Below are 71,428 nucleotides of genomic sequence, written 5' to 3'. Positions count from 1 at the left end.
GTCTGCCTCATCCCCTCACAGTGAAACATGCCCTAATGCTCAAGGAGGAAAACCTCAAATCAAGCACATTGCTACACGGGGAGAAATCCCACAGGAATGGCAATGGACACCCTCCTTTCCAGCTATTATTGACTCCTCAGAGCTGCACAAGCCAGGACAAGTGAACTGTCAGGAACTCATTGAAGTTCAAAGAATGGGGGCAACATCCATTTTTATTCCTTTTTTGATACACATACAAATTGTGCAGAGCAAGCAGTTTTAGGACTGATGCAGGTAGAAAAAAAACCTTTTTTGAACAGAAGAATATTTTACTTCCTGTAACCAAATTATATTTTGCTCAATAATATTTCAAATAGGAGTTAAACTGTACACCAGGACTACCATCATTTTAATAGATATTTTGCAGTAGAAGAAACTAAAACTCTAAATTTCAAGTGCAAAAGAAGAAAACATCTCTGGGCAGCTCTAACACTGAAAGGTCACTGCTTATCTTGCTTTATCCCTGGTATGCCCAGTTTATAATTCTTCTGCCATACATGAATCTCCAGACCCATTTTTATTAGTGCTAAAATAGACTGTTCTCCCACTGTCACACCATCTGTCTTTTCCTCCTGCCTGCCAGTATACAGAACATCTAGGAGTTGTTCTGAAAGAAGAAAAAGAGGAAAGAAAGAAAACTGTATTGTTTTGGTCACACACTCTGCTGGTGACAGTCTGTTTCCAGCAGTGACTGTCTCCACAGAGGGACACATTCAGCCTTCACCAGCCCATGACACACATTGAGTTAAGAAAAAAAAAAGGCAAAACAAAACCCTCACTGGTCTGAAATGAGGAGAAATGAGATTTGCTTTCTGCTCTCCCACTGTGTGATTCCAGAGAAGGGCAACTCCTCCCAATATCAGCACTGCCTTGTTGAAATTCCAGGTTCTGCATCAGAAATTTCTCCTGACAAATTTCTGATTCAGACTGAACCTGAATCAGCAGCAACAAGACCTGTTCACAGCACACACCAGGAATGGGATTTTCAGAAAGTGACAGAAAACACTATATGGACTGTTGCTGCCTTTTTAGAATTTACTTTGATTTTAAATGTAAAAAATTTTGGAGGGACTTAATACAGGCATCAAATTCGTTTTTTCTCCACATAATAGCTCTCTGTATGAGAAGCAATCCAGGAGACTGCAAGCTCCATTTATACTCAAGACAAGCCAGAAATGATAAAGTACTGAGTGGCACAAGTGGGGCAACAGGCTGTCATTATAAGGAGTGTCCTCATGGATAATTTTATACCTGCCTAACACAGCAGTCACATCTCGTGAAATGAGCTGGATCAGTCACATTGTGTTACATGTTAGAAATACCTGCAGATATTTTTCTAAGAGGAGCACACTGAATCAATGGTCTGTCAGCAGGAAAAGAAAAACGTAGAGTGAGAATGCATCATTCAGAACAGATTATCAGGCTGACCATCACCCAAGTCCTGTGATTTTGTAAGAGGAGAGTGAGGAGGACTGAGCAGCACAAGGTTCCTGTCAGTATTCAGTGTCTGTCTACTGCATTTAATACATAAAACTTGTACCTCAAGAGAACAGTCAGGTTTGTTTAGTTCCTGGGCCGGTGAATGAACACTCACCTCCCCTGCTTTGACTATAGGATATTTCAAAAGCAATAAAAGAGAGAGTCATTATAAAGAATGAGGGAAAAAATAGATTCAGAAATCCAGAACTTTCTGGGTTTTTGTAAGCCATATTCGCCACTTGTTTGCATGCATGAGCACTTAATAACAAAACTCAGTTTCACAGAAATAAATCCCAGCACTGTATGAACCTATTCCAGTATGTGACAGCACCTCAGAGCTCAGACTGAGAGGCAGGTTGGGCAAAATGGAGAGGGACAGCTTTGGAACTGGGGAGCTTCCATTTGCTTTCCATCCACTACCAGAGCAACACAGCTTCATAGTCTAACAGTCCTTGCAACATCCTGGCTTTTTCCTTTGGGCTAAAAATGAATTGGCATTGAAGTAATTTGATTTTTCAAACTTTTAAGATTTTTCATGGGAAAATAGCACCATCTGTAGGAAAAAAAAATGGACCAAATTTGATTTAAATGTGTGCCTATTTTCAAGCCATTAAGAAAAGTTAGTACTTTCTAAGAATAAATACATTATTTTACAAAGTGGGCCCACGTTTTATCCTCAGAGGAAGCCAAAATAGACTTTAGCTGGTCTCATGAAGGAAAGACAATGCCATTCCCATCCCATGATAAGAAAGAAGGTGCTATGACAAAAAAGTTTGCTACTCTAATCCCCTCTAACACACTTCAGAAGGACAGTCATTGATAGCTTACAAACCCCAAGTTCTTCCCCAAATACCACCATGACAGCAAAGTTATATCAGGCTATTGTTAGAGCTTTTTAGTTATTGACAGGGAAAAAGAATCAGCCTTTTCAGTAAAGTTCCCTGACTGTTGGCCAAATCTCTTTCTAACATATGCATCTTTTATCTTAAAGCACAAATATGTACTAGAGAATTTGGCTGCCTGGTGTGAATGAGTAAAACATTCAACAAGAGAAGGAGCTCCATAAAGATATAACAGACTTCTAGTTGCATGTTCTTATTTAATAAGAAGATGAATATTATCTCAATTGACAAGGCACAAATAGTGGTAGTAACTACTCTGTGAGCCATTTGCTCTCTAAAGAGAATCAAAGAACTCCATCAAAGAACAATCAAAGAACATTTGAACAATCAAAACTCAATCAAAGATCATTGCTAAATATTCCCTGGAAAAAAATTCACTTCTCTGGGACTGAGTCCTACTTCTACCCCCACCTTGCTGGGAAACACTCTAAAATCATTTAAAAACTCAGTTTAAAACACAAGGAAAGTCTACTGGCTTTGGAAGCATTTATAGTTTATTTCACACTGCTTGAAATGTTTATATAGACTGTACCTTATTTCCTAGCATGAATGTCACTCAATTCTTTGAAAGCCTTTAAAGATGTATCATGACATTTGTTGCTTTTAAAGGTAGCATTTCAATTAGCCTAATGATGGTTTCCTAGGAGAATTGAAGATCCACTTAAAAACACTGCACAGATCAGAAAAGCAAATGTGTGCACGTAGACGTGCTTATGTCTGTCTTCATCAGATGGTCAGAACAGTGTTGTTAACTTGCCTGTGGACCTTCCTCTTCTTAATTTAGCCTTCACATTTCACTCCAGTTTCTATACTGACCTTTATTTCTTAGTGGCAGTTGGACAATGCCTGAATATAAAATTTAAGAGCCATCCTTGTTCACAATGCCTACAGAAAATCCTTGGGGATCTTTCATAATAGCTGCACCACAGCTGGACAAACTGATAGCTCAAGAGATATTCCACTTAGCATGGAACTGTTAGTTGCATCAGATAACATTACTAATACCATTTTATTTGTCCAGCCTTGAGGTGAGACATGGAAGACCACAGTGTTAACAAAACCCCACCAGCACAGCTGTTACACAGGATAATGGAAAAGTGTGGCCCTGCCGAACCCAGCAGCCCAGCCCAGTCCAGCCGAGGAAGCAGCCACATGGAAAAAGGGCTCATAGGAACAAAGAACAGCTCTTTCCAGAACTACATCAACTTCTCCCTGGGAAGTCTGAGGGGTATTAAAAATCAGTCTCTCGCTACTGCTGGTTTTGAAGCTACCGAACAAGATGCGAAGAGTCAAAGAGAAACCTCTAAGTTCAGCTCCTTCCAAAAGCCAGCTGAGGGCTCATCCCATGTGAAATTCCATCCTATTCCTTTTGGAAGCATTCTTTCTGCAGTTCATATTTACAGAATCAGTTGAGGAAGGGGCACTCAAAAAGCATCAGCAGCTGCAAAATCGAGTCTTGAATGAATTGAAGAGAAGCTTCAAGACAGCACTGATGTCAGGTGGCATTGGCTTGCAGTGAGATTTGGCCATAAAAATAAGATACATGCTGTTCTCATCAATAAAGCACACCGAGCTTGTATTTAGTAAAAATTGCAAATTTGTTTGAACAGCCCAGTGGAGACTTATCAAAGACTGATTTGTTGCAATCTGCCATTCCCTCACCTGTCTTACATATCTAGCTTTGAAGTTGGAGAGTGACTTTGAGCCTCTGAAGTTATCTTCCATTTTCTGACATAACACCACCAGCTGTTGCTGCCTTCTGGGAAGAGACAGCCCAGGTAAAATTCACCCATGTGGAGAGAGCTGGCTAAAGGGAGCCTCCACTCCAGTTACACACTCATTCAAGTGCACAGAGACACATTCTGCAGGGTATTCTGCTCCAGGCCAAATTTCATTTAAGCTCTTTCTGAATCTGAAAACCTTAAACAAAACAGTGAAATTTTCTTAAGGTCTTCCATGTATGCAGAAGTCACAATTCTTAAGACACTCAGGTTTTATTAAAATGTTTCAATAAAGCAACATTTGTTTATTTTACTCAATATGGTTTTAGGACCTGATTTGAATTTGCAAATTTAATTTGCTTCACTCCATTACCACAAGGCAGATTCCATAAGAGTGAGAAGTTTGTTCTTACCATTTTTCTCTTCCATTGTTCTCCTTCTTATTATTTGCAGCACCCTGAGATTTGAACAAATTGTGCTCCATCAGAAAATTTCCACTTTGCAGAACAGCTTTTCTGCCCCCCTCAGTGAAAATTAATGTAAAATGCATTTTCCTCTAACTTTTTCGTGTGCAGAAAAGTTAGATGTGAGCCTCCTCACCAAAATGTGATGAGTAGGAATGGAATAAATGGGTCAGGTTTCAAGAGATGTCTAGCTTGCAGTGATATTTGAAGCTCAGGAATGTAACCTGGCAGACAAGCTGCCATGGGAAAAACATAAAAAATCTCAGCATATTAAGTAAAAGCCTTACCACAACTCTTTCTGCACTCTTCCCTTGCCTCACCTGCAGCTAAGGAAACATGGTGAATTATAATAACCTCAGCAGTTTCATGAGTGTAATTAAACCTCCAAATTACGTGACAAACTCAGAGTAAAAAGACTTCACTAAATTCTACAGAGCTTTGTGCAGGTATGTGACTTAAGCAAATTTCAAGGCTTTATGGTTTTGTGCTGAGTCTAAAATTCACGCGTGCAAGCCTTTTGTGCAGAATCAGATGGAAACTTCACTTCTCTACTTGCACTTCACTCTGAGCCTGGGTCCACTAGAAGCTACAAATGATAGCAAAATTTGCCAAGAAAAAGTGATACAAAAGGAATGAATTTACATAACACAGAAACTGAAGGCAACATTTGCACGAGCCCCTGTGAAGCCCAAATCCCAAACGCCACAGAGCAACAGTCAGCATGTGCTGAGAAACACAAAATATTAATGACACTATGACAAAGCTCATACATTTCATCTCAGGAACAGGACTCCTACTGCTTATATTTGATTTTTAAAAAGTAAGAGCATGCACCACAGATGTTGGAATTTCTGCAGCTCTGATTTGACTTGGAAAGCCATGATACAAACTGATAAATGAATTCCCCAAGAGTGACTGTCCCACAGAGACATTTTTATCTTTCAAGACCTATCACACTTCATGGGATTACACTGTAATGTAGCAACATGATGTGTCTGAATACAAATCGCTGTCTTCCTGCTGAACATATAAAGAAATAAAAAACAGACTTTGCCTTCCTTTTTCTTTGGTACACATTCTGAGTGAAAATTATAAGACAGTGTCTGAAGTCAAAGGACTGACAAACAAAACTTCTCTGCCAGCATCCAAATCACCAAGGATACAAATGTTTCATTTGTCTCTCTGTTCATATAAGGTGGGCTGGTTTCATTTATTAATGCCAGCATAGACTTCTTTCCTGCAATACTCTCACATGGCTCATCAGATGGAAGCTCTACTTGAAAAACTCTTTTCTGATGTTTAATATTGATGTCTCTGCAGACTGCTCTCATTGCATCAATTAGGAAATGAACAACAAAGCATCTCTGAAATTACAGTATAAGGAGTCTTAATGTATGTTAAAGGTAGTCTTGTGTAATGAGCCAGTGTAAATGTAAACTGAGTCCTTGGAATAGCAGAAAATAGCAGACCAAAAGGAGAGTACATGGAACTGGAGACAATTACAGGAATTACCAGCGTGGTCCCATACCAGTGTGCTCAGGGGAAGCAGAGTTAGAAGGCTGTGCAATCAACGTGGTCTCAGCACTACAACCTCCAGTATTTCAAGTTGCACAAAAAGAGCTCAGCCATCTCTGAAAACTGAATGTCATCTTGCCTCAGATCTGTCACTCTTGAATACTTAAGTTGTGATTTATCTCTTACTTTTGATTATCATCTTCTTGACAGCAGTAGACAACTCCCTGCTCTTTGACAAAAAAACCCCCAGAACTGAAAAACAACCATGTTTCAGCTGAAAAACTTTCTTCCAGCTTCTACAGTTACAGATGAGAGGACAAGCTTCTTTGAGTCCAGCTAATCTTCCAAACTAAAAATATTAACAAAATTTCAATATATCATATTCTTCCTTCAGTCCACAATACCCTTGCAAGCAAACACTCACTCCCTATAGGATTACACCAAGCAACTGCACGTGGATATGAAGCCAAACCTCTAATCTCTGTTCTCCTTCCAAGCCTCTCCTTGAAAGGTCATCAGCCTAAAATTTATTATATGGCTTTATCCCAGCCTCTTATGAAAGCTTGATCTCTTCACTGAGCTGCTTGGCTTTTCCCCCCCACTCAGTTTTTCCTGTTTCAAACAAGGACAAGAAAATCACTTGATTCATGCCCACAAAAAGTCACCCAAGAGGCTTCTTATTGTCATTACAGGGATAAGTAACCAGTGTGTAGAGTCTAGATGTAACTGGACTGCAGTTTCTGACTACTTCACAAGAAAATGCAACAAAGACTACATTTTCAAAAAAGCAATGTACAGTCAAACTGACTTTATTTTCTCTGGCCCAGTTTCTAAAGGCCACAACCAGAATTTAGGAACACCAGTAATTATACCAGTGATTTATTTTACACAGTGGGAACACGATTAAAGGCATTCAAACAAAATTGCAAAAACAACTGACACAGAAAAAGTATTTTTTACACCAACCACTGCTTTAAAAAACCACCACTCTTCACCATCTGATACCACATAGTACATTAAGATTCTGTTACTATTACTGTGCTGAAGTATTTTCTTCCAAGGGAAAAGATACTGGTTGCAGAGACAATTTTTGGAAAAATCCCAAATCAGGAGGAGCAGAACACGCCACCTCGACTATCATCTATGATATTTTTCCAGTCCTATGACCTTCATTAAAAAATTTCCTACCCAGTCAAGTGATTAAAGTGATGAAAGGTCATTTAGCACTTTCTAGTCCTTAAAGGCATTCAGTCACACTTTGTGCTGCAGAGAGTATTTGTCTTCTCTCAGTGTTTACCACTACAGAGAGGGCGACCAGCAGCGTCATGATGGAAGAGCTGTTCATTTCTCTTACATCAGTTACACTTTAGGACTAACAGCTTCTATTGGCTGATTCTCTTCTTTTGCTACATGGTCACAGCGAAAGACAAACCTTACTCAAATTACTCAGGAAAGACTTCATGGACTGGGTCACTCTGACCCTCTTATCTTCCACTGGCATCTTGTCTAAACTGCCTTAGGGCATTTTCAGTCACAGTACCTGTGTTTTAATATATTTTTTATAAATATTGATGCAAAACTAAGTGTAGCTTGCACTGGTTTTAACTGTCAAAATTATTCCCAACCATAGTTTTCTACTAAAACTACCATGGTATTTAAAAGAAAGCCATCATTCTAATTGGTTTGTGAAAAAAAGAGGTTTATAAGATCATGGAAGCTGGTAGTTACATTTGCATCCTGACTAACCTTTTCCTTTTCCACACAAATTGTTCTATTCCTTGGAAAAAATTAATCAACAGATTACTGGAAAAAAAATCTAAATCCATGCTTGAGTACAAACAGTTTCTTAACAACAACCGCCACCAACATATGCGCACATACACTGATACAAAATTGTGATCTCTCAAAAGTTTCTTAAAATTGGCAACACAGCCTCTCCTTATCCAGGACACGCTTATGAATTCCAAACCAGACAACTCAGAGTTGGGAGGCAGCACCTGTGTTCTAAGCAGTTTTTAGACCAGATACTAAATTTATATGATCTATACTCAGCTTGCATGATGTGGTTAATACTTTCACATGAGAACATCCTTCAATAATGGAGAAAGTCTTTTCTCTGAAAGATGGAATTCATCTCAGTTACACAGTAGAAAGCTACAGTTGAATGAATAAAGTACCCTAACACCCTACCTATCAATGTCCAAAATAAAATAATAAGGAATTAAAAGGTAATAAAGATTCCTGAACTGGCAACAGTCTTGCAATTTGGAATTTGTTGGAGAGGTAAAATGTACATGACATTCAAAAGATTCCTGAAGTAATCACCCATAATTAACAGTGCTGTAACAAGTACACAAAGAAGAAACAGTCAGTAGGATACAAACAGCACCATGTTCAGTCATAACAGGGTTCAATGTGTTGAGAGAAGGTTCGGGGTTGAAATGAAGGCTCATAGTGGATGCATTCTCTCATACAGCAAAGCATGTACAAAAACTCTGGAATCATCCAGTTTCTTAACTGGCTTGAATCCTGGAGAATATAAGTCATTTCCATTGCTGCATTTCGAGGCAGTTTCCCTTAGCACAAATTTTACCTTGTAGTGTTTTGTAGGATTATCTTAAAATAAAATGCAGAATTTTTAAAAGAAAAATACCTACGAGAAAATTTGAAAGAAAGGAAAGAACTCATACAGAGTAGGATATTTTCATGTCTTCAGATATTTCCATCCTTTTCTGCTTGTTGGCTATTTGAGCTGCAACATTAAACACTTTGGCAGAAGAGAGCAGTGCAAAAGAAAACATGACCTCTCTCATTATTGCTGCCACCCTATGGACCTCATCTCACAAGCATGAAGAATCTCACCCAGATGAAGTTCTGTCGCCACAGCCAATGACAAAGAAGCCACATCACTCTCACAAATTAAATTTGGCTGGAAGAGTGGCAAAGAAGAACAGAGTGCCAAGCATATTTTTGTTTTGCCAAATGAAAGGATGTTCTATCATTTCAGCTAGAACCCATATGTCACTCATACCAAGGGATATCAGTAACACATTTCCTTCTGAAGAAAGAACACAATGAACCAATTAATCAAACCTTAAAATGAGGATGAAAATTATTAGAGCCATTTGTTAAAATACAAAAGGGCATTAAGAAAACAAACAGCAATATCTGCTATGGTTAATGCAGTGATATTTTCAGTATCCTAGGCTTGCAGAAAATTGGCACCTCCTTTCTGGAACTCAAATGCAGGAGTTTCTTAGCAGTCTTCTCTGATTCACTAAAAATGAAGAGATTTATTTTGTTTCTACCCAACATGGATAAGGGATAAGACTATTGAAATAAATGTGTCTGATTCTGCACTGGCTCAAGTCTTTTTCTAAAACTATGTGAGGGCATTTTGAAACCCTCCTATTTATGTACTTACATGACAGGCAGCAAAAGTAGTGTTAAACCCACCTAACTGCAACATGAAGCCATGAATTTATTTGAAACTGGCAGCCTAAACTGTCATCAAATGGAAGAGGCACCTCCAAAGGGTGAATCCTATGATGGTTGATAGCCCAAAGAAGGTGTCTCATTATTAGATACATAAAAAAGAAAACATAAGCTATACAAAATGCCAGGAAATGGAGAAGCAGCCTCAATTAATAAGTTTACCTAATGTGTTTCAATAATTTAGATGTCTCGAAGAGGTCCATGACATCAAGACTGGAGTAGTATAGAGATGTACGGAGATGGAAAGAAGAAGACAACACCGCTGCAGAACTACAAGCTCCACCTCCTTCTCCATTTTACTGGGAAGTACAGGTGGGGCATCTGGGTAGACTGAATAGATTTTTCTGAAAACTCATAATCTAATAACATTGGCCCAGCAAATTTTATAGACAGAGGTACCATCTCTCATTAGACCAGTTAGTAAATGCTAGTGGGTTATGTGTGGAATCAAAGACAGATATAAGTGAAGCATATCACTGCAGTCATTTCCGATGTCCAGCTCTATCACTAGACCTTTTCCTTCAGCAAAAAATAAAACCGAAACTCTGGAGTATTTGCAATAGTTTTTCTGCCCTTTTCATTGTCATTTTAAATTTTTTCAATGTCAGACAGAGAAGCTGTGCTAATTTAATTAACAATGAAATATGTTCCTCTTGAAATCTTTTTTCTCAGCAGTAGTAAAGTAAAACTGAAGTGAACCACAAAGAACGGTGCTGTTCAAGCAAGTACAGGACAGTTCACAGCCCAGAGCAGGTTATTTTCATTTTATCACAACACTTTTGTTGACAAACAGACTGAACAACCCTTCCACAAGCAAGAGCACTTATCTGTAGTGTTAGTGCAACCAGCTGGGCAGTTCACAGGAGTACTGATCTGGCCCTTGGACAATGCTTTCCTCAGGAGTAGGACTCCCTTACAGAGACACCTGCAGAAGTACAAAGCCTGGAATTTAGTCCTCTCCTGTGAACTGCTGAGGCACTTCAGACTCACAGAATGGGTCACGTTGGAAAGGACCACACTGGGTCATCTGGTCCTGCTTAAGCAGTGTCATCCCAGAGCTCAGTGCAAATAACCATTGCAATTTAACCAAGAAACTTCAGGATTTTAGCACAGAAAGGTATTCCATTGGTTTCAGCAGAAAATCCAGGTAAGAGTGTTAAGGATTCCAGTCCAAAAGAAATTGAAATTAAGGCCCTCATTCCAAACAGTTAAGCATCTGCTTTGCCTGCTTGAATGAACAGTACAAGTGACTTAATGAGATTGTTAAATAAAATGTTATATATGAAGCAGAACCTTTGCAAGAACTAACCCCTAAAAAATTAAAATTATCAAATTGGAAAAGCAACATTCAATTTCAATTACAAAGGACAAAGCACTGGTGGTTATTGGTCTCCTTATTTACATGGTGTTTATTTAAAGCCATTAATTAACAGAACCCTGAGATCACACATAATGCTGCCTGGGTAGAATTTCTGTTTCCACACCATATACACATGAAATTCAAAGCGAAAGGCTTAAAAGCTTAATGCAATGAAGACAGAAAATATTAAACTTTTCAAATCCTCATTTCTCTGGCCTTTTTCTCACCCCAGTCTCCTATCACTTTTTTTTCCTTAAAAGACATTATGTGTTAGGAGAGCAAAGCAGCCTGGGGAGGTGATATTTTACCATTGTCTGTGCCATTAATGCAGTTAAAAAATCCTCAGACTGGAAAAATCAGACAGATGCATCTTCCAGGTTCACATGTGCCAACTCCATCTGTTAAATCATTAAAACACAGGCTTGGCAGATTCTGGAGAAAAACACATTTGTTTTCACTATAAAGAGGAAGAGTAAACTTTCTTTCTGTTCTTACAACTCTCCCCTCCCCCATAATTACTTTAATGTGAAAGTCTGAATGAGTGGGTACTATTTAAGATGCTACTAAAAGAAGTTTTGATTTAATTGGGATGCTTACGTGTCAAATTATATGTCATAATCCAGGTTAGTCAAAGAACTATTAAACCAAAGTCTATAGATACATTAAGGTGCTTCATCATTTGCCTTTTTATTGCATATATCATATTCCACCACCTATTTAAAAACTGATTTTCCTTACAGGAATGAACCTGTTCATGTTAATTTTAAAGGTGCAGTTTACATAAGGAGCAGAAAATCTGATCAAAGAAAGCTACCAAACCTTGCATAAAGTAATTAATAACAATAAATCTTTTTTCCAAATCCCCTAATGAACAAAAAATATTTTATACTTTCAGGATAAACAAAAGCAACAAAATCCTAACCTAAATTTAATACCAACATCCTGTATTTTCCCAATATCAATACTACTGATATTGGGAAAAGAGATTTATGTTGTCTTTTTCCTACTTCAGCACTGTACACCCATTTTTCACTATGGCAGCATTACCTATAGTGCATACATCTAAAAACTGAGCATTTTGAGTGCAACTAAGTATAAAATAGGATGAACCTAGACACAAGTATGACAGTGTGAATAATTTAAATCCCAAGACATCCCATAGCTGCTATTAAAACAACAAATTGCTGCTGAATGCATTTCTTTCTCTTTGTATTCTACAACAGAACAGAATTTCATTTTCCAGGCTTGTTACTTCAAGTAAAATATATCCTATTTAAAGCAAATGTTTGGAAATTGTCTTTTTTGTGTTTGCTTACAGTTTTGCAGCTATTTTCTATCATCATCTAAACAGAGATTTTCTCTGTGCTGTTCTTAATGGCAAAGTAGAGAAATTAAAAGCTGTTTGAGATCAAGATATCTGCTTTTGCAAAATAAATACATTTTCATAAAGGATATTCCACTGCAGTATCCTCAAGTTTCACCAAGTCATCATCCCTGCCGTTCTGTGCATCAGTGCTCATAAAATAGACTTGAAACCAAGATCCCACTTTGTGTGTTACGTAACTGCAACCTTTACTTCTGTCAAAGTACCCACAAAGTGGCTGTAGGAGCTGTTTCTCTCCCAAGAAGCGGTTGAAACATTTCTTTGACTGGAACTGGCAATTCTCCTGCTTTTGGTCATGAGTGAACTGCAGCCTCATGTTTCACCCTCCTCCTCTTCCAAACAGCTTCTGAAAAACCTGATGGAACTTATTCCAACCAGCTATCTCTGCACAGAATTGATGGTGCACTGTGTACTCCACTCACTCCCAACTATGATTCTTTTATTTATGCAGTCCTAGAAGCGTTCTTAGAACCTGGGAAAATTGCAGAACCATTTCTTTGAGTCATCCAACACTTTCCCAAATGTCCTCTTTCACATTACCTACGCACCACTCGCATATGGCTGGGGTCTATCCAGGGAACTGGCTACAGCTTCTCCACTGGAGATCAACCCCAGTAAAGATTACGTGGAACAGAAAATATTTCCTCAATACTAAGCAACGTAATATTTACAATCTTATCATTTTTATAAATCCACTGTCAGAACTGTTCTCAGGCAAGACCAAGCCAGCAGAATACAACATGAGTACACCAAAGAAAAAGAAGAAAACACAGGCATATCACAGAACACAGAACAGAAAGAGTACTTAAAGTATTTTCCAACAAAAACTGTTATTTCAAGTATGTACTTTCTAGCAAGTATTTTAATTTATATGCTCAGAGAATGCAGAGGAGAATGTATCCAAAAGAGACAATAAGTTCATCATGTGATGGCTACAAATAGAGAAACCTGAACTTAAAACAAATATCCTTTTAAATTAGAACACAATTAGATGCCGATATCCCATCACTGCCTGCAGTCACCCTCAAGGGAAATTACATGGGACTAACGGAACATTCACTTGTTCTGAAACTTACAGGAGGCTCAAGAAAGTTTCACATGCATTTTACCTCAGAAACAATGTGCTATTTATTCTTCCTAGCAATGATTTTTTACATAGCATTCTGGGATCAAAATGTAATTTTCAACAATAACATATTTTCTGACATTCTCTAAGGAAAAATTACTGGTTTCTTCCCTCTAAAAGGATTTAGATGGAATAACATCTGTGTTGAGATTATTGTGAATATGTTAAACTGACAGCAAGTCTCTAAGGGGCACTGCTCATTAATGTTTTGTGCATAAAATTAAAACTTGAAATATATTTTTCAATCCTTTTTGAATCATTTAAGCAATTCTCATGCAAAGAAACTATTGTGCAGAAATACTATATTTGCAGAGTAGGATATGAAAGAGATTAAAATGTCCCAGACCCCCTGCCTTTCAGGAAAAAGGAAAAAAGGAGATGCTTTCTGATTTGAAACATGCACTGTATTGAAACACAAAATACTTTCAAAGACCATGAAGAGTTTGATTTCAGTTTATACAATGCAACAAAATTTTAAATTGTTTCTTTTCCATCTTTAATTCATATGGTGCCTAGGTACTTCTCCTATCAGCAGGAGAGTTCTGTTAAGTGTTGCACATTGGCATTTACAAGAAATTTTTCCAGTAGCTACAAGTGGTGGCCATATTCTTTGAAAGTGCATCATGGCAGCATTCTGCAAGCTCTCTGCTCAACTGGGGAGCTGTGCTCTGAGACAGTGCCTGGTACTCAAGGAGTTTAATGCAAACACCTTCTCTAATTTGAAAGTGACAGAGATCTCCATATCCACAGAACAAATAGTTTTGTTTGGAGGGCACCTATACTTCTTCCATCAAGTGCGACAAATGTAAGTGCATCTATGGGGTTTAGTATAAAGCAGTCTCTCACTTAAATCTTTAGTTTGAACAAAAAGGAATGAATCTGCTCAAAACCAAATAAAACTCCAGGAATTACTGAATTTTTCAAGCACAGAAATCTGCATAAAGCTGTAGCTGTAAGTGCCATTTTATGGATAAAAAAGGAACGTATTATCATTGGGAAAACAAACATGCCCTCACTGTTTCGAAAGCCACTGGATAATTACAGCCACAATAAGACGAGAGTTCTAAATTTTGCCACAACATATAATGGTTCTAACCAGGCTGCTAGGTTACGTTCATGAATGGAAATTCAGGAACTCCAATTAACATATTCTTGATGTGATAGACTTTAGCAGGGTTTTTTTTAAATGAAACCAGAGTCTGTGTCAATGGGACTTCATTACTTAAATCACAGTAATCATAACAAGGCAGTCTCAGGCTGCCTGCATCTGAAATATTATGCAAAAACATTACAAAAAGACACTGAAGTTATGGTCAAATACTCCTCTTTTAGACTTCCACAACTCATATTGCAAACTGTGGAGCAGCAAACACAAAACTGCCAGTACTAACTAATATTTTTTGGTAAACATTTTCAATGCAAAAGCCTAAGCATAAATACACAAATGGATATATAAACATCCATCAGCCCCCTGTGCCAGAGCTGCTCCCATGAAGAAAGAATTACTCTGTGCAACCATGATCTCCACAAGAAAACCAGTTTCCATTAAACCAGACCTTTGCTAGTTTGTGTCACAAGTGTTCACAAAACAGGTACACAATTCAAAGGGTGATTTAGCAACAATTCTTTAGCACTTGAATCCAAGTATCATGCAGACTCAAATCTCAGCACATTCTGTGGGAGTGGAGATGTCCATAAACAACACTCACAAATCCTTAGATAGAACTCAAAAGAGAACAGGTTTGTTTCCTTCAAGTCATTTCAGACTAGGACACAGAAAGCTTTTGTGTACTCATCTGGATACTTTCTCCATAAACAAGCAATATACAAAGCCTTAACATTCTTTTATCAGGGTACACACACAAGATTTCCAGAAAACCAAAAATTACCTTGAATTTTGAAGAATGCAAACATTAACACAGCCAAAATTGCATTATACAGAGTCTTCAGCAGCAGTAGAAGATTAAGATATCCACCTACCCTGTGTTGCTCTTTTCAGCTCACATCATCTTTTCCTGTCTCTGTTCTGTCTGATGCCTCCATGCAGAAGCACAAGTGCTTGTGGATCCATTCTGTGGAAGAGATTAAAACAGTGAGCTGGCTTTCTGCAGAGCCTATTTAAGCTTATTTGGTTCCCTGACTTATTTCACAGAGCAATACCACCTGTGTTTGTGTCAACACAGCATCCTAAAACTTTGCAAAGACCTGGACCTAGCATCCAGCACTGCCTTCCTGCAAGCCCTCCTGCATTGCCCCATCATGTGCTGGTGGAAGCATTTGTACAGCTACACAGAAAACTGTATTTGCATTAACGCATCTCATTTTCCCCTTGGTTAGTTTTAATCCCTATCAGCACCCAGCCTACATTAGGACACAGCACCACAAGCACTGCTTTTGGCCGAGAAAAGGGAGTATGGGGGCTGTAAGAAACCCAAACTGCTTCCCCAGGGGCAGGGCGATGCCTGACACAGGTGAAAGGTACCCCAAACTCCAGATATTAATCTGCAACTCTCAAATTATGGACAGGTTGTAAGTTCTTGAAGAACAGTTGTGAGTTCTTGTTCAACAGCAGCATTACTGAACAGCTCAATAATTGGATAATTCCTAATTAGAAGATGACAGGAAGAATTGGAATTCCAGCATTTATGGCCACATCCAGATAGAATTTACCCATCTTAAAAGGCACCAAGTATTGAGACTTGATTCTATTTCAAGATGATACATTGAGTGATGTAGGATCTACTTCAACACTTGTCACATGATGACAAATGCTGTTGTATGTAGCTACAAGATCCAGACTTTCCACAAAAGACTCTGGAATCTCAATAGACCTGTATTCCTGTCAGTCAGTATCATTATTAGCTCATTAAAATCCTATTTCACTTTTTTCTCATTGTACAATTCTAATATTGCCCTGTGCTCATAAGAGCCTAATAAGACCTAAGACTAACTACTCATTTACTACATTCCCTCATCTGAGAAGTAAGTACAAAAGACTTGAACATTATAAAGTTCTATTTTCACAGTGTCAGTATAAGTTTCATCTCTCTTGACAAATGCTAGTGCAGTTTAAACCCTGACACAGTAATCTACAGATTTGTTTCATTAACAAATTATCTTTTTCACGGAAAGCATCAAAGCAATAAGAAGGTTCCTGAGATAAATGTGACTAAGCAGCAGGAGTTAATTAAGTAGGACAATGAGTAAGCATTTATGGGTGTGATAGGAGACCCAGCTGATTTAATTGCTACCCTAATTATCAATTAGAGAATCAAGAAATGGCATGTAAGTGAAATATTCCTTTTGTTGATACTTTAATGATTTTCAGAGACCCAGAAGAGCAGTATTAATTGCTATTTTAGAACTACAGGAGGAGTTTTCATTCTCCTCTTACTCAAACAGAGGTTCTTAGTACTTCTAAAATGACTAATAAATGTATATAGTCTTCTCATACTCAAATATTTAAGGGCTCTAGATCCTTTGGATTTTTCTTTAAAAAAGTCTAGTAATTAAACATTCAAACACACAGCCTATAAACCCTTCAGCTGAAGTCAAAACCTTTCTGTGTTTATTTTCTAATAAGGATAATAAGTGCCCAGTGGTGTGAGAGTCCCATTAACTATTTCCAGGGTGTTTACACAAGTCCATTTCCAGACAAATCCAAAGAGGTCGGGGAACCATTTAAACCCAAGAGGGCAAAGAGCCAGCTGGCTCCACTCATTGTTGAAACATTTTATCCAGCAAGTGCAAGAAAATAAAATTACCAAAAAATTCATGTAGAGCCAAAAATATTAATATATTGGAACACAAAGAACCCTTTACAAGCTGTAAATATATTCTGGGTTCTACAAAGAAGCCAAAAAGCACGTTGAGGTCTTTCTCAGAACTTCTGTCATAGGCATGTAGCTTGTAAAGAACATTCATCAGAAAAAGAGATCAGGCAGACACTGTATCACAGGACGGGGGTTGTTTCCCAATGAAATTATCAAAAGACAATTTAGGTGTGAAGCAAGAGGAACCAGGCACAGGACAGCAGGTTAAAAAGCAGCTTTCCAGCACCTTAACCCAAACATGTTTTCCTACATTTAAAGACACCCAAAAAAAAAATTACCAAGCACTTCCCCTGGCTTCCTGAGGGGCCTAAAGAAAGCACGGAATGAGAGTTTGCTGCTTTATTCCCAGAGATGCAGCTGCGGTACCACCACAGAACTTCCAAAGGACAACCGAACAGGACACCCAAAAAACGTGCGAGCACTTCCCGACCTTTCATTCAAGGGCTCCCGCCCCTCCCACCTCCTGTGCCCGCCCACACGGGCTCCCGTCCCTCCCACACGGGCTCCCGCCGCTCCCACACGGGCTCCCGTCCCTCCCACACGGGCTCCCGTCCCTCCCACACGGGCTCCCGTCCCTCCCACACGGGCTCCCGCCGCTCCCACACGGGCTCCCGCCGCTCCCACACGGGCTCCCGTCCCTCCCACACGGGCTCCCGCCCCTCCCACACGGGCTCCCGTCCCTCCCACACGGGCTCCCGTCCCTCCCACACGGGCTCCCGTCCCTCCCACACGGGCTCCCGCCGCTCCCACACGGGCTCCCGTCCCTCCCACACGGGCTCCCGCCGCTCCCACACGGGCTCCCGCCGCTCCCACACGGGCTCCCGTCCCTCCCACACGGGCTCCCGCCCCTCCCACACGGGCTCCCGCCGCTCCCACACGGGCTCCCGCCGCTCCCACACGGGCTCCCGTCCCTCCCACACGGGCTCCCGTCCCTCCCACACGGGCTCCCGTCCCTCCCACACGGGCTCCCGTCCCTCCCACACGGGCTCCCGCCCCTCCCACACGGGCTCCCGCCGCTCCCACACGGGCTCCCGTCCCTCCCACACGGACTCCCGTCCCTCCCACACGGGCTCCCGTCCCTCCCACACGGGCTCCCGCCGCTCCCACACGGGCTCCCGTCCCTCCCACACGGGCTCCCGCCGCTCCCACACGGGCTCCCGTCCCTCCCACACGGGCTCCCGCCCCTCCCACACGGGCTCCCGCCGCTCCCACACGGGCTCCCGTCCCTCCCACACGGGCTCCCGCCCCTCCCGCCGCCGTTGCCCCGCAACGCCCGGGCGGTCGCGGCGAATTCCTGCTCCCCCCGGAGCTGAGGCGCCGCGGCTTCGGCCTGATGGAGGCCTGCAACTTCATAGCGCAGGACGACAACTGGTAACAGCCCCGTCCGGCTCCGGCAGCCGCTGCTGCTCTGCTGCTGCTCCCCTCCACCTTCCCCTCCCGCCCTGGGCTGCCCCGCAGCTCCGCGCTGAAAGTTCTCGTGTGTTTAAAGTGCGCTGGGTAAAGCGTGCCTTGGTGAAAAAGTCAGGGCTTTTAGAGCTGGCTCCAGCGCTCCCCTCCTTCCCCACCCGGTGTGGGGACGGGGCATCTCGTCAGTTAACACAGTAAATGGAAGTATGTTGAAAGCACATTGGTGCTTACTTTTCAACCTCCTCCGCTTCTTAACAAACATAATTTAAAGGCAGTGCGTTCACACGCGCTGTTTCAAACCTTTGGGAGGTATTTTCCCATTAGTTCTGAGTCAGACAATGATAATTTGTACATAAACTTGCTGTTTTGAGGTGGAAATTTAAAGATTCCTGCTAAAGTGCTGTGCTTTGTGACATCAATAGTTGGGTTGGTGTGTTGGGGGTTTTTTTAACTAAAGTTTTCAAAGTAATCTTAAGTATTTGTCTGTTTGTTTCAGGAAAAAACGTGTTGAAAGTGAAGGAGACGCTGCAAAAAGATGGGCTGACAAATGGGGATTTTTGAAAACACCTCTTGAGGAGGTAAAATTGAATGGCGTATAAGCAACATGAAATCTGCTTGTGCACAACTTTATCTGGACACAAAGTTATGAGAGCACAGAAGACTAGAAATGTAGTGAGTATGCTTTACTAAGCTGGCATCCGAGGTGGCAACTGCACTACTTTTGAGATGGTTCAAATATTCAGTTTTCTTCTGACTAAAATACATCAAGTGGTAATTTATATGCTGTGCATATTCTGAAATATTTCTCTTGAGAAGCATGACTCCTAATAGTGCTAACAAGTACTAGATGCATACTGACAGGAAAATATTTCCCCTTTGTCTCTCCATATGGTATTTTAAAAATTTAGGGGAAAAGGTTCCAGCTAATTAAATTGTCAGTGAGGGAATCTACAACCAACAAAAATATTTGGAGTGATGTCTCTTCTCAGTGATGTTTAGATATTAGAATACAGTAGCAAATGATGTTACATTTGGAATCACAGTATTTCATTGCTGAAGAACAGGACTGATGCAGCCCCTACATAGTTATAAGTGTAGTTTGCATGTCCTCTGAAACAAAATCCAGTAATTTCCAAAGCACTGAAATAAGTAGCCCTGCTTGATGTGGAAAGAATGGGAAGTTCAGATGCAACGATGAGGGGAATCATGTGGATATCTCATATTACAGTATATTTCAAAAGATGAAGAGTCCAGTTTTTAATTATGTTTGGGTTTTAGTTGATTGGAGATGAAAAGAAAGAAGATGCAAAGCCCAAGATACAGCTTCCAGATCACCTGCAGGTTCGACCTGTGACACCTGTGGAAAAATACATTAAGGTTAGAAAATCAGATTTTAAAATTGCAATACAGCAACATCTGTCTTAAGAAACCACACAAGCCCTAAACCCCAGTTTTCTTATAGAAGGGGATCTTTAACTAATGGTCAAAGAGTTTGCAACCCAAGCTATGCTTTAAAAGCATTTGTTTAAGACAAGGAATTGCCCTTAGGATATGGTTGTAATTTTTCTACCTTTATTTAAGAGTGTGCTTTTTGGCAGAGACAATGCCACTGTCCTCTTCAGTAGCACAAATTAATAAGAAGCCAGTTCTAATAAGCCAAGTCATAAATATTTTGTTTTATTTGATTTATATGTACATTCAGAGTCTTAAAGCTGTCAAACAGCTGGAGAGTAGAATGTGACTGATGGTTTAATTTATAAACATGGTGTGTCAGGATCACCAATGAACAGGGTAACTCCACATGCAGCTAAAGCAGTGACACTGGGAGAGGAACGTACTCACAAAAGGGGAAGCAGAATATGCTAACGAAAAGGAAGGTTAGTTCACTTAGAGAAGATTAGGAAGATAAGAGAGATTGGAAATCTTACTTGCTGAACTAGCTTTCTTTCAAAGGATTCCAAGGGTGAAGAGATAACGTGAGGAAGTAGTAAAAGCTTTTACTGAGATTAAATTAAAATTAAGAGCTAGTGCTCGGTGTGGCAAAGAAATGAAATGGCATAATTTCTGTCATTAGTGCTACTTGTTCTTCAGTTTTGTCCAAAACCTCCAATCTCAGTCAAGTTGCAGTTTCAGTCGAGTCTCAGCCCTGTGAGGGTGTTGGTGCATTAACAAACCCTGCAGTTACCAGCTGCTCCTCAAGTGTGCAGAGCCTGGTGCACATTGGAACAGTTTCCATTTCACCTCAGAACTCGGAGGAAGAGAAGGGTTAGCTGTGACTTAGGTCACCCTTTACATATTCAGAGTGAAGTTTCATGCATCCTTTTCAGAACTGTGTGTCTTTCTGCACATTTACCCTGTGGTAACAGTCAAATCTGTTCTCTCTAGGTTAGACTAATAAAAGCTTCTGCATCGTCCCCTCCCCCAGACTGAAAGTGGGACATGATTTCCTTCATTATCCCGCTCAGTGGGTGGCACTTTTGGCCATAAAAATTATCTTTTCTAAGGAACTGCTCCACCTAAATATCATAAACATTTTCTAATCTTGGCCAAGGAACAAAGTGAAGCAACTCTGGCAAGAGAACTGAAACATTGTTCTCTTGCTGTGTATTTCTCTGCTAAGTCCCCAGATGCTGAAATGATAGAACGTGCCCAATTGAGATGATTCAGCCAAAGTAAGCACAGCAGTCACTGAACAGAGTCTGTTGGCTTTTGTTTTGTTTCCTTTTTAGCTAGATTAGTTGCAGATTAACTCACCCATCTTTTAAAGTAGAGAGAAGGTAGAACGAATAAGTAATTCTTGATGCAAAAGCCAACTTGGTTGGTAGTATCTTTGGCATTTGAACTTAAAATTATTATTCCATAGCTGCATTGCTACCAAATATATTACAGCAAGGAGAAAGCACTATTTCTCCTGTTTACAGCAGTTAATTAGTTTTAAAGATGATTATGATGATTATCTTCAGCTTTAGTCTTTTTTCCATACATAATAATGATAAAATTCTTCTCCTAATAACATAAAGCAATTAAAGCCCTTAGTATTGAACCAAACTTAAAAAAAAAAAAAGAAAAAAAAAAGAATTCCACCATACACTACTAAACAATGATTTGATTTTTGGTTTTAGAACACTATAGCACACAAGACAATGTTGCATGACAGAAACTGCAATCAAAAACCTCTTCATAATTCAATTTTACATGTTACTTTGATTTTAGGTGCTTCCATCTCCTCCAGTACCTAAAACTACCCAGGGATTTATTGGCTGGAGATCAGGTGTTCCAGGGCTGGCACTTGAACATGATTATCAAATCCAAAGCTGCAAAGGAACTGTCTGTAATATGAAGTGACCATGTGAGCCCTCTGAGTGACATTATGAAATAAAGAGTTAGGCACATAGATGCATCTGCATTCCTAAGGAAACATCCTGTAGTGGACTGTTGGACTGTTGATCATTTGTGCTATTTATGTACAAATCCAAAATCATTTTGGTAAAGTGTGAACATTTTAATTTTACTTAATTGAATCTATGGCATCCAAGCTGTTAACTCTGCTTCAGAGCTTCTGCTTGTAACTTAGAAATAACAATGAATAAACTCAGATAAAGATCACAAAGCAGGTACTATTTTTATTAGCACTAATAAAACTGTAATTTAAAAATATTCATTGGAAGTTGGAATGACAATGCAAATTATAATTGTTTCTCCATGAGAACCTCTACTCATAAAATCCCCATGATTATAAAATACACTGGTTTTGTGTTGGGTGTGCTTTGTAGGTGTTTTGTGTAGTTACACACATAAGTAAGTGAGTACTTCCCAGTAAAGAAATAAAGTACACAAAGGCCACAGTGACACAAAATCACTTTGAAAAATCAGTTTTGGTATCAAAAGAGGGTTTTTTCTATTAGTTGATCAGTATGCAAATGGGTTATAAAGGATCACTTGAGTTTTGTGTATACCAATATGTGCACCAACCAGGAAGAGATGCTCAGAGCCAGCAGGGGATTGCACCGTGAGTTACTGGGGTAGCTCCCTCAGTGCCATGGAATTCAGTCTTGCACTTCATTATGTATCTGAAGATTTGCCAGGATTTCTGGAAATTCAGAAGGAGACTCAGCAACTGTTTGCACGATATAATTCTAACTGGCCAAGGTGTTTAAACCAGAAGGTTGTTTAAACAAAAAAGACCTTCCAAGAAATCAACACAGGGCGCTCCCTCTAACTCCTTATCACATAAAGAGGAAAAGTTTCCCTCTTTAACCCTGCTGCAAGATCTCCTTTGTGCTCTGCAGCCATCAATATCTACTGCTTGAGTCAGCACTAAGTCCTTGGCTTTCACAGCAGTAAGACAGCAGCTAGTGTTTGTTCTTCCCTTCTTCCCAAGAAATGACTCACAATGATCAACATCCCACCTTTTTTTTTTTTTTACATCCATTTCCAAATGCCCACAAAATAATAATATTTTACTTTTTTCCATATTCTTTACAAATAATGGAGAAGTGAGTCATATCCTTTGGAAAGATTACCCAAGAATGAGAACACATAGCAGAAGTAACTTCAGACACTTCACTTAAAAACCAGAATAAAGAATAACTTGGAATCAGCCTCTGGAAACTTAAGTTAAATTGCAGTTTAGCTACTAACCATAACCTGTGCACACTGTTCTTTGAACAACCAAGGTAATTGTTAGAACAATATTTTAAATCAGTGTGCTTTCTTGTCATTGCCAGGTTTGTATCTCTTGCTTATTTTAATCACGTGGTGTGTGGTTCTTCAGTTTATTTTAAGGCCATAAGATCTTATTCTTGTCTGATTTATATAAACAGGTAAAATAATGATTAATATGTAATTTAGTAGCAATTAAATTACATTCATTCAGGCCACATGAAAGGGGAACTTCAAGACCACTGGCTTTTAAAGAGTTATATTGAAGAACCAAAGCTGGCACCAAATACCTAGTGGATGTTTGTATGAAGTGAAATCCAAATCCAGATGAGCCATGATTTGATTTTGAAAACCAAAATAAATTCTTTGTCTAGCATCTACAGTTGGATATTCCTGAATCCTATTCCAATGTCTGACTATTAACTCTGTACTAACAGTAAGGGGTTTGTATTGTACATTCTGTCATTTAAGGTACCCTTGCTCCAGGAGATACTTTGATAAGACACTAATTTGGGATGTGCAAGGAGTACAGTCTAAAATTTTAAGTAATTTCTTTATCATAAATCTGTCAGTCATTATTTGTCCCATGTATTCAGGGTTTTGGTGTTTTGTGAAACTAGAAACCTGACTTTCTTTTCCAAACACTTCTACCATTTTACATGAAAAAAATTGTGTCGAAGTTGTGGATTTGCAGCTGACAAAGGACTGCCCAGTCATCTGCCCCAGTTGTGAATCCTAAAGGTTGATACAGAATTATTGTATCACCTTGGAATGTTTGAAACCTGGCCTTTAATTTGTGGAAATTAACCTATTTATTGGAACCAGGTGGGGTACATAAATGCCACTGCACACTGTAAAATATCCCACATCTCCAAGGTCAGGATAGTGTTAGTAAACTCTGCACACACCAGAAAATGCTTCAAAACAAAATTAAATCACTTCAAAAATGCAGCAAAAGTCTAAGCAATTTTAATTCTGCATAAAAGTGTTAGACCTCTGTTTCTGTGCAAGTCAGAGCAGAACCAAAATATGAGAACAAGATGTAAGTGTATTTAGACATCTTCGATGCTTCAACCAAAATTTCATTTGTTCTTTTGCAAAGCTTCTGGTGAGCACAGGGGGCTGCAGAGCAACTCCTTGGTTGACTAAAATTTTTCAGAAAGCTGAAGCCATCTTGCCTTTGTTTTCAGGTAAACTTTGCTAACAGACTCATTTTACAGAAGAGCTATGGATGGTCTTTCAGAACTGCACACACAGAAATGTTACTGGATCTGATACCCAGTCACCAGAGCCAGAGGTGGAAACAAGTCAGCCCCACATCAGCCACCAAGGATGTATTCCTGCAGGTGCTCTCCTGGGCGTGTGATGAAATAACAGCAGAGGCTTAAACGGCAGCTGTATTTACATTGAAGAGCTATAAAATCAGAATTATCTTTTTCACAAGCACTTACTTTACAAACAACAAAATTGAGGGACAAAAACCTGTTGTTTTGCTTCACAATGTGTTCTTTTCTGTGCTGCTAGAACTAGCACAGAACTGGCACTTGCTATTTATAATTCCATTAATATAAGATACTTTACCAGGAGCTCAGAGTCAAAAAATTGCTATTTATTTAAAATGCATTTCACAGAGAATAAAGATTTTTTATTAGATCATAGTTGCTGGTGATTCTGAGTAAGTAGCACTAAGGTTGCAATCACCATACAAGTGTTGCTGTACATTTGGGAAGAACTAAAGTGAAAAGCAACTACAGCCTGTACACAGACAAGTGATACAGTGCCCAGAAGGGTGCTTGGAGAATAAACCTACTCAGTGGTGTGCATGAGACATCTCTGCAGTGACATGATGTGACATCCCAATGACACCCACTGCAGTCCTAAGCCTGAGCACAAACTCCTGTTTCCAGTTCCTCCTACTGGCTGCTCTGTCAGCCTGAGGTAACTTTAGTCCTGAGATTGTTTCCTTACAAAACAGAGGATGTAGATTTTATTATTATAATTTTCAGACACTTCCCATTCAGAGACATAATTTCCTCCTTTAGTGAAGGATTCTTTTTGGTTCGTTCCACATTGTACGAAGTAGCAAAGTGACAAACGTTAATCTAACAGAGTCACTGGCAACCAGACCAGAAACCTCTGCTCCCCTGTGAAGCCCAGCCCAGGCCCTCCTTGCTTTAGGTTCCTCAGTGTGTTTTGCTTTGTTCCCCTTGAAACCCTGCCCTTGTAGCAAGACAGATAAGGCCTGCTCACAGACTATTACCTTCTTCCTGACTCCTGTGGTTTTCACATCCCATCAAATTGTCGTTTAGCTGAAAGCATGTCGGACCATTTCACAGGACCATACTGGAATAAATTTAACTGTACTGGAAATTGATACTGTTGTGCTGTGAAACTGATTGGGTTGGAAGTGAACAAAACATCATTCTTCAGTCATACACGGAAAAGACTAATGCTATTGAGAAAAAAAATTTAAAACATAACAATTCTGTTAACCTCATGTGTCCTGTTTTAGGTGAGCTGCACTCTGCAGTTACATGTGAGATCTGGCTGAAATTTGAAAGTGATTGATCAGTACAATTTGCTTTAATTAATGGAAATTACACCTTTACACTTTGTGGTCACAAGTTGTGTATGTGGCCCAAGTGACTCAACTTTGAATTTGGCCCTTTCCCCCTCCCTGCTTTACTACAGAAGTGAATAAACTAAAAATTCACTAAATATTGAAATATACCTGTGGACTTCAAAGCACAAAAACAGATACAACAATGAAGAAATAAGCAGAACAAAGAGTCTTCACTCCCCAGCAGAACCACGCTCCACTGACCCAGCAGCTTCCCTGGGTGCAAGATCAGCCTTGCAGGTACCAGATTGGGATTAAATGTGGACACAGCTCTTGTTAAGCAAAGTTTTTAACAGCTCTAATAACACTATTTAGAGTTCCAATACAGGGCGTGTAGAAGGTGCCATTTTCTCTGCTTCCTTGATAAAGGCTCTTTATTCAGTCCATTTTCCCGTCTGCTTTCCCAAAAGATCGTAATTGAGGACAGCAGCCTTGCGCCTAAACAAGCCATGGCAGCCCTCGGCCCCCACCCCTGCACGCACATTTCTGTCTCCGGCTTTCCCAGCGATGCCTCCAGGCTGCCGAGTGACAACCCGGCTAATCCGTGCTGCTCCAGCCTGACCCGAACCTGACAATGCCTTCTCACTTCCCGCAGCCGCCCAGCAGCCCCCCCTTTCTCCTCCCGAAGTGAGAGACGGGCAATGCTTTTATTCCTCACTGGGGAGCAAGACGAGCCCGGCTCTGCTCGTGAATCTCCTCTGCTCGCTGACATGCGTCAGACACAACATTCTCATCCCTAAAAGCTGGAGCAAAACAAAAACAAAGCAAGAGCCCAAAAAAACCCCAGTGAGCTCCAGTCCCTGTCTGGAAAAATTAAACAGCCATTATGCTGTTATTGCCAGAGCCCATCGATGTCCTTTGTTTCAGTGAAAGCTGCGTGATTTCTCTGCTCCCATCACGTGCATTACAGCTTCCATCTCGGCACTACACTGGTTAATGAGCAAACCCCACATATTTACAGTCTCTCAGGAGAAGCCGAGATCCAACTGACAGGCTGGCAAGAAAGCATGGAGGGACAAGGTTGATGACTTGGACATGGAGATCTTGTCCCCCATCTCATTTCCTTCTTGGCTGTAGTCACAAGCAAAGTTGGGAGTTCTCTGTGGCAACAAAACAGCCCTTCCTGGTTAAACCCAAGGCCTGAGAAGTCAGGCTGGCTGTGCTGCTTCTGCACAGATCAACAGGGTGTAGGGGCAGTGGTGCTCCTGGGTCAGAGAACTCTGCTCCAGGAGATGGGCCCTGAATATTTAAGGTAGGAAAATTCACTTTAACCTACAATTTTTGGGAGTCTTGAGCCAGCTCTGGCCAGGGCACAGTGCCAGGTAAAGGGAACACTCTGCAGTGCAAACTGGACAATAACGTGGTTCCCAGAGAGCACTGAGGATGCTTTTGCTCTCCCAGAAGCTGTGTCCACAATAATTTGAGTTACTTATGTGCAGATGAGGAAAGTTTCACCAGCTCTCACCATAGATTTGACCAAAGCAGGTTTTTCACCATGTTTGTTTGCCTTTTAGTTCTTGGTTTTTTTGTAGGAGTGCTGAGCATATCAGTATTTTACTCAGATAACCACAAGCAATGGACAGCTTGAGCCTTACTCCTTCACCTTGGGCCAGAGCTGTTTAACTTGAGAGGGAACAACCTTCTTCATACTCAACAAATCTCAATTAAAATGTCCTGCATGCATGTATGCAGCATTCTACACTTAAAGGACTCAAGAAGGAGAAAGGATTGCCTAAATCTGCTTCCCATTTTCCTTTCATTTGCACTGTTGGAGTCACTGCTAATCTATCCTTACCTGTCAGCAGTGACAGGCAGGACCAGGCTGGTTCTGCTGGGCAGCCAGACCCCGGTACTCTGTGTGCCCCTCTCAGCTCACTGGTCCTGCTGGGGTTAACCAGCTGTTGAGGGTTTCTGGAACACAGAAAACACCAAATTACAGAAACACTGCAATTATTTGGAATGTATTTTACATTCATTTCATGTGTGTGTTTGGCAGTGTTGCTAGAGTTGTTTTTGGAGTTGAATAAAGCACATGCAGAGAGTGGTCATGGATGTGTGAAAGCATCCAAATATGAGAATGGTTCTTCAAACCTAGTGAGCCAAATCTCTTTCTCTTTTGAAGGAGGGCTCTATAATGATGATTTATACATTTTTACCGTGGAAAAGTAGATAAATACACAGTATTACCTTGTAATCCTTGTGAACAGTCCCCATAAGGGCAGGTGACAGCCAGAATGCAGAGTTTATCCTATACCTCTGGTTCTAAAAGGTTGTTTTGTTCACCTGGTCTTGCCCAAACCCTGTGGGGTAATATAATGAAACATAAAAATACTAAGTCTCACAAGACTGTGGTTCCAGCTCAGGTCTCTCACAACACTAACAAAACAAACAAGCTTCACTTTCTCTCCTGATGACTACAGCCTCCCCTGAAAAATTACAGCTTTATTATGCATAATTCAATTTCATCAACTGCTTTTCTTTATTGTCCCTTCTAATTATGCACACATGTATTTGTTATTTATTGCAATACATAAATCATGCCCCAAGCATGGCACAGAAGTACACACACACTTCCTATGCAAGAAGAATGGAAAAAATCAGTCAAGCCAGTCATGGATATACTTAGTCCCCTGTCCCATTCTGGATTTGTAGGTGTTTGTACAGATTCAGAAACCACATCTGAATTCTGTCTGAATTCTCTCTTGGGTTGTTACAAGGGCATTAATTACCTGCATTCTATAATGTATCACAACACCTTTAAATGGTTTTTATTTCTGAAAAGCAAGGTCAGATGCACAGAAGTTTTTATGCTGCTGGCAGCCTAATGATGACAACACAGTAACTCAATTTGTTGCCTAATTTTGGCACAGTGAAGCTCGGGTCAGTGGTGCCACATGGATTACTTTTAAACTCTGGTCATGATTCCAGACTTCAGTCCAAATTCAGACCTTTAAAAGATACATCACAGAATCCTTGTTCTCCACAAAGCTACAGAGGAAGCTTGGGCAAGGAGATCTTATCTTTAGCCTTCAAAGGTATTGTCTGAAATCAGTCCCTGTGGATAAATCCCTCCAGGGCAGGATGCCAGGGCCTTGCAGGAAGGCAGCACATGGGATTTGTTCGTCCTGAGCCCACTTTGACTGTGCTGACCATTCACTCTTCCCTGCAAGAACATCTGCATACAACAAAACTAAGCCAAAAAGTCAGGGTTTTTTTTCCAGCACACATTGAACCACCTATGGAATATAATTAATCTCATATGTACATTCCCTCTGCAAGGTGTCAGGACAGCACAGAGTCCAGAGGCATTTATGTCCAGTGAAGAATGTAATGCCTGCAGGTCTCCCTTCTTCCCCAGAGGAGAGAGACTTGAAAGGCTCCCGTAATGGATGTTTATCTGTCTGTGGAATCAATTTATTAATTTGTTATGCACTAATCATTAATCAGCATCTGGTGCTCAGACAGTGCAAGGGGTCGCACAATCAGCCATGCAGAGCATCACCCACTGCCCCGCCAGAACTCACAGATGCTAAAACACCAAACAGGCAGCAGAGGGGCTTAAATTTCGTAGAGTAAATGCCAACACTGCTTTGCAGTCCTTGGATGAGCCCAGCCATGGAAGCTCTCCTGATTAGAACAGGGAGCACTCCCCTCGTGTCCCTGAGGTCACAATTTGGCTAAACATATGCAGAACATGCTTGGCTCATTACACATGTGCATATCAAATCCACATTCAGCAACAAGGGAACAGAGAAACAATATATGGTAAAATACTGGAACTGCACTTCAAAGATCAGGATGCAGTTCCACGGACTCCCAGGGTGACTTTGGCCACAACAGTCACCTCTCCTGCTCCAGCTCCTGTCTGTAAAAAGCAAAATAACCATCCCTCATTTTTACTTCACCCATCTTTGCAATTTAGACTCAGAGTTCTTTGTAGTGGTGTCTCTCTCAAAATACATCCAGCTCCCAGTACAATGTCCTCCTCAGAACAGCCTTATGGAAATGTATCACAAAAAAAAAAAAGAACCATATAAAACATCCACCGATGAGATAAGACCACCAGCACAACAGTGCAATGAACAGCTGTAATCTGTGGGAGGATTATTTCTCTTTGCCATAAATGCCATCTAATTTTGAAGACAAGCTCTTCCCTTTCATAGAACAGGGAACTCAGTATTTGCAGACAACTTCCCTTCCCACCAGTATGGTTTTTAAAGGCTCCCAGTAGTTTGTGACATTAGCTAGAAGATGTCACATCTTAATGACAAATATTAGTATTAGTCTGCTTGATTAACATAATTCATTTCTTCATGGACATTTTATTCCAGCTGAGCTGCTTTTCATCCATCCATATTTGCTGGGGGAAAAAAATGCATCCTGACATGCAATGTTAATGTGCCCTTTGTGCTGACCTCTTATCTCTTAACTTTTCATTCTCACCCCGCCCCATTCTCTGCAGTGCCTGGAATGAGCTTTAGCAGCAGCTCTTGGTCAAGACTCTCATATGCTGGACCCCTGCCAAAGCTTTTGGGGTGTTTAGCACTAAAGGTCTATTCCTATGACACACAAATTTAAATTTAGCACTAAACTGGTGGGCAAAAAAAAAGAGAAAAATATGTAAAATGTCACTTTCTGACAAGCAGAAAATTAGAATTCATTCCCCTGAGAATTAAATGGACTTTTCTGCTTCCAGTCACTAACTATGACAAGGTTAACATTTTTCAGTCTAATGACTAAGGACATTAAGTGTGCATGTGAATAAGAAATAGAATTACTGGAGGGTATTAGCTGAGTGTGTGACAACAGCCCAAGCTGACAACAGAACTCCGAGGCTGCCGATTGTAGCCAACACCGATCCTTTGCTGCGGAGAACCAATGGATACTAGAACATGGAGGGCATCCTTCTGTCCTTATTACTGTAACAACATAAAAATCACAGCAAGATCCACATCTGGGTGGGAGGAGAGCTCATTTCAAAGGGCATCCAGCACGTTCCCAGTATCCCAGGCAGGGACACCATGTCAATCAGAAGCCACAAACCCCTGAAGATACTCCAAAAAGAAAAAATCCCAAGTGCATCTCTTACTTCCCCGAGGATTCTTTCACAGCTCCTGATTTAATTCTGATATGACACAAGGATTAGGGTAGGAGATTAAGTTATTATTTGTGACTTGCCTTAGCTTCTGTCCTTCCTAGTTCAGTTTTCCCTGTAGCTCCTCAGTCTTACTCAGCTGTGGCAAACTGAAGCTGTGTCTTCCAGACAATAAAGGATTTCATGGGCTGCAGCACCAAGCAGGGAGGGCTCAAAGGAAAAGAGAAGTCTTTGTGTTATTGATATGCCCTAGGTATTAAGATACTGCAAATTATTAACTATTGGGAATCTTTCAGGACATATATAAAACTGGGCCACTAAAAGGTAAGACTAGAAGATTATCTTTTCAAATATCTAATTTCTTCTGTGAAAAATAAGTGTAAAAATTACATTTAGAGATATGGGTCAAGTTAGAGAAAGCCCTTTTAAACAGTGACAATTAATATGGATTCTATCAGAACAATAAAAGCTGCAAGGACATCAACAGAATTCAACACAGAGAGCTCTCCTTTAATTGTTTTTGCCTTTGATTTGGTTTCAAAAACTGCTTGGCCACAACTGAGAAAAATCCAAAGCTTACAATTTAGAGGATAAATGAAACACTTATAAAAATGAAAATAGACATTAGGACTAAAAAGAAGGAAAGAAAACCAGAAGAAAACAAGTACTTTCAAAACCACAGAATCTACCTCTAGATTAGCCAACTGGAAGGATTCACCAATTTCTCTTTGCTTTCCTGTGGCTGTCAGGGCACTCATGAGTCCAAAACAATGCACTTTTTATTTTTCTAGTCTGAAATCACTGTGATGAACTATTAGGCAGCTCAGTTACAGATCATGTTTCCTGCAACATCAAAAGCTGGATTCTCCTCCTGCATGTACAACTACCAAACACATCTCAGCCTCTGAAAGGTTTGTGCTTTACCAAAGCAGCATGAGAGGATTCCTGTGTGTTTGATACCAAAGGCAAGTGCTGCACCTGCCCTCCCACAAGCTCTGATCCACATTCCACACCACTCTCACTCCGACTGCACTCTGATTACTTTTGGTCCCTGGCCTCATTACCTCACACTTCCCTACAATAAACTGCATAAGCCACCTACCTGCCTGTAATCCTGATAAATCCAAATCATTTTGAATGAGTTTGTTTTGTTCCTCTGCCCCTCCAACTTTCTCAGCCTTATTTTATGTCATCAGCATATTTCAGGCACTTTTGAAATTACATTCTGCTTGAGGTCACTGCACTCATTTTAATTCCAACCCCCCCAGCACATCAGTGCTTTAACTCCCTTCTGATTTATTTATACTGTTTATTATCAGAGCCCAATTCAATCAATAAAAGCTGGAATTCAAACACATGCCCACGTTTGAATTATGCATACAAACACTCATCAGGGGAGAGAAGACAATTGCTATGGTCTAGATCATTCCTCTAACATATGGCAGCTCATAGGTAAGGAGGCTCACAGCCATCAATTTTTATACCTTGACTTTTGCTTGACCCCCGTGGTTGTTTGGCTACTGGAAACCAAATGAATTGAAACAGCGTCAGAAATTCCACGGAAGAGGCTTGGACAAGGGATCTCTGCATTTCTTATCCCAAGCCACGAGAACCATATTTATGGGCTTTCTGAGCTGACAGTTCCTTTATTAGCTCCTGTACACACAGGAATTCCAGAAAAACACCAGCAACCCACACCAGACAGTCATGTCAAGCAAATGCTGCAAACAGAACAGTGTACAGGGAACTGAAACTTAAAGGGAAACCAAAGCACAAACCTCAATTGCAGCCTGGCTTAGGCATCACACCAACCTAAACGGGCTGCTGGAAGCAGAGTAGGAAATTAATAGCTTTTGGCTCCTCTCTGCAAACCACCACCCTCCCTAAACATTACTGGTCAGCAGATCCTCAGGCACAGCTCACTGCTGGCTTCTGCTTGCCTTTGAACGCAGTTGGTGGTTACAACCCAACAACACTGCAAATTCAAAAAATGAAGGCAGAGAAAGTGTGTGGATGTGGTTTCTGCTACAGACAGACTACCTTTGGAATTGTGTGCCCCAGCTCATCTGCAGTTCCATTTCTCTCAGTCCTCAACTCCTCATGGCTCTTCCCTCTCCATCCTCTCCCTACCATGGATCCTTTGCAGCCATCCGTCATAAGCAATCACCCTCCCTCCTAATCACTCTTCTGAAAAAGCTGTTTCTGTTTTTCCTTACTGCTCCAAGCTCTTTGTGCCACAGCAGAGCTGCACTGGCTTGTAGCACATGGAGGCATGGCCTGAGTGCAGGGGACTAAATCACAGCTCCTCTGCCCTCCTCACGAATTTGACAGTGACAAAATTCCCTCCTGAATCTTCTCTGGCCTAGAGTTATGTGAATTCCAGGAGTCTCTTTGAAATCCTGTTTTAATATTTCACAATTTATGCACAGAGTATTTTGGCTTTTCTATCAATACATTTCTGCTCAGTAACTCCCAGTTTGAATGCTGATTGTGTTTTGCATAAATTAACTAAATTGCAGCCCTTCTGTTTCATTGGTACTTTTTGTCTGCTTCCCTCAAGAACAATATCAGGGAGATTGCAAGCTGACTACAATTCTCTTTCCTAAGCAAGAGGAAAACATGTAAGAGCCCAATCAGCACCAGTTTCCTGACGTCTGTTGGGCTTTATAAGCTGTATTATGCTCTGGCATTTAACAATTTCTGTTCATTTGGTTCACTTTAAGAAGGGAATGTAACAATTGCCACAGTGAGCCTCTGGTGTCTATTGATAAATAATGAAACAGGTGTAACAACAGCTCCTTTCTTTCTCCTTAAAAATTCCCTGAGCTAACAAGTTGTTTATGCAATGCCAAAGCAAGGACAGGTCTCTGCTCCCAAGTTCCAACACTCAGCTTCCATAGGGAGATGTGCAGCAGACTGGATTTCACAGGTACGACAAGACCAACAGTGGTGTGAGGCTGCCACAAGCACAAAACTCTGCTCAGGTGCTGCCTGAGCCTGAAAGGACCCATATCCCCACAGGCAGGGGAAGTTCCAGCAATAGATGGCACATTTTAAAGGCTCTTTTACTACACAGCGTGAAGAAGTCCACATTCAGCCCTGGTCTGACAGCCAACAGTGTTTATACCTGGAACATGTTTCATTAACCAAGGAATACACTCACATCTCACCCATGACAAAAATCAGTTACCACAAGTTGGTTTATAAAACAGTCACAGGATTTATTGAGATAAATACAAATAGAAAGTTACATAGATTCTTTATTCTGACAAATGAATGACACTTCCAGAGTGTCCCCACTTAACTGGGCTCTAAACACCACCGCGTACAGACACAGCTGCCCCTGGGGCAGCACCTGACTGCTGCCACGAGCTCATCCCACCAGGGACACCAGCGAGGTTCAAACCTAAGCAACATGACCAACATGCTTTGGATTACAAGTGCTGGATCATTCCCTACAGCACCCCAGCAATATTGCACCAACGACTGTTATTGTCATGCTCCTTAGCTAGAAATGCTGAAAAGTGATATTCTTACTGCTGCTGTGAAAGTGGATGGACTACCTAACTTTGCTCCACCTGGCTTTTTAAATACATATTTTTGCATAATTTAAACAACCCAGAGAACTGCACGTGAACACACTCATTGCATACATTTGTCTAGGACAAGACGTAAAGTGCGGCCTTTAGTCATGCTGAAATCATTTCTAGTTTAAAACTAAACCAAAAAGACAAACTTGCAGAGGGTAAATCTGTATAACAGACCTGCACATTGTCTACAAAACACCCACCCCAGAACTATGCTGACCCCCATTAGGACATGCAACTGTGGAGTTGTAACAGGAGGTTTTAAATGCTCGACTGAAATTGCCTCATTCAAAACTGACGTGAATTTGGGAGCCAGAGAGGTACCAAAATATTGTTAAAAACAAAGAGCTTTGTTCAGCCTTTTAGTGAACTTTATAGCTGGTGGCTTACCCTTTACACACATCCTAGTTAAAAACCCCTACTGAACACTAACCAAACATGCTAAAACCTATGGAAGCCTGTGTTTTCCAGTGGATTATTGCAAGTCAAGGTAACTATCTAAGGTGATCTGACAAACAGCAACCTGGGTTGGGTTAACATTCAAGGTATTTAATTTATATACAGTATATTTCAAACATACTTACATATACACACACTTAAAAAAATCTGTTCAGTGCTGAGAAATTTAATGAACTGATAATAAAAAACAGAAGTGAAACCTTGTCAGAAAGGCCTTAGAAAATCTGAACTGTTAGAAAATATCAGTATAATGCCAGCATTAGAAAAAGATATTAGAACTAGAAAAAATTAACTTGAGGGGTCTTTTTGTTAAGAAATTGTAATCATAAAAATCCTGTACTGAAGAAGCATTTGTTTTAAATTATAAAAAAAAACTGTAAAAAATTAAATGTAGAATGTTGCAGAGTTTACACTGTGTGCTGCAATAGCAGTGGTTCTGCCTGCAACTTCCAAAGAGTGTTTTGTGATCTTACAAGAAAACAATTTGTTACAAATACTGTACATATTATAATACATGACTGGTTAACTTATACAAAAGTGAGCCCTCCCAAAATACAGAACCCAGCTGAGGAACCTACTCACTATTGCAGACAAGCCACATCCAAACAAAACTGAAACAGTTATTTCTGTGAAAACCTTTCCCCATGTGAACTACTTACTATGGAACATGAAATAAGGGCAAGTATTGACACAGGTCTGCTCAGGAGAAAGGACTCTGCTCTCAGAAAGAAAGTAACTGTTATCACATTAAACCATTTCTTTAGTATTTAAGCATTAGTTTTTGAGCAGGACAAAGTTTCAATCCACAATTAAAAAAAAAAAAAACCACCAACTTTTTTTCCCAGGACCCACATTATTGCAGATTTGGGTTCCAAGAGAAGACAGGGTCCAGGAGAAGTATAAGCTTTATAATTTTTCTGAGGCTACTCAATTTGACTAACACAATTCTGCTCTTTCTTCCAAGCCCCTGTTCCAATAGACAGGAGAAATCCCACTTCACCTTACATGTCTCATCTGATGTTTGCCCCAGACCGTGCCCTACAACCTACAGAGGTTGCAGAGCAAACTGTGGCACCACCTTTCCCCAGAACACTTCTGAATTGGGGTTTTGCAGAATTTAGAGGTCCTTTGTTTCTTAGGAAAAGCTGTTTGGGGTTTAAACACTGGGCAGGTTAAAAGGTGTTTGTTAAATGAGGTGTGCATGTAAAACAAACAAAGACTTAAGCCTGTAACTCTCTGTAATACCCTTGTACAGCCACAGCTCCTGTTGCAGAACTGAGTCTCTCAACTCAAGTGACCTTTGCTGGGGCAGAATGAGGAATTTTCCGCTTCGGAAATCTCCACTCTACCTGGTCCTGGGAGAGGCAGCAGTAACAAAAACTGACCTGTGAACACCTGTAAGGGTGTAGCTCAGAAGTAACAAATTACTAGAAACCTCACAATATACAAAGAATCTTGAGCTCTCTGTGCTTTGAAAAATATCACACATAAAAATGGCCCATGCTTAATTCTAGCAGTGTAACTACTTTAAAAAAATGAAATGCTTTTTGAGCTTTTCCCACTGATACAGAATTAAGTTCTTCATAATATTTTGTTACAATTCTAAACTATTCACATATATACACTTTCTTTTTTTCAAATAAATGCAATAGCTGAAACAGTACAAAGATTATAATAAAAGTGAGGAAAGAATAGCTTCAGGGAAGTTTGCTATAATCAGATTTTAAGATTTAACAACCTTTTTAAGCTTATAGCAGACTTGTACTAACGGAGATGTTTTGTTAAAAAAAATGAAATATAATTCCAATTATGCTGAAACACTGAGTGTAGTGTAAGACTTTAGAGACACTACTGAAGTGCAGGTGAGGTCAGAGTTATCATCCCATTTACAAAGGGAAAACCAAAAGGAAGGAATTACTCACAGGACTCAAACACACCGGTAGATGAAACAAGGTTGTGAAACGAAGACCATAACATTTCTCAATACTCCCTTTCCTGCTCAAATAGGTAACAAAACCCACCTTATCTGTCCTTGTTATTCACACTAACAGAAACACAAGGTGAAAAACCATCCTGCTGTTCAGCTTTCACTGCAGAACCACCCCTTAGTTTTGTTTCTCAATGGTGATACTGTCCATGTTACCCTGTTTCAGTTTAACGGTGGCAAAGAAAGACACATCTTGATCTCTGTCAGATTGCAGGGCTAGAATGGTCTCTTCTGCAGCTTCTAGATGAGGATTGCCAACACTTTTAAAATAAGCTGGAACAAGAGGAGAAAAAGGACAATTTTAATCAAATACAAAAGAATAAACCCTAGGGCATAAGTAGTGCAGAAATACAGAGAACGCCAAAACCATCTGGGGCAGCTTATCCAGCTTATAGTCTCCTTACAGAAACTACAGGAAACTAAGGAAGCTGACAGAGAGATAAATGTGCTGCTTCTGATCCATCTTGCTAGGTACTGAAATACTTCTAAGATAAACTTTTTGCTGAGCCCTAAATAGAGATGTATCAACGAGCAACAGGAAGCTGCCACTGTACAATGCATTCCAAAACCTTCTCCAGACTTCATTCTGAAAAAAAGATAGGCGATTTCTGTCCTTCTTCCTCTGAATAATCAGAGAGCAGCACACAAATTACATTTGAGATACACCCAAATAACCCACGGCTGGATCGCAAACGCGGAGCCGCCTCGGGCGCGGTTCGCGGGGCCGCACTGCCCCCAAGTGGGGCCACTCGGCACCTGCAGGACCGGCCAAGGCAGCTCCAGCCCTTTCGGGATGAGCATCCCCTGTTCCAAGGCTGCAAAGCCACTGAGTACTCTCAAATCTGAATTTAAATCCTAAGTTACAGCGTATGATTCTGTTTCACAGCCTTGCACCGACTGAGCTACAAGAGCTGTGCTGGCAAAGGAGAGCCAGTGCTCCTGAGATGTTGGATCTTTCCCAGGAAATGAAGGGCCACACCTTTCTCCAGCAACGTCTGCCTGAGAGCCTTGGCGAGCAGGACCCTGACGTTCGGCACAGGATCTGATGCAAGGCTTAGAAGGCTGGGGAGTAAGTGTTCAACAAACTGGTCCACAGGCATGCACTCCTCTTCTACTACAGCCTATGAGACAAACACACAACAGGAGAAGGCAAAATTTATGTTAAAAATATACTCATTGCCATTTCTTTCATTTCTTTCCACCTTATACTTAATTTGGCCTGTTAAAATAGCTCTGAACAAGAACACCCCCCCCTCGTGTCTCACTGTTCTGAAGTTCAGCCAAAGATGCGCCAGAAAGAGCAGATGAATTTCTTTCAAGAATGTTTTAGCTGCTCTCTTCCCTGCCATCACCCTTTCCCCTTTTAACGTTCAACCCTTGCTCCTCACTGCTACCCAAGTAAGCATTTTTGGTTTGGAGGGGGTGAGTGACGGCAATAAAGAGGGAAATAGTTCCTGGCATTCAGCACCCATTGGTGGTTTGAAGAGCTCTTGTGATCCTTTATCCTAGCACAGCCAAGGATTAAACAAATGCATCTCCATTTGGGACTTAATTCTTGGCTTTGCCACTGGGATACCAGAAAGTCCAAGGATCAGCTATGGCAGCTGAAAGCACAGACCCAGACAGAGATACAGCCTGGAGCGGGACAGCTGGATGCCAGCACTGAGACCACACTGACTGACCAAACCAAAAAAGACCAAACAAACTGAGAGTTCAAATTTCAATTTTGCCCACATTCCTGCAAAGCCCCAAATTTTATACACATACAAACAGAGAATATTCCAACCTGACAAATGAAGGCAAAGGCTTGTCTCCCAACCCACTTGGAGCAGTGGCGAAACCGCACTACGAGCTCATTGATGAAATTTAATCCCAGGGCATTTGCACTGTTTGCATAGAACTTCTGTAGTATTGCTACAACCTGTGAGCCAAAGGAATGGGAAAAGGAGGGGAACAAAAAAGAAGAAATGAAATTTCAGCTGTAGCCCTTAGACTTAAAAAAGACATAATTTCATTTGAATTCTACAAGGGACACTGTATTCAGTGTAGTCAGCTGTGCTTGTAGGCTTCATAACAAATTAAATCAGCTTTGAGGAAAGATCAGTAGTTGGTTGTTCTGTTTTTTGCTGTGGGGTTTTTCCCCCCAGAACTAGGGGAAGGTTTTCCAAATCACATATACTGGCTTTCACTCACTTCAACCACATTCACATACAACCACAGAGAAAGATTTCAATATCTGTAACAGTCTGACAACTCAAAATATTTTATAAACTTTCCATTTGACTTTTTTCCATATTGATTCCAGTGTTTATCAAAACATCCCTATTCACCCTACTTGTGTGAAAAAAAACAGTGATTTCAGGTACCCTCTCCAGGACCATTTTCCTGCTCTCCTGCCAGGAAGTGAACTAAACCCCCTACCAGTTTGAAGGAGATCCACCGAACTTCTGAAACTTTATCGGAGCACAGAGTTAGTGCAATGTGCCTTAAGTAGTCATAGACATCATTGGGATTGTAGAGCTCCAGGATCAGGATCAGCTGCCTGGAACACAAAGGAAATCATTAACTGTACCAAGTGCAGCATCAGCCTGCTGCCATTCACCAGCTCTTACAGGTAAGGAAGGAGCACCAAAGCACCAGGGTTACTACAGAGCCCTTGAGCACTTTGCTCTTCACTTGTTAGAGGTACAGCTTTAATCCATCAGGGAGGCCAAGAGAAACTACACATGATCCAAACTACATGTACCAGTGTATCAACATTACCCAAAAGAATAACCAAAGGCTACAAAGAGAAGCATGAGAAGCTTTTATCAACTTCAAAACAATACCCTGTACATTCTTGCAAAGCAAAAACTGAATATTTACCTTGGTGTAGAAATCTACATTTCAGAAAATAATTCCTATCTCAGAACCACACAGAACTCACTCCAGCCACAGAACCAGCAGCCACACAGAACCCAGCCAGTGGCAGCTTCCCACCAGGGCTCAGGGGAGCTGCTGTGTAACTTCTGTACCACTGTGAGTTTGTTGTGCCAAATGACAAAAGCAGAGCAAGCCCTCAACAGCCCAAACACAGCAACACAATAAACACAAAGGTCAGACATGAGCTGCAAACTATGCCACCAAAGGTGCTTCAAATATCAACAGGGCTTGCAGAAAAGGAACTGTGGGATGTTAATCTACCTTTGTTATATAGCCAGTCTTATAGAAGTACCAAAAGAATAAACTTATTTTTTAAGAGCTGGTTTTTCTTTCCTACACATTAAAAAAATTACTTTTCACATGTGTTTCACTAATTTTTGCAAGGGAGTCTTGAACTAATAAATTCTCACTGAATAGTATCTATCAGATTGTCATGTTTCATTAGCTGCAACTGAACCAGACCTCCATTTTAGTAAAATCACAGACACTTAAGTTTCAGTCACACATTACAATGCAACTTGTGAAAAATAAAAAACCCAAAAAACCCAAACACCCTCAACTCCCCCCAAACAACGCTAACAGCCAGAGGCTTTTTCCTTCCTAAAGAACGGTTGTAAACTTTTAGCTCCTAATCGACATGTGCTAACTTCTGAATGTAATTACTTATTTCCAAGTTAGTTGTACAGGTTAAAAATCAGAAGTTAACAAAATTACATACTCTGCCAGCTCATAACGAAACCTCCAGTTCCTGCTGTTATCAGTCACCACAAATTCTTGCAGCTGGTAAAGATACTCTCGCCTTTTGTCTGCATGAAGTAGCTAAAGGAAAAACATTAATGGTACAAAACTGATAAAACTTCAAACTTGCAGTTCTCTGGTGTGTTACTCTATTCACACTCCATGCATTTTCGTACTTGAAAGCAAGTGACCATTGACAAGGTGCTTCCTTAAAACCGTGCACAATCACCTGAGTGCCTGCACACACACAGGTGACATCCAAAGGACAAGAAGTCATCCCTTTAGCAACACCCAAAGCACCATCTCTGGGCATAAGAGTGAGTAACCAAAAGCTACGGATCTGTGTGGATTCCACAGCAGCCCACCAGGATCTGCCCTCTTCTCTCCCAGCCCCAAACACAAATTGCAAATGGGCCAGCTTTCTCAGTTTACAACAGCTAGCAGCATTTACAACCACATTAACAAAGGGTTTCAACTTTGGTATTTTGTTGGGATATGAGAGAAAAGAGAGGTGAGGCACATTAAAAGAAGGCATAGAGGCACACACATGAAACAGCAGCATTGCAGAAAACTAAACATTAATTAGATGCTGATACATGCACAGCTTGTTCAAAAACTCTTCATACAATGGCGTCAGAAAACATTTTATGCTGAGAATTTCATTACACTTCCCTACCTTCAGAAAGTCATACAGATGTTTGAGGACACCAATACGCACTTCATCCAGGTCTTTCAAGAACCCATTGAAAATTGGCACCAGATCAGCAGCTGTTAACTGATCCCCCAGGATCACAGCCAGCTCGTGGATGGAGAAAGCCAGAGTGCGCCGCACCTTCCACTGCAAACAGGCCAACAAGGGAACTGCATGAGGCACCACAACTAAAACAAGCAAGCTTTTGAACAACCCCTGTGTGAGGATTGAGACAACAGGACAAACAGGGCTAGTAGAAAGTGTTAATCATATTAACTGTAAGTCTGATTTAAATCTGTAATTTTATGTTTTTAGTGCATATTTTTTCCCTTGTAAGAAATTACATGATCTTATAACTTCAGTGCAACAAACTGAGCAAACAATCCTCACAATTCTGATTTATGGTTACAAACCCTTTTTTTTTTCCTTACCTGTACATCTGAAGCCAGTGTCTCATAGGTGTCCTTGAGGCAGTGCCAGTTCTGCCTGCCCAGAGTCAGGGCCACGCCAGGCAGGCTGTAAGCACAGTGCTTGGCAATCTCAGTGTCAACAGTCTGGGCCCGAGCAGGGTCAGTCATGGACAGGTACTGGTCCAGTAAAGGCTGAGGGATGATGTCCTACAGACAGACACACACTTCAATTTAAAATCAGAAAGAAAATACACTTGCTGTGCTACAGTTCTACCAACCAGCCAGCACCCAAACACACCCCTTGTGTGTGTTACCCTCACCAAGGGTACATGACCCCAATGGTTATTTGTCCTCTCATTAGGACAGAGCAGTCAGCAATGAACAGTCATTATGGCTTTATCAACACCTTCCATCAATCAAGCTGAAAATTCCTTCTTTGCTGATGCCAAATAGCAAATCAGTGACAGAACAGTACAGTCACTGCCTACCTTGGTTGCACAGGTTGTCTCTAAGGCACCAAAAAGGCAACACAATGTTTCTAATTTTCTCATTTAAAATAGGGTTCTCCTTGAATTCTGGAGCATTCCTTCACATTCCACAACTGATCCATTGCAGAAGATACCACTGCATTAAGGGTAAGATGAACTGTAGCCAGTACTCCACTAAATCCATTTGATGCCATTCTAATCACCTGTAATTTTGACTTGTCATCTTCAAATGGTGGATTACTTTCTTGCTCTTTCCTCAAAAATACACTGGTTCCTCTGTGTTGTTCTTCTGAGTCCTGTAAAAGGAGGTACCAGGTAGTGAAATGAGTGAGACTTGGTGCTGTTTGGGATATTTCAAAGCATCACAGTGCAGAACAATGGAGCTCAGATTCAGAACAGCCCTGCACAGGCAGAGCCTTGTTCAGTGTGTTTATGCAAGTACAAAAAGACAACAGTTGTACACTGAGGCAAACAATAGAGACTGTAGCAGCAACAAGGGCAGCAGTAGTTAAGATTTACTTCTAAAGAAAGCAACCTAATTTACCACCACAAACCCAACATTCATACACATTTTGGATGGTTACTTTTAAATAGTTTTTATTCTTGAAATCAAATTATTCAACAGAATTTCATCAGGAAAAAAAACCTACAAGACTACTGCAAAACTTTAACTCCTGGGTCATTTGGGTGCAAACATAAATGATAACCCCTTAATGGCTTTTCTTTTTTTGATTAGACTAAGTAGAATATCACAGCTGTGGTCTAGTAATGTTCAAAGGCTTTGGATCAAAAGTGGGTCAGTTATGCCAGGAACTACACAACCCCACACAGTTCAGACATGGAGCACAACCTGTACTTACTGTGCTTTTCAGCACACTGGTGGCTGACTGCTCACTGATGTCATCCTGGGAGGCAGGGGATGAAAGAGTGTCCCCCTGCACCTGGTTGCAGGCAGCATCTGAAACACCTGTTTCATCCAAAATCATTTTGTTCTGAAGATTGTCACCACTTTCTTCCATTTTTTTGGTCTCACAGTCACTAACAGAATCAAACTGAGCAGCTCTGAGAGCAGCAGACAACACTTGGACCTGAGCTGTATAAAGCAAAAGATGGTTATTTAGTCTCCCTACTGCATTTAAAAGCATTAAACTTGCAATTAACTATCTGAAAAGACAGAAGGTAGCCCAGTGTGAGCTGCACAGAAATGGTGTATTAGCAAACCCTTGCTCTTGGAAAGAAAAGACCTTTTACCTCAAAGCACTCAAGAGACCTGGTGAAACAAGAAACTGAGCTGACTATGGATGACAAGAAGGATTTAGTCCATGAAATACAGATCCCACCATCAGGCCAATATCCTTCCAATACTTTCAACAAAGGGCCTGTTTCAGGTTGCTAAGGAGAGAGAATTTGAAATTAGGGCCATTCTCACTCAGCCAAATATTAGATTAATTCAGCTGGTAACATGTAGAATTGTCATTAAACCCCTAGTACCTACAATACTCGAAACCTGTTAAAACTGTCTTTAACAAGCTGTTTTCTCTTTTGTAGTTAGATGAATTTATTTTTCATGCAAACAGAAGCCAGGAACACTTCCCCAGCTGCTCTAGAAATAACTCAGGTCTTATAAAAAAAGCTGTCGCATAACTTTCTACTATAATTTACTCCTCAAGGTAGGCTCATCACCCTATGAATACCAAACCAATTAAAATGCAGTCAAGTGTTTTGTAAAGGCCAGAAAACCAGCTCAGAGAAAATACGATTTTACTGTCACAGAGCCTCACCTTGAACATCTGGATCATCTATGTGCTCCTGTAAGCTTTCAAGAACCTTCTTTATTTCACTGCTAGCAACACAGTTATTGCATGGCACAGAGCAGGCATCATTGTGCTTCTCAGCCTTGAACTGCAGCAACTCCAGGTCCTGACTTATGTCAGGCAGAGGAGGGCGCCAGTACAGGAATGTGTTAAACACGTCCTCGGCAGACGGCAGCCTCGAGCTCATCCCCGGAAAACTGCTCTCCTTTGTAGCTTCAGTGGCACCAGCAGCAGCTTTGCCACCCTGACACAAGTGAGACACTTCTTCTCCAGGGCTGGCACAACAATCTGAACTTTCTTCCCGTAGATCTTTATTTAGGTCCTCAGAGAGCTTTGGATGAACTTCTGCTGAAGTCTCCTCAGTCGATGATTCCGGTTTGATTTCCATTGGTTGTTCTGAGCTGGAAACAGACAAAGATCTTGAAAGTAAACTTTAAGTACTCTGTAAGAAGAGGTTTTCAGTGAAATAATTCATAAAAGACAGCAGCAACAAGAGAAGCTTTTCTCTCCAGAAAAACAGAACTTGTGTTACCACTGTGCTTTACTTCACCAGTTTTCCCTTTGCCCTCCCTGTGAAGCCAAAATGAATTTTTCAATAATGTGGTTACACTCAAATGTGTGATCTCACTCTTCAGACCTTTTCTAGAACTGCATTCTCAAGCTGGGATTTTTAGCCTTGACAAGCAACAAAAACCAATTACCTTTTTTTCAACCCTTTCCACTACACCACACCTTTCCCAGGATTTACCTGGACAATGCAGCATTTGCACTGGAAGACATCAAAGTGATATTGTTGCTTGGCTGACAGGAATTGGAATTCCCATCTTGTGCTGGTGGTCGGATACTCAGTGTCCCATCTTCTCGAATGTAAAGACCAGCACTTGAAGGGTTTGCAAATGTAGAAATAAATGGGCCAAGAGACTGAAAAGCAGCCTGACGAACCTGTGGAGGAGTAAGAGCAACAATCAGGCTTCGTGAAACTCTCACAGAGTTGAAAAATAAAAATTTAGTGCCATTTTTTAGTAAGAACCAATTAGTTCTTACCATAACAGCTTCATTTAATACCAAATATAACCAATTACCAAGTGCCACTTAAGCAGAGGGTGATACACCTAAGCATGTATCTACAACCATTGTACAGAAATCTTTTGGAAGTTATAAATTCAAAGGACATCTCTATCTACTTCAACTCATCTATTTAACACAAGCAACTTTTTTCTCAGAAGAGTATTTACACTTATTAACTGATGAGAGGGAGGAAAAATAAGACACTACTTTATTAGAGGAGATTAGTTTTTTAGCACATTGGGCTCTGATCTCAGCAAATGTACTTCAGAGCATTACTAAACTTGCCCATTATTTGTTCAGGATCTGCCTGGGAGGATGCATCAATTCCAGAGTGAGTTACTCACCCATCTGCAGGTGTCACTGATCAGGCTGATGAACAGTGGAGACAGTTTGCTCCTGCGAACTTCTGGGGACGTGGTGTAAGACACTGCCATAAAACATTCAGCACAAGCCTTCCTCATTCCCCACACACTATCAGAACAGAGCTCAAAGAACTTGGGAATCTGCCAAAAATAAGCCAATCCAAAACTAATTAAAGACTAAACAAAGACTGCAGCAATATCAAAGTATTTGTTTGAAAACTGGAGACAATGACAACTCAAGAGAGAATAAAATAAGTGAAGAACAGAAGAAACAGGGGCAGGTTAAATGCATACACTAATTAAAGGAATTGAAAAAAAAACCATCTCTCTCGCTTACTCCATTAGGAATGTGTGTATAACTATATGCAATAAGAAAGAATAAAAAGAATTACTAATGGCCTACAAAATCATAATGATTGATGAATGATGAATGAATTGATGATCATTGAATCATGATCTAGTTCAGGGAAAAATAAAAGTGGTAATTCTAAAGTGTGTGTGTGTATAAATATATGTGCATATATATATCTGCTGTCAATTACATTTTTAAACGTGTTTTGCAAAACAAGAACTTTGCATTTCTCTTAATTTCCAGTTTTGCTGTGTAATTGCAACCAAGGCCTTAGCCAAATCAATTAAAAAATGCATACACACTGATTAATTTATAGAGAGGACAATAAAGGAACTCATTATAAAACTTTCTGAACTGAGAAATATAAGCCTTGCAAATTGATTGGGTTTTTACATACCAGCAGTCTTTCTGTGGCTTCTTGCCCAACTGCATTACAAATGTCACCAAAATTAGCTGCACAAATCTAAGAAATAAAAAAGCATTAATAACATTGTGTCTCTTTCAAGGGCATTAGTTTGATTATCAACTCCACCATGCATTATTTATCCCATGAAACAACTGCACATGTTTTGACTCTTCCAATTTCAGCCCTGTTACTATTACTCATGTAATAGTAACTCATCCAAACAAAGACTCATTGGAGCAAGTGCCCATACACCACATGCCTCTGGAATCAATAGTAATAAAGGTTTCTGCATGAGGAGCATCATCTGCTCCAGTAACCACCAGAAGGGACAGTAAGCCCACATGAAAATTTAAATCACTTTGAGCAGCAGCTGCCAAACCCAAAGCAGGCCAGAACATGATACCAGGGTCAGGACTTAGGTGTACTGACAGCACTACCCTGGCTCAAGGTGGCTTAAGTGCTTTGCTGAAGCGAAGTTTAATCAAGGTCTCAAGTTCATACCATTTACAGACTGTTACAGAAGCTCTAATTAAGGCAAAAGGGACATCCCCTCATGCTGGAAAAAGATGTTGGCAAAATCTGAAATCATTCAAGATAGAACTGTGTTAATACACGTTCTAGTCACTCTCTGTGCTTATTTAGAAGACAATAAAGCAGCTCAATTTCCAGCAAGTGCAGCTTACGTTGCAGACCAAGCTGAAGCTCTGCATGACCCTTAAGTCTACTCAAATATTTTAATACTTCTTATGCTACAAGTTTCCTTTTGTACTCAAACATGAATTAAAGTAAGTTTTACACTTCAGGGATTTCTCCTTTCAATAATAACAGATTTTTTTTTTAAAGAAAGGATGTCTCAAATGTCTATTACTTTTGAATTTTGAAATCAGATGCTTGAAATTATGCAAGTTGATTCCATCACATAACCAAGCACAGCAGCTTAAAAAAAAAGTTGTGCAAAACTATTAAATGTGCAAGACCAGTTTAACTACTGGACCCAACCCACTAGCCAAGGTCTATTATCTGCTTCTTTACTGAACCACAGAAACTAGAACCATGTCAATAAATCAAAACTTCTCTTCCAGATGCTTTGAAAGTTCATCAGCTAAAGTTATGACTAAATTATGCAGGAAGGCATTTGAACAGCAATGTACAAATTCATTTTTAGGTGGGTTAGAGTTGGACACACACCAACCTTTCGGACTTGAAACAATTTCCCATCACTGCACAGTTCACAGAAACGAGGAAGCAGCATGTGCTCAACTGTTGTTCTGCTCAACATAGAAGCCATTTTACAGATTATCTGAAATTCAGGAAATGAATATGTGTAAGGAGAAGAAAATGATAAAGCTTGTAAGCACAGCCAAATATTCCTCCTAAAAATTACCTCAGAGAGCAAGATAGTGATTACAACCAAATAGATTTAACTGCTACACATTATTTGTATTTTCGTACACCTGTTTTACGTGAAGCACAAATATAGCTTTACTTTAAATCATTCTATACCAGAACATAACATTTCTGCATTTAATTCCTTTTTTGTTTGGTTAAACAGAATTTTCTTAACAGATTTGTTTTCAAGGTGTTTGCAATGTGGCAAACACTGGTATTTTGTATGGGAAGACAAAAGCTCCATTGCCCTAAGCACCTTATAAAAATCACACTCTTTAAGCATACTAGAAATATCCCAAGCTTCAGCACACAAGTAATTGGGCTTTAACAGTTCAGATACTTAAAAACGCGCACAGTCCCAGCTCCTTGAAGGCTCAGATACCACAATAAACTAAAAGTTTGCCATACAACAAGAGACGAAAAAAGGGAGTGCAAGAAAAACTAATCATTTATGTGAGCCAATGTACACTTTACAGGAATGATGCCCTGGAATTTTAGGATTTAACAGTGTATAATTAAAGGAAGTTAGTAACGTGCTCATTAATTCAGCTTTCTCTGGGGAACCATCAATTTCCACTACCAACACAAACCGTGTTTCTGCTGTGAAAATCATGTGCTTTGGGTTGTGTGCTTCCTTTCAACTCCCACTTTCTGGGAGAAGTTGCTGTAATTCTTGTATTTGCAAGAGTAAGAAGCAAGGGGCTCTTATGCACCTTTCTCCTCAACTGCTCTACCTGCAGCACCAGGGGTTTAATGCCTACACAAACATCATCTGATTAACAGCCCTCACCTTTCTGGTTTTATTTTTCAAAAAATATTGGCGCTTTCTACCTTCACAAAAAATAAGCTTTATTCCCTTCTAGGAATAAATGCTTGTCTTTGTAATAGAATGCTTAAGAACTAAGGAAGAGACCATTCAAGGACTTTCCTACAAATTTTCCAACTCCTAAAAGGCATCTGGTGCTCAGATGTCATCCTGGAAAATTGCCTAAGCAATTCCCAACTCTCAAACAAGGAAGAGGAAAATCTAGCTGGTAAAATATTTTACCGGTCAAGTGTCAGATATCCATGCTGAAATGTAATTACACACCAGCACTTTTCTGTGGAGTCAACTGATTTCTTGAAAGTCACCAGGCAATGTTTTTTTCAAAACACTTCAGAACTGAGATCAGGTCATATTTCGATAACATTACTGTGAAACCTGGTAAGAACACTCCGGGGAATGTAACAATCCTAACAAGAATTTTAAAAAAGGCTGCCCAGGACCAATTGCATTTTAAAGCTATTCAGCTACTATTTTGACATCATTTAGCATCCTGAAGTATAAAGATGGTCTCTTCTTAAACCTGATATTTTCAAAAATTCAGACTAAAAATCAAAGACTTGTTTTGTTAAAAATCCAAGTATCTTAATGAATAAACACAAAAAGTTTGATTGCTTACTTTATTTAATGTCAGCACTATTCCTGGACCTCATCTTAATCACCACTATAAATTAGTGTTATCAACTTACATTCACAGCTTCCACCTTGTACTCATCATCACTGTCAGGGGCAGAGAGGTCCAGCAGAATTGGACACACCTTATTTTCAATGTCACTCTGAGCCACAAGGTCTTGTTCCAGCAGTATCAGCAGTGCTTCCTGACTTGCCTTTCTAACCTATAAACACACACAAAACCAGTTTGTCACTATAAAAACAACATTTACAGATACAAGAACCACAAAAAAAACCCCCATTCTTTGAATGGGCACACAGGTACAAGCTAAAAAAAACACAAAGCCAGAAAAAGTCTTAGTTTTATTATCATAAGGAACAAGTAACAAACACTAAAGTTTAACATAATCATTAGATGACATTTCATCACATTCTGAGAATAAGACAAAAGACGAAGACAGGATTTGCAAGTCATGACTCCTGCAACAGACTCTCTCCATGTGCTAGTAGGCAAATGCTGATGTTTCCCAGTTTTTGTGAAGGGAAGTATTAAAAAAAAAAATCAGGCCTCCCTAGTACAGTGTGCTGAAACCAATAAACACAGAGCACTGTGTACAAGCCAGATATCAACCAACATGGAATTTCCTCTTATTTCTTTCTCATGCCTTAAATTCACTGGACCACACAGAATTTTCCAAGGATTCAACTCCTGTTGTCTGTTTTTCCTACCTGATTATTAACATCTGTGAGGTACCTCACAACTATGGGCATAAGGTATTCAAAAAATGCTGTTGGGAATTTCGGTCGACTTTCTTGTAGAAAAATGGCAATAGGAGGTATCTGTTCCATCAGCTCTGTACGAACAGTCGGCTCTGGAAATAAAAGTCAAAACTGCATTAGTAAACATGAAATGAAGATCAGGTACCTTAAGAAAAAAAGCAGCATTTTTCTTAAGTGTTTTCACAACAGAGGAAAATTTAAATAATCAAAACATAAAAATAGCATCACTGAGATTGCTTGTTCTTAAAGGAAAGCTGAATAAAACTGAATAGCCTTACATACATCATTGCAGTTCAGAGACTTGGGATCAGTTCCCAAATCAATCCTATAAAATGAGATCACAAGCTTGAAAATTCAGTCACCATGAATGTATGCATGAGAACTATTAAAACACACAACTGCTCTGTGCCACTTACACCAGATATAAAAAATCAAATTTAACAAATTTCTTGAAAAATATTGCTTCAGGCCCTATACCAAGAAAGGACCTTTCATTTAACATTTACCATACAAAATGCTTCAAAAACAGAGACAAAAATGAATCTGTTTTCATTGACAGATCTTCCTGCTATGATTCAACTTCCTTGGTTCACTCATTGTCTTCTCAAAATCGGAAGTCAGTACTTCCTATGTTGCAATTTACATAAAATAACTTACACAAATTAAAAAACAAACAAAAGCAAACTTTCAAACCTGCATCTTCAGAGAGCCTGACCACTATTTCCATTACAGTCAGAAAGCCTTCTTCATTGTTACTGAAATCTCGAAAGACATCCAGAAGACCCCTGGCAATAATTTGCCTGTGGAGTGAACACATAATTGCTTTAATATCCAGCCAATGACACAGAGATGGGATGCATGGGGAACTTATCAAATGTATATGGCACCATAAAAGAGATCAAGCTCTTCTCTGAACATTCTACATACCAACAGAACAAAGATGGAACCCAGAGATCTTATTTAGATAAACAAGAATGCAAATCTCTTTTCATGGAAGTGTTTTACAAGTTATTCAAATAGAAATAACATCAGGCATGTCTTTGGGAGAATAACGACAGACACAGTGACATCTTAACATCCACAGTGCACTCAGACTCAGGTACCACCAAGTGTGCCAGTTGTGCCCTTACCTGTTATATACATTATCACTGAAGGCATATTTCTCTAGACGAGCCAGTGGAGTTAAGTTATCCTGTCCAGGAATATCCAAGAATGCTGTTATCCTCATGCTACCACAGTCTTGTCCATAATCTTCAATGCCAACTTGAAAGATATGAAAAGTAACCAAGAAAAAAAAAAAAAAAAAAAAAAAAATCCAAGAGTCAGCAAGAGATGTTACAATGTAAAATACAAGAAAGCAGTAACTATTTCTTTAAAAGAAACGTAATTGCACTTCACTGAAAACAGCTTACAAAATCATCTTAAATTGTATCTAATGAAGTTGAGTACAACACTTCATACAGACTTGTAAATTCAAGCTTTAAAATTTAACTCAACTGTCAAAATCCTTGGCTTTAAACACACTTTACTTTGCCCTTTCAGTGGAGGATCCACATGCACTGAGTTAAGAGGGCTCAGCTGACACAACTCCACATCACAAACTGACCCACACATTCAAAAGGAAAGTAAGTCCCATTAGAAGAAACAGGAATTTTAAAAATCATAGCAAATTTCAAACTGTATTGCTTTACAACAGCAAATTCTTATGTCTGTTTCAAAGTTCCCAAGGTACATTTTTCTCACTGTAGTTACTGGGTCCCACATACTTAAACAGGTAACTTCGGGAAAAACTTCAACTTCACCGTACTTGTGAACATGCTGGGAGCTCCCCACTGCACACCTATCAACTCTGGACTTTTCTGTGTGAACCTACTCTTCTATGAATCTTTTTTGTATTTACAGCTCCAGATTTTTACCCAAATATTACCACACCAACTGTTACAATTTGCCTCACCAAGTCTAACAGTCACCATTACAGACCACAGGCAGAAGGTACGACTGTGAAAAGGAAAAGGAATGGGATCATTTTGTTGCCAGTTTATTTTAATCCTTTATTCTTACAACCAAGTGAAATAATGTGCCTGCAACACATAAATCTTTCACATAAACACTCTTATTTAAGCACTGAATATAGGAACTCCACAGAAGTAGTTGCACTGGAGTAGTTAATATTGCTGCTCTGGGTTTACAACTGTCCCAAGCACTCCTAGAGCCAGGCACACTTCTTTCACACAAAGAGCAACTGGGATCATACTCAAGTAAAGGCAAATTCTGCCAACACAGCTTCTCACATGCAAGATGTATCTCACAAACCAGCACATGCACTGACAGTGACAATCACTGAAGACAACAAGCCACTTCTTTGGCCTAAACTCCATTAATACCTGTTATAAATCACTTCATATGTTAAAAAAACCCTCTGTTACTGAGAGGTACCCAGCCCTAGGTTTTTCCCAACACTTTCTATGTAAAACTCTGCTTTCCAATTATTCAGCACAAGTCAAAACACTCTCAGAAATACAGCTCAGTAAAAGAAGAAATCATCTGAACACACTTGAAGAAAAATGCTATACCTGAGTCTTCAGGGGGGGAAAAAAAAAAAAGCATATTGGTTTAAGGTCTCCAGGAGACCCAGGTGAGTTAAAATACTGCAGCAATTCCAAATTCTGCTGTTCTGGCAGACAACATGCTCAACAAGCTCAATAGATTTCAAACAAAATAGAACTGTGGGATTAGATTAAATGTTGACATATCAAATGTACACAGATACTAAAAGTGAACCCACAGCTACACAATAGGAAACAGATGCTAATTATTCCTGGCTTTTTTTGAATGATGACAAATTGCACTGACACCCTTATTTCCAGTCCACTGGTCATTATTATTTCTCATGGCTGCTCCTTACAGAAAGGTCTGTTGGGTTCGAAACATTTATCTGCACAAATGTAAACAATTTACAGTGCACAGGTCTGTCTGGGATCGATCTGCTCCAGGACTTAGCCCCAGTCAAAGCATCTGAAAACACCCAGATTTGCTGCTTCAGAAGAAACTTGCTGTATCCCTGATAGCTCAGGGGAAATTACACAGTGTCTGTGGGATTGCAGATTTCCCTTCTGAGGCTGCAACAAACTCTCCATATCCAAACTCTGGCCATCCTTCTATCTATGCAATTATAGCATATATATTTGAAATTCCACACAGACCAGACACTCACTAGCTGATTTTTGAGGCTAGTCACCTGTTACACAAAGAAAGACTGATTAGAATCAATATACTTGTCATTAACTTTACCTAGTTCCCACCTGTCCCCAATTAGAAACATTCTAACCATTAAAGCTCTTAGTTAGCTTCAAATATTCCAGAATTGCTACCAATTCAAATGACAACAAAATAAATCCCAGTTCTAACTTTGACTACAATACCACACCTGGGACTAATTTTGTAAACATGATGTACATGTTTAATTTTACAACATGGAGTAGCTCTATTATTCATTTAAAGTACTTAAGCACACACCAGTGCTTCCAACAGCAGAGAGAAAACAGAGCACTACTACTTATGCTCAGGATTGAGAGTTAAATACCTGAAATTTTTTCCACACACTCTCACTACACATAAGTAAGGAATAATCATGGCAGAATCCATTTTGTCTTCTCTCAAAAATTTTTGTTTTCTTTTTTCATAAAATAAGACACAATTGGTACTCACAAGTTTCAGAATACACCAAGTACTATGAAGTAAATCCCAAATATTGAACTAGTATTTCTTATTTAATGTTCTTTCACAGCTACATCTAATATTCAGTATTTTACCCTCTAACGAGATCAAACTAGTAAGCTTGGAAATCTGTTCACCTACAATCAGAAATAAATGTGACAGTATTCACAGCTGAACTCGAGTTCACTGCACTCAAAAGCTGCTCAGAGGTGTAAAAAACTCAGGGTCACAGGACCTAGCAGAGCAATTCAATGTCATCACCCAGTGTCACCATCCACATTTCACAGCACAGACCAGTAAATACCAGCACCAAGCACAACGATTTAATGAGCTCAAGGAGGTCATTTTTCCTCCTGGTGTTTGACAATGAAAAACAAATTCTTTAGATACTTTCTTATTAATTACACAAAGGGCATAAATAAGCTAATTATTTCTTCCAGATGGCCCATTTTCTCATCTTATGAAAAACAAGTTTTAAGCTTCACTTGAATTTAGATAGACTTTACGACAGCTTTTTTCCCACATTCAGAATAAGCCCCTAGACTCCCTGTTTCAACACAATTGATCTTCAGTGCATGACACTATTTCACCAATTTAATTCACCAAGAAAGAATCCAGTCCCAGTGATTTATTTCACTGAGGCTTTCCTAAAATACATCCTGAACTCCTTGCTAGCCTAGTAACTGGATTAGCACAACAGTATCTCAGTCATAGGACACCTGAACTCTGCTACAACAGAGAGCTTTTGATATCATAATTCTAAAGGTATAGTCAAATTAATGACCATAATCAATATTTTTAAATCACAGAATTAGATTTTAATAAAGCTCTAAAAGGTACATTTATTTACATGCTCATCCTGAAACTGATAATTTCTTTTATGAACTACCACTTATGGCAAAACTGTCTTTATCTGGACATTTTTACTTACTAGAGTTTTGTCTTACAAGCATCAAACTTCTTAATCAATTTAGCAACAATCTGTTACAGTCTAAATAGAACAGCCAAGGCGTGAACACTAATGGAAAACAAACACTTCCAGGGATGGTCAATCCCTGGTCAAGGCCAAAACCCGTAAGAAAACTACTACAAAATTTGCATTTATTTCTGCTTCTCACACTTTACATGCTGCTACCTACTAGGGAAAAGCAGAAACCTCAAAGTCTGAGAGCAACAACTAATAGAATTCCACAGAACCAGCTCCTCCCACAGAGGCAATGTCCCCGCACATCTTCCCAACTTTAGATCCCACTTGTATTCCAACATTTCCTCTGGTTTTCCTGAAGGCCACCTTTCTCCTAAATCAGCTGTCTCATGCTCAGCTGGGAAGGTGAGTGGGATGGGTCCACCTGTTTCACATTTCCCAGCGGTATTAAACAATAAAGGTCTTGCGAGAAACTTTATTTTTTTTCTCACAAGAAACGAATGAAAGTAGCAGTTTTCTTTTTTAATAGAAAGGTCAAGCCAGCATCCAACGTGCTAATGAAACCACCCCACAGAGAGAGAGCTGCTTTCTAAGACCATAAGAAGTTTGTATCGCTGTCACTCAAAGCTTTATCTCCTGAAGTCAAGAGAGCTTACCAGGCTGGTTCAGGTCTGACAGGTGTCCAGATCTTCCGGAACACAGCCCTGGACTACAGCGGCATGTGATGGAACTCTGTCCCTGCTCTGGGACCCAGGGCAATGTACTCAACCCAAACCCACCAGTTTGTGCAATCCAACCGGAGCACACACGGCGAATTTCCCTTTATCCCGAAGCGCACTCGCAGCATATCCCCAGGATACAGGAGCAGCGGAACACGTCCTCACATCCTCTAGAGCTTTGGAAAGTCTCACCGCGACTGAGCAATCCCTGGGCTAATTATCCTAATTCCCACCGACAAGGGAAGAGGAGCGGGGCTGATCCCCTTGTCCCCCCGTGCACCTTTCCTAGGCAGGGGCGCTGCTGGAGCTGCTGTTTACACCGAGCCCAGTGGCCACTGGAACCAGCGGGGATGGTCCCTACACACTGGGAACCTTCACCTTCCAGAACTGCCTCAAAATCCTCCCCTCGTCCTCACCGGGGTGAAAACGCGGAGAGGGAAAGAGGGCAACAGGACGACCCCGGGGTAGGAGCGAGGGCCTGAACAGGGAGCGGAAAAATAAAAAACAGTTACTCACAATCATCTAAGTCATCCTGCAAATCCACAAAATACAATGGGATCCCTACAAACAAAAAACAGAAGAAAGATACCAGGGGGTTGGTTTCAGAGGGACGGCGGCAGCCCCAGCTGAGCCGCCCGCCCGCCGGCCCCACTTACCGGCCATCTTGGAATGGACATGGGCGAGGAGGAGGAGCGGGAGGGCACAGGGAGGAGCCGCGGGTGCTTCCTGCCGCCGGGTCAGCCCCGAAACGCCACCGGGTGAAGGAGCAGTGGCTGCCGGGGTCGAGCGGTCCCTCAGCACCCGAGGGGGACAACAGCGAGCGGGGGGCGCGGGCGGGGATTCCGGCGGCCGCCCAAGATGGCGGCGCGTCCGCGCAGCCTGAGGAGGAGCGCGGTGTGCGGGTAACCGGGACGGGCGGGGGGCGGCTGCCGCGGGGACGGCGATGATCGTGCTGGGCCGCGTCTCAGGCACTCGCTGAAGGCGCTGCTCGCCCGGCCATGGCTCTGAGGGAACTGAAAGTTTGCCTTCTGGGGGTAAGTAGTGGGCAACGGGAGGGAGAGTGGGAGAGGAATGAGGGGCCGGCTGGACAGGCTCTGTGGTGGCGGGGAGCTTCTTGTCAGAGCTCCGGGAAGCCTCTGTGGTGATGGCGGAGAGCCTCTGTCAGAGCTGTGGTGATGGCGTAAAGCTTCTAGCAGAGCCTGGAGAGCCTCTGTCGGAGCCCGGAGAGACGCCGAGCGTGGCGAGCTCTCCCCGAGCGCGGGGTGGCCCTCGCCCCGTCCCTCTTGGGGACCGGTCGGACGCGCCTTCCCCTCCGCGGGGGAGGCGTCTGCCAGGGGTCAATATCGCTCCTTTTTTGCCCTGTTCTCCTTTTAAAAAAGAATAAGAGAGGAAGCAGGAATGCCAAATGTGTACTCCCTCTTCCTCCTAGGCTGTTTCGGGCTTGGAGTTCACAAAATAAATAGAAGCACCTGAAATCAAACTGGTGGGAGAGAGGGAGGGGCCTGAACTTGTATTGTAAGAACATATGTAGGCTTGAAAGTCTTGCAGGCGGTGGAAGGGAGGACACATGGAGCAAAGTGAAGCAGAAGTTTAAAAATTGAAGGGTATGAAGCTGCGTGTTGGCTTGGTTTGATCTGAGAGCCCCACATTGAACAGGTCAAGGTGTCACCACCTTCATCGAAACCCTCTGTTGTTCAGAGTTGTTTTCTGCTTCTAAATGGCCACATTGCCCTTCAGAGGGGAAGATTATCTGCTTGTGTGCCCTTCGTGTTATAAAGGTATTTGGGGTAACTACTGTTTGTGTTCACCTGGCCTGAGAAACCTTTTGTTGTGGAAGAAAAGGAGAATAAGCACCCAGGAAAACTTGTCCTCGAACTCTTTGAGCCAGGAACCACATCTGTGTTTCTCTTTTTGAGATTTCCTCTGATTAATGAGACTGCAAACAGTATAAAATACAGAGCTATGATAATGTGCTTTTCCTCGAGAGGAAAGCAGCTTGGCAGGACAAACAGTCATATATGTACCCAAATTACTGCCATATTCAGGAGATTTTAAAAAAAAAAAAAAAGCATGTATGATGTAAAACTTCATTTTCAGTGAAGCAATTCCTCAGGGGTTTATTCCTTAAAGTTTTAATGACTCAGGAAATGTAAAGCAAAAAGTTTGTCTTTGCACGTCTTAAATACCATTTCAAATGTCCAGCTTCTACTGAGAAGTGTTATACTGCTAAGAGTTTGTTTCACTTCTAAATGTGACTTCTATATATCTTTTTCGTCTTAACCATGGAGTCAGTGGTGCAAAAATATACACAATCCAGTATTTTCATGTTCTGTTTCCTCTTCCACAATTTTTAGCACTATAGGTTGCATTAGTAACACGTTTCAGGTGCGTCACAGAAGAAATTTCAAGTCTTTCATTAAGCAGGGTGGGACAGCATTAGTCAGAGGTTGAATGTGTGTGTCACACTTGTATAATTTCATGTGCTGCTCTGGTCCTCTATCCTGGCAAGCCATGCTCCATTGTTGTATATTTTACCAAAAGTGGTCTTTTCCCATTGCTGTTCCATAGCAAGGTATGCATAGCTTTGTAAAAAACCCCAAAGTTTGAGCTATAGTAAGTGTGAATGCAGATTTTTGTGGTGCTTCAAAAAAAAACTTAACAATTTTGTTTAGAAAACTGTAACTTGTCACAGACCTTTCATTTTTCTGCTAAATTAGTATAGTACCTGAAGTATTTCACAACTTCTCTGAGATTCTCTGCAGGAATGTGTTATTCACTACAGTGTACTGCAGGGTTTGGAGACAAAAAGAATTATCTATTTATAGGTACTAATACCACTTTCAACTGCTTCTGGTCTTTTTTAGGACACTGGTGTGGGCAAATCAAGTATCGTATGGAGATTTGTTGAAGATAGCTTTGATCCCAACATCAACCCAACAATAGGGTAAGAAAATAAATGAAGTAAATGTGATTTATGCAAGAATAAAATGAAATTACCTGAATAGATCACTTGAGAATTCTTCGTGTGTGGCAGCTAAGTGTGGTAATAAATATGACTGCTGCCTTAATTAAGCTCATGAGCTACCTCAGGACACGTAGGAGTGTTCCTGGCACTCCTGTAGCTTCCATTTTCATTTGTAAGGTCTGGACCCATTTTGTATTGTTAAGCTAAGCTAACAGTGAATACTACGGATGCATCTGCTAAAGAGACAGCATGCTTTTCTCAAGCACAACCCTTAAATTTCAACATCTAGCTATTATGCAACTCCACGGTTTCTAATTTTATTTTTTTAAGGCTCAAGTACAATAAGTCTCCTAGGTTCTTGAGAGTGGTTAACATACTAATTCAGGTAGGTCTCGCTATTAGTTAGTTAAAGTGTTACACATCTGTATGCAATGCACACAAATCTAACTGATGAAACTGTTTTTGCAGTTGGTCTCATAGGTAAGGGGAATATTTGAAAGTTGAGCCTCAGAGCAGCAACATTATTGATCTCAAATCTTTGAATGGATAGAGGGAAAGGCAAGCATCAGGAATTAGAGTGGTTGGATCTTTTTATTTCTTTTTCTGTCTTTTTATTTTGCTTAGCAAGTGTCTTTTGGGCTGCTTTGATCAGAAGCAATTTTTGGCTTATGGGAGGACAGACTTTGCTTGATGCCAAGAGGTGTGTGGGGGTGTCAGTACAATTTCCTGTCTCAGGTGTCACACGGGCTCTGCTACAGCTTTAGCCAAAAAAGGTCCTCCCGATAAAGATCAGCTGTGTCTCATCCTGTCCTTCTGAAAAATTGGGGTCCCCGTGATCTCTCTCTTTTCCCTTACACCCCCCTCTTTTTTTGGGTATAAATACTGACATTGAACCGCAAGACATTCTGTAAGAAGTGTGTTTTTGTTTAGATTTCCCTGGTAACAGAGGTTTATTGACAGTACTGAGATCATTATAGTTGCTTGAAGTGACAGACTAAAAATCTATCTCTTAACAGTCTTAACAAAATCATTCACTGGTCTGGGGACTTGGTATTTTGGTAGTTTGCTGTAGTGGTATAAATGAATCAAGACTTGCCCAAATGCAGGGGTTGTGTGAAGGGCCAATAAGATACGCAGTCCCAAAATTTTAAGCAAATTAATTTTGACTTTTTTTTATACCTTGCATTTATTTCCTCATTTAGACTAGTAGGTGGAAAGAACAAAGTAAAAATTAGAAGAGCTTTGAGCATCTTGCACAACTAAAGCTGAGAATGTTTAAACTTTATTCCTGGGTCTTTGAGTTCATGAGATATGATCTTGCTTCCTGTCCTGTTTTCATTCCTCTTAGAATTAGCTGAGCAATCACACTTTGTTGTTCTCAGTGTTCATTGCTCAGGTTCTGATATGGGCAGCTGCAGAAGTCCTGTCAGAATTGTGCAGTTTTTCTTCTCTCAGGATGGTGAGGGCACATTTAACCAGCATATACCTCTAGGTACTGCAGAATATCTAGTCTTTCCTTATAGCATCAAAAAGGAATATCAAACTGCTTTCAGGTGCATCTTGTTCATGTAGTTATAGTACCTACTTGGCTGGGAGAAGCAGCTGGGAAATTTAGTAACAAAACATTACTCCTAGTAATAAAGACATTATTCCTACTAAAAGTCATCAAGGATAACTCCAGTTTGAAAGGTTTTGTTGACTTAATTGTCAAAGAATTTCGAGAAACATTTAAGCTCTTGCTAGGTACTACTTGGGGTGGTTTAGTTGTGATGTGAATTACAGAAACACAACTGTTCCGTTCAAATTGACTGTGTAGGGATGTTTTGGTTTATAGAACCACGTAAGATAAATTCAGTGAGAATCTATGATTTAGGAAACAGTTTCCATACTGGCAAGAGAATTCAGATTTGATGCAGCAGTCTTAAGGAAGTGAAAGTCTCTGCTGTGCTTTACAAGAGATACTCCTATCACTTTGTTTTTCCTTACTTGTTGCAGAAGTACATCAGCTAGTAAATGATGTTGAAATGCATTGCATCTAGGCTCTTCCTTTTTAGGGGTGTTGCAACTTTATATCTGGCTTCTTAAAACACTAATTAACTTTGGAGTTTGGCACACTATCTGGCAAATGATCTGGGCTTAAGGAATGGCGAGAAGGTTACTTCTTAACAGTTGAAACATTGTGTAGCCTCTCCCTTTCCCTTTCTTTAATGTAGCTAGCTAATTGTCCTCTTATAGCATTGAAACATGTCCGAAGACTGCAGTTACGTTCGCTACAAAAGTGTCAGGGACATCATTAAGTGGTTCTTAAGCCCCAAGATAAACTGAAGTTCAGCGTCCTGGGCTCAGGTATTTAATGTTGTTGATCATGCTGAAAGACTCTTGCTGTCTGAGTCTGACTGTACAGCAAGTTTGGGGTACTATAAGAAGATCCGGTGCCTTCAGAATCCTGTCAAAACTGACAGAAGAACAAACTTGAAGCTCTGCAATATTTTCAAGTGACAGGACTTAATCACACAAAAGGTATTCAAGTTCACAGTGTAGGATCTCATGTGCTTAAAACAATTATGTCACCTATAGTTCCAGCTGTACAAGGATTTGAATTCAGTGTGTGGTTTTTCTAGTGAAAAATATTCCTGCAGGTAAGAGATACAGCAAAGAACTCCCTCTTGTAAAAGAGTAGGTCACTGAATTCATGTTCTTGTGGGAAATACATTCATTCAGCTAAAGCACATCAAATAAACCACAAAAGTACTTTGCAATATTTAACTATAAAACATCTAGAATTTGGGCAATGGGAGAAGCATAGGAGAGATTTTTTTTCTTTCTTTCTTTTTTTTTTTCTGTCCTCTGGAAGTCCAAGAGCCTCTGCAAACTAAAATATGTAATGCCAGACAGGATCTGGAAGCTGTACAGAGTGCAGACAACAAGCAAGTTACTCTATTGATTTCTTTGTCCTGTTAACACCTACCAATAGTGATATCCATCTCCTGTTTTATTCCCAAGTATGGATTTACCAGCACTTACCTGAATGTTAATACAGAGATAGAAAAAGCTGATACAAAGGGAAGGATTTGACCTCTTTCGCCCCAGAAGTTTCCAGTGTGCATTGAAGTGATTGTTGTGAGGAAGGATGTTGCTAAAAGGCTGACCTTTCTGGGTTTTTTGGTCATACATCCTATATTTTTTATCTAAAGCTTATAAACAATTAAAACTTATCATTTATGATGTGTTTTGTTAGTTGAATTTCAGTGTCTGAAAGGAAATGTCATCCTCTCCATTTCAGCCTTTATATCTGAAACTCTTCATCAGTTCATGTGTTTATGTGTGGGGGAAGCACTTTTATTGGAATGTGAACCTTTTTACAAGGTGGTAATGAATGTTCTAAGCAGGTATTTATATTCTCAAAAAGCATGAACTGTGCATTTTTTTTCAGAGCCTCCTTTATGACCAAGACTGTACAGTATCAAAATGAGCTGCATAAATTCCTGATTTGGGATACAGCTGGACAGGAGCGGGTAAGTAAAGTCATTATCTATGGGGAAAGTTTGAGCCACAGCTTGGGTTGCTTTTTAACTCTGCCCCTGAAAGTCACAAAGTGATCTGGTTTTACAAACGTGTTAGAACACTTGTTTCTATGCAGGTTCCTTTTGGATGTGGGTGCTGTAGATATGTTTTTATTTTTCACTGTTGTCATGGTTGAAGTAGAAAGGTAAGGAAGATTACCTTATCTGTAAGATTGCCTTATCTATTGTTTCATCAACTCCTATACTTAGGAGTTGATGGAACAATAGACTGGGTTTAGATTCACTGAAAGGGAGTGGTCTTTCCAAAGAAAACAAGGCTGGTGTGGGGGGAAGCCAGCAGCTCTCTCTAGTACCATTTCTAGTTGAGTTTTAAACGTTCAATTGCAATATTTGCAGCCAGTGCAGCACCACAAGAATCAAAGTGAAATGAATTACCATGTTTCATAGTACAAGTAAGGCCTTGATTCTGGAAAAATATACAACTGCTAACACATTCTGTTAGCTTCACTGTTAGGGTTATAAATGTGAGTAGGATGTAGATTTAAGCTTTCCAAAGCAGAGTTTCAAGCAGTGTCATAGGTGATAGCTGCTTTTTGTATTCTTTTGTAAAGTTTTACTAATCAAATCTGATGGTGTTAGAAGCTATGTCAAGGAATCGACTTTGAAATTTAAATTTTAATTTGGTTAGTTTGGGGTTTTGATCTCTGCAGCATGCATCGTTCTGAGGGGAGGCAACAAAAGCTTTGAAGAAAATGACTAGTCAGATGAGATCTCAGCTAATTAATTTGCATGATTTTTACTTGGAATTTAAAAGGAAGACTTTGCTAGAGAATTTGTTTGCTTATATATTACTACTAACAGTGGTAGAAATTACAGTAGCCGTATTAACAGTGCTTACTCTTGCTGTTTCTTGACTGCAAGTGAACTACTGGCAACTGCCAGTTACTCATGATGAGTTTATTTAGGATGTGAGGTAACCGTGACAAAGGTTGGGTTATTACTTTAGGATAACAACTGGCAAATACAGCTGTACTACTTTTCAGGATTGGCTTGAGAAACAGCCCAAATAAAAAAACAAACCAACAAAACAAACACCTTGTAAAACCTCAGTCCTCCCTATCCACAGGCACTTGACCTTTAGGATTCCTGGTGGAACTGAGTTGCCAGGTTTTTGGCTTGGTAATAGCTTTGATGTCTAGAAGTAACTCAAGTATATTTGTATTTTGATTTAGTGCTGTAGATTTTGAATGACAATTTATTTCCTTCCAACAGCACTATGTAAAGCAAACTGAAATTGTCAGGGATGTTTCCCAGGAATATGTCCAATAGTATCTGTGTTATCAAAAATACCCTGAGCCCTTCCATTCCTAGCAGCCAGTCAGCATTTGCTGTAAATAGTTTGTCTTAAGTGAACATCATAGCCCATTCTGGAATGTTAATGCTGCAAAGTGATATTCTGAGAGGTAGAGTATGAATTTTTAGAGGTTGGTACTCTTAAATGGAAAGCTTTATAAACATGCCTGCCACTATCTGGCAGGAAACATCCATTACATTTTAGCATTCCATCCTGTTCACTTTAACTGTGTAAGCAATGGGAGGACCCTGTAATTTGGATTCAGCACATCTAATCTGAGGAAGCATCTCTGTACGTGACCAGCATGTTCCTGGTCTATTTTTAGACTCTCAGTGATACCTCTTTAATTTTCTTCCATATAAGTTGCATGATACCTTTCCTTTTTTGATTTCAATAAAGATGTCTTTCCAGGACTCTGACCCAGGAGCTGTGATACCTGTGAAATTTATATTCCATGTCTGAGAGAAGTCACTTGAGACCCCAGTATAACCGAGGAAATCAGTGAAGTGTGAGCAAGGATTTTTTTTTCCAGAGCAGGACAGCACTATCACTGCTGTCACTAATGGGTTGTATACCTGCCTGGCCCTGAAATCTGTAGCACAGTTTTCTGGTCATGCAACGTATCTGACAATGAATTATGGAAGGAATTCCCTCCATGGAATACATCTGGAACACCAAAAATGTCCACACCGTTCTTGGAACTGAAATGTCTCTGCTGAGTTATGATGTGGAATGCACGGAATTCATAGTCTTGGCTTCTTGAGGAGAGTTTGCTGATTCCCATTTCAAAAGCCCAGCTGCAAATAGTGCTGCACTGCTCTGGGTACCCCCTTGCTCTCCATGGCTTCAGGGTGGCTGGATAGCCTCGTTCCAGAGGTGGAAATGTGCACCAAGTCGCTTCACACACCTCATTTACACACACAAACCTTATTTCTTCTCTCATTTCTTCTCCACTGAGTTAAATTCATAGGAGGTCACTTACAGTAATGAGGATTTTTGCCTTCTTACCTAACAGTTTTGAGTTTCCTTGCATAATTACAATATGTTGTCTTAATAATTCTGTCAAAACACAAATTGGAGGCTGGGGGACAAGCTGAAGTCTTTGGAAAAATTGGAAAAGGAAAATCCAGTGTTTCTGGTAACATCTGTTTCATTAATATATTTTATCTGCCGACTGCTCTTAGGTGGAAAAAAGTATCTAAGTGTTAGTAGACAGGAAATGAGAGTAATACAAAATCAGCAAGTGAAAGTTGGTTTATTCCCAATGTAAATAGTGAAATAATCAAAAGGCCAGGTTGCAACCAGTCCAAGTGGTGGTTTACCAAATATATTTCCCTTTATATTAGTACTTAGAAGGAAGAGAGGGATTATATCCCAATGTGAACTGAGTGCCTGCCCATGTTTCCCTTTCCCACTATTAAATATTTTTATATTCTGAACTTTGTGTTCAAAATCCTATTTTCAAAATAGAATTTGAGAGCCAAATGTAAATGGTCTGGAATTCTGCTTTATAGCAAGATTTTTATGATTTATTATATTGCTCTCAGTTGAACAGTACTAAGCAAAAGGAAATTGGTATTTTATTAGAAATGAATAAGCCTTTATGAAAAACTGTATCCAATTCATTATTTTTACCCTGAGTAATAAGATGCACAAAAGCTCTAAATCATATATGCTTACATGGAACCAATACATGCAGTTCACTCTGCACTTTGATGGAGAATTCTGGTTGCAAGATTAGTTGTCTTGGCTTTTTTTAAATTGGCAGAATATCCCACTGTTCTTAAGAATGCTACATTGATATTTTTGATGCAACTTGATCATGGACTTTATCACTTTTTTTAGACCTGGATTCATAAGGCTCTGTCCACACAAAGGTGCAGGCCCTACCAAGCAAACAGACCTGCAGTAGATTTAATTCTGAAAATCACAAGAAAATTACTGCAGCCTTTTATCTAGTGTATTCCTTAAAGCTCTGCTTGCAACAGGGCACATAGTTATGGGCTTTTGCATTTTTTAATTTTAAACATGCTTCTAAATTTGAGGGGAAAATTGAAGCAAAATCCTTAAAGCCATAAGTTAAATCATGAAGAAATCAGCATTTCTAGCATTTAAGACTGATGACTGATCCATGGGGCTAGAGGTTGACAGCAGCTTCTGAACATTTCAGATCAACATTAATATATGGTAGTTTTCTTGACATTTTTGTCTTGGTCAAAGTTGACCTTGCTTCTTCCTGCATTTTTGCCCTTGTTTGGTGTTTAAAGTTGAGCACATGCATGTTTGTGTAGACAGTCTGTTAAGTGAGAGGTTCTAATCTAGGCAAAATAAGATCAGGCTTGCCTTTGTGCTGTTTGCAGTAGGTGAGCTGCTGAGCCCCGCACGATTTACTGCCCGGCCTTTGGAGAACAATGCCTTCCTGGGAGATTGTGTGCTCTACTGCACAGACCAGTTGTGACTGTAAAGGAAAGTTTTCCACTGCTGTGATCTTGGTTTTCACTTTTTTCAATAGTAACAGTAATGACAGTGAGATTCTGGAGTTTGGTGGAAGATCAGGTTTATGTTGTCTGGTGTCTTTCTTCCAGTTTCGTGCTTTAGCCCCGATGTATTACCGAGGGTCAGCAGCAGCCATTATAGTGTATGACATCACAAAAGAGGTAAGAAGCTTGATCTTGGCCCAGCATTACGATTTCTGGGGTTTTCTGTTTGTGTCATGGGCCAGTTCTGACTCTTAATTCCTTCCGTCTTCTTTCTTTTTTTTTTTTTTCCATATTAGGAAACTTTCTCAACATTAAAGAACTGGGTTAAAGAGCTTCGCCAGCATGGACCTCCCAACATTGTTGTAGCTATTGCAGGAAATAAGTGTGATCTTAATGATGTCAGGTAAATAACTCTTGTCAGTTTTGAGGGTTTTCCTGAAGCCCTAGTGTTAAATATTTCAAGATTTTAGAGCAGCTGAAAGGTATAGAACAATCTAAGCTGTTCTGCTCTAGTGTTGTAGTTTCATAAGGGGTTTGGGCTGTCAGAGGACATGGGGTTTATGCTGTTTCTGCTGTTCAAAGATGCAGTTAGTCTGCCCTTGGATGGTCTCATCCACTTCCTCCCCTGTGCTGATGTGAGTATACGTGTGATTGGGCAGTAAACTGGGCTGTAAAATGGATCCAAATTAAAACTAACCCCTTTAAAAAAAAAAAAAAAAAAAAAAAAAAAAAACAACTGATCCAAGTATACTTATCTTTCTCACACCATGAACACTTGCTGGCATAACGGTGTGGGGATAGCAGGGTTAGGAATGAGCAGTTTACGGGGAGACAGGATTACCTTTTCTGGTGGCAGTGCCAAGTTACACAAACCTAAACTGCCTGTGAAACTATAGTGTAATAGAAGCTGTTTACCTCACTTTACAAGAAGTGCCCCTGTCAGTCTGTAGCACCTCATTTTGCTAGGAAAAACACCAAGCCTGTTGGAAAGCATTGTGTAGGTTTTTCTGACTTGCTTGTTCAGGTGCCTTCCTTCCCTGCTTAAATATTGGGGTGGAATTGGCTGTGGCCAAAATAGTTGCAGGGAGCGGGAAAAGCTCTTGAGAAACTTTATGAACAGCCAAACTTTCAGGAAGGCATGTACTAAAAACAAAAGAAGGCCTTTTTTATTGATGCTCTGGTTAAATAAGCCAAAATTCAGAAAGGAGGTGTGTGTAAACTTCTTGGGTTTAGGTTTCACTGCAAAAGGCACCACAGCTGGTGTCTCAAAGGAGGCAGCTGGTTACATGTTTAAAGAACCACGGCAAAGGTGGTTCTGAGTATGGTTTTACAAATTGTTAATACCTAGAAGTTATCTAGTGAGGTCTAATAACTTTTGTTAGAAGTAGCATGTCTTTTGAAGGAAATACAGTGTAAAATTACTTAGACCAGAATTCAGTCTCACATGCTCAGCTGGCATCGTAAGTGTAAACATTTCTATTCAAGCTAATGAGGAAGATTCCTTGTACTTTAGTCAGAGGCAGTATTTGAGTCGCTGATCAAAGTCCATGCTCTTGATATTCTAAAGTCCCTCATTACTGAAAGTAGCCTGTGTATTGTAGAAATTGTATGTAAAGTGATACAACATAAAGTCCAGATCTCCCTACAGCTGCTAGGGTTTGTATTTTTCATTTTTTTTAAGGAAAGATACAAAATCTTCAACTTGCCTTCTTTGGGGTGCAGAATAACTTTTACACTTCTGTATGCTCAGTATAAAATTATTCCTCTTTTATAGCTACGTCTTCACACAAAGTAAATGCTGTGCTGATGATTTGTGCAGTGTTGGAAGATGCTTTGGTTTTGTTAACAGTCATAAGAAATGCACAGGATCATTGGAAATAATGCTTTAGGATCTTCTCAGGACATCTAAAGCTGGGGGGGTGAATAACACACCTCAGAAGGATTGATTGTAGAACTAAGCTTAGAGCACTCAAGACAAAACCACTGTAATGTTGTCAGATGGATTAAGGCCTTGGGTAGTTCATGACTATGCTCGAACCTCAAGGCAGGGAGACAGCACAGAGTAAAGAATGAGCAGCAGCTTCAGCATGAGGGAGCGCTGTGATGCCAAACAGGTAAAATAGTCATTATAGGAGACACTTAAAAACTTAATCTGTCCCTTAAGGTTTTGAGTAATGGGATTCTTCTGCATTCATGAATTTTTCTTTGCTTTTTTTTTTCCAGAGAAGTCATGGAAAAAGATGCTAAAGACTATGCAGATTCCATTCATGCAATATTTGTTGAGACAAGTGCGAAAAATGCAATAAACATTAATGAACTCTTTATAGAAATTAGTAAGTATTTGAACAGTTAATGTACTTTCTTCTGCAAGAAGTTCAAGTAGAAATTTGATTTCTGTGTTACCTTTTGTGCTATTTGGGTGAGAATATACTGACTTAAATTTGTTAATCTGACATGACTACAAACTGCAAAATGAGCTGAATGATTTTCTGGTCACCTAATGACCTCTAAATATTCCTTCTAGAGATTCTCAGCCTACTGTGATGCTGCTGGGTGAATAGCAAATAGGGTACTCATGTCAGAAGTCAGTGTCATCATACCATGTCTGTTATTGAATGTTTCAATTAGTACTTCCAAAGTTATGGAAGGGAAAGGAAATGGCATGAGGAAGACCCAGACGTTATACATCTGAGAAAAGAAGTTAAGTTCTCACTCTTAGTGCTTGTACTTAGGCTAAAACAGTGTGTTTTTAAAAATACAAGAATTCATAAATGTCAGATTACTGCACGGGGAATAGCAACTACTGCATGTAGATTTTCCACAAGTATGTTTGTGGTACCTTGGGGTTTTTCATATTAAATTGCAAATCTTTTCTGTCCCATTTGTGGTGAGGTCAACAATGATACTTTTTATGTGCGTTAATAAAAAGCAGACAGTATTCCAAAGTGAATTCTATACAATATTATTTGGTAGCAGCACCAATGTGCAGGTATGTCATCCTGTTCGTGAAAAGGGGTCTAACTACAGAAACATCAAGAAAAAAAATTGGGTCTTAAAGAATCAGTTGAATGTATTGAAGCTGTTGTAAAAAATATGTGCTGTAGGTTAGCTTCCTTATTTACTGACTTAATAGTTGCTCTCTAAAATTGATCTTGAATAAACTATGGGGGAGGGGAGGAAATCATAAATCCTCCTCAGAAGAGAATGCTCAACCAGGAACAGTCCATTTTAAAGACTGATGAGATGACTAAAGCAGCTCTCTCTACAAGCACTCCTTTGCTAAGCCTGATGCAGGTGATCTGTGGAAATACAGGTCAAGATGGTTGTTCTCAAGCTATTCCAGATGGTATTGCATCCTGCAAAGTATTCTCCAAGTGCTTTTACAGCTCAGCTGTCCAGATCTAGATGAGCCTGAAGTGTAACTGTTGCTAAATTGACTTCAAACTGCCTCTGCTGTCTTTTTGTGCAGCCGTCCCTCTTACAGACATAACACAGACTGTTGCTGCCATCATGCTGGGCAGGAATGTCTTCCCTAGTGACCTACAGCTAATTGAAGACACATTTTTGTATACATACAAAAGAGCATACACCGGATGCTTAGAATTAGTTTCAAGTATAACATTTCCTATAAATTTCTTTTTCCTGCCTCCTTGTAGGTCGCAGAATTCCATCCACTGACACCAACCCCCCGTCCAGTGGGAAGGGCTTCAAACTTCGACGACAGCCATCGGTGACAAAGCGCAGCTGCTGTTGACTGACCCCTTAGAAAATCAAACTTGTTTATACAGTAGGTGGTCTTGGAAGTTAATAGTTCATGTTGGGTTTATATTATCAGTCTTAGATCTTTATCTGCTGGTGTTCATACACCCAAGGTCCCCAAAAAAGGGACTGGCTCATCTGACACCCGTACGCGTGCAGAAAAGACTGCAGTCATCAGGGCAGCCTGCTGGCTTCCACAGCGTGCAGTGTCTCTTGCATTCAAAGGGAATCCATCATCACTTTTTTTGGCCTTGCTTGATTGGAAAGTGACTACATGGATGGTAGAACTGAAATGTTTTTGTAGTTTTGTAATCAAGGTTTTGGGAGGTTTTTTTGGTAAAAAGGGAAATGAGCACTTTTGTGGGAGATTGTGTTAGGAGGAGTCTGGAAGTTAGATGTCATTTCTTCCTTTTCTTCAGTGAGCCTTATTTTAAATTTTGGTGTAGCTAATCCAAAGTATGACAGGACAGTTGATGTGAGATGGCTACAGAATAAGCAACTGAAGACAAACAGTAGGCAAATCAGTCCATCCAGTCCCCAAATCCCATTTGCACTTTTTATTTAAAGATGATCTGCACTGGGGGTGGGGACACAAGCAACAAATCTTAAACCACAGACAATCTTCTTTTTCATGCTGACTGTAATCACTTTAAGGCAAACTGATATGCTTATAGGCATCTTTTTGTTGTTACAAGTTTTTTTAATATTAAGATGTTGTTTGAAGAAAATTACTTGTAGATCTGACTAAATTAAGTGGTTACTGACTAAAAAGAGATGCTGTAAACAGATGCTGCCAGTGGTTCTGAGAAGACCTACAAGTTTTTGGGGAAAGCTTTTAATTGCTTGGCATGTGTAAAGTGTTCATATTATATTTATGAGACTGGTGTTTAAAGTGTTATAAATTATGTAAAAACAGTAAAAAAACTACAATCTTCTACACTCCTTCCATTCTACACCTAGGGATAAACTCTTAGGGAATCTCCATCAGGGTTTTTTTCCTGCATTTTAGGTATTGTCACTGTGAGTTCATCCAGAGGCAGATGAAATTCTTTCTCTTTCAATGACATTTGAAAGGGCCAATAGAGAATCCTGTTGGGGCAGCATGAGGCCTGTCTGTTGAACAAGCTTTCATCTGGGGTGCACCCAGTCCTTCCTATTTTGGGCACAAAAATACACATAGGAAGTAACCTTAAGACATGTGGTAATGTAGATCGTTACCTCTTGGTTCCTGGGGTTTTTCATCTGTGAGGGTTTTTAGCAAATCAGTGTTTAGCTTATTCTGTATTGGGTTTAGTAGGCTTTCAATTAAACTATAGATTGACCATACCTGTTTGTGCTATTTTATTTATTTTTACTTTTTGTTTCTTACCAGCACTAGTGAGAAACTTCTATACTTTTTGAAGAAAAAGAGCTTAATAGACTTGAGTATATACTAAAATATGCTGTTTAGCTTTAGTATCAAACTGAGGTCATGATGATGCTTATTCTTTTTTTAATCTGGTTTTCTGTCATCTCAAGTATTTTTTCTGAAGGAAATGCATGAAAATTTGTAAGAAATGAAAAGGACTTTTCATTTGTGTTAGTGAAAATTCTTGGAGAGCTGGAGCAAAACAGGCAAACTGGTACAATGAGGTTTTTGGACAGGTCAGTGAGTTTAATGATATTTGGTGACTACATTTTTGTCATGCCTTTTCCTTACCCTGCCTGCATTGCCAATTCTGCCTTCTTTGCCACAGTCCTACAGGCTCCATGCTTCTAGAGAGCCCAAGAAATCCAACTCATGCAATCCTTCATGGGCATACATCCTACTCTTTCTGCAGTTCTGATCTTGAATTACTGCAGGTAATGAACACATGGAAACAACCAGTGTTTCAGATTGTCCAAACTACCAACCCTGGAGTGAGGCTGCTTTTTAATGCTTGCCTATTTAAAAAGTCAGACGGTTGATGTAAGTTCTCCTGAGTCAAGATAAGTGTTTATTGATCACTGGCCCTG

At 40.2% G+C, this 71,428-nt stretch overlaps 3 protein-coding genes and 1 long non-coding RNA gene across 6 annotated transcripts; 2 read left to right on the top strand and 2 right to left on the bottom strand.

Annotated features, from left to right (window-relative positions):
• The first annotated feature begins 18,395 nt into the window (after nt 1-18,395).
• Nucleotides 18,396-22,486, top strand: C17H20orf85 (chromosome 17 C20orf85 homolog). Its single transcript, XM_048321801.1, has 4 exons — nt 18,396-18,689; nt 19,222-19,303; nt 20,004-20,102; nt 21,939-22,486. Exons 1-4 carry the CDS (start codon nt 18,652-18,654, stop codon nt 22,068-22,070), a joined length of 351 nt encoding a protein of 116 aa, XP_048177758.1. The 5' UTR covers nt 18,396-18,651; the 3' UTR covers nt 22,071-22,486.
• Nucleotides 19,751-28,306, bottom strand: LOC125334692. 2 transcript variants are annotated; one of them, XR_007207195.1, is made up of 4 exons: nt 28,195-28,306; nt 27,803-27,918; nt 22,698-26,750; nt 19,751-20,082 (listed from the first exon to the last, which is right to left on the bottom strand). It is a non-coding gene; the product is annotated as an uncharacterized LOC125334692 (long non-coding RNA). The 2 variants fall into 2 exon arrangements; XR_007207194.1 differs by lacking the exon at nt 19,751-20,082 and having other exon boundaries at nt 22,730-22,815.
• Nucleotides 28,307-34,298: 5,992 nt separating this feature from the next.
• Nucleotides 34,299-56,091, bottom strand: LOC125334688 (serine/threonine-protein phosphatase 4 regulatory subunit 1-like). Of its 2 annotated transcripts, XM_048321798.1 has the most exons (20): nt 56,008-56,091; nt 55,868-55,912; nt 51,121-51,253; nt 50,684-50,790; nt 49,940-50,082; nt 49,288-49,434; nt 47,579-47,686; nt 46,378-46,443; nt 45,611-45,769; nt 44,947-45,140; nt 44,166-44,599; nt 43,245-43,477; nt 42,588-42,680; nt 41,918-42,103; nt 41,472-41,633; nt 40,776-40,876; nt 39,557-39,677; nt 38,922-39,056; nt 38,115-38,256; nt 34,299-37,408 (listed from the first exon to the last, which is right to left on the bottom strand). In XM_048321798.1, the coding sequence occupies exons 1-20, from the start codon at nt 56,012-56,014 to the stop codon at nt 37,254-37,256; spliced, it is 2,871 nt and encodes a 956-aa protein (XP_048177755.1). In that variant the 5' UTR covers nt 56,015-56,091; the 3' UTR covers nt 34,299-37,253. The 2 variants fall into 2 exon arrangements, with proteins under 2 accessions (XP_048177755.1, XP_048177756.1); XM_048321799.1 differs by lacking the exon at nt 55,868-55,912 and having other exon boundaries at nt 56,008-56,088.
• A 156-nt stretch (nt 56,092-56,247) lies between these two features.
• On the top strand, nt 56,248-70,759 carry RAB22A (RAB22A, member RAS oncogene family). The gene is made up of 7 exons (XM_048321800.1): nt 56,248-56,385; nt 58,216-58,295; nt 61,750-61,831; nt 65,780-65,851; nt 65,971-66,077; nt 67,898-68,007; nt 69,331-70,759. The coding sequence occupies exons 1-7, from the start codon at nt 56,350-56,352 to the stop codon at nt 69,426-69,428; spliced, it is 585 nt and encodes a 194-aa protein (XP_048177757.1). The 5' UTR covers nt 56,248-56,349; the 3' UTR covers nt 69,429-70,759.
• The last annotated feature ends 669 nt before the right edge of the window (nt 70,760-71,428 follow it).

Source organism: Corvus hawaiiensis, chromosome 17 (assembly GCF_020740725.1).
Source record: "Corvus hawaiiensis isolate bCorHaw1 chromosome 17, bCorHaw1.pri.cur, whole genome shotgun sequence".
Taxonomy (NCBI): Eukaryota; Metazoa; Chordata; class Aves; order Passeriformes; family Corvidae; genus Corvus; species Corvus hawaiiensis.
Note: the sequence above shows the minus strand (reverse complement) of the source record. Positions and strands in the feature narration are given on the sequence as shown.

Excerpts from the sequence above, each read along its gene's own strand:
- C17H20orf85 (XM_048321801.1), top strand. The coding sequence starts at position 18,652 with ATGGAGGCCTGCAACTTCATAGCGCAGGACGACAACTG. Across the intron at positions 18,690-19,221 it reads ATAGCGCAGGACGACAACTG|GAAAAAACGTGTTGAAAGTG; the intron begins GTAACAGCCCCG and ends TGTTTGTTTCAG. Across the intron at positions 20,103-21,938 it reads CTGTGGAAAAATACATTAAG|GTGCTTCCATCTCCTCCAGT; the intron begins GTTAGAAAATCA and ends CTTTGATTTTAG.
- LOC125334688 (XM_048321798.1), bottom strand. Across the intron at positions 49,435-49,939 it reads TCACAGATGTTAATAATCAG|GTTAGAAAGGCAAGTCAGGA; the intron begins GTAGGAAAAACA and ends GTGTGTTTATAG. Across the intron at positions 42,681-43,244 it reads CCAGTGTGCTGAAAAGCACA|GACTCAGAAGAACAACACAG; the intron begins GTAAGTACAGGT and ends CTCCTTTTACAG.
- RAB22A (XM_048321800.1), top strand. The coding sequence starts at position 56,350 with ATGGCTCTGAGGGAACTGAAAGTTTGCCTTCTGGGG. Across the intron at positions 61,832-65,779 it reads ATACAGCTGGACAGGAGCGG|TTTCGTGCTTTAGCCCCGAT; the intron begins GTAAGTAAAGTC and ends TCTTTCTTCCAG. Across the intron at positions 66,078-67,897 it reads TGTGATCTTAATGATGTCAG|AGAAGTCATGGAAAAAGATG; the intron begins GTAAATAACTCT and ends TTTTTTTTCCAG.